The 53,186-nt window shown below is 34.7% G+C and overlaps 4 protein-coding genes and 1 long non-coding RNA gene across 9 annotated transcripts; 2 read left to right on the top strand and 3 right to left on the bottom strand.

Moving 5' to 3' along the window:
• Positions 1–17,528: 17,528 nt before the first annotated feature.
• Positions 17,529–18,091, bottom strand: LOC114383604 (RNA cytidine acetyltransferase 1-like). The gene is made up of 2 exons (XM_028343305.1): positions 18,007–18,091; positions 17,529–17,890 (listed from the first exon to the last, which is right to left on the bottom strand). The coding sequence occupies exons 1-2, from the start codon at positions 18,064–18,066 to the stop codon at positions 17,666–17,668; spliced, it is 285 nt and encodes a 94-aa protein (XP_028199106.1). The 5' UTR covers positions 18,067–18,091; the 3' UTR covers positions 17,529–17,665.
• A 106-nt stretch (positions 18,092–18,197) lies between these two features.
• Positions 18,198–21,442, bottom strand: LOC114383605. The gene is made up of 3 exons (XR_003660549.1): positions 20,947–21,442; positions 18,747–18,875; positions 18,198–18,288 (listed from the first exon to the last, which is right to left on the bottom strand). It is a non-coding gene; the product is annotated as an uncharacterized LOC114383605 (long non-coding RNA).
• Positions 21,443–27,441: 5,999 nt separating this feature from the next.
• LOC114383603 (protein OSB1, mitochondrial-like) lies at positions 27,442–32,049 on the top strand. 4 transcript variants are annotated; one of them, XM_028343302.1, is made up of 7 exons: positions 27,442–27,796; positions 27,938–28,277; positions 28,684–28,822; positions 29,747–29,822; positions 30,252–30,544; positions 31,525–31,646; positions 31,749–32,049. In XM_028343302.1, exons 2-5 carry the CDS (start codon positions 27,943–27,945, stop codon positions 30,515–30,517), a joined length of 816 nt encoding a protein of 271 aa, XP_028199103.1. In that variant the 5' UTR covers positions 27,442–27,796; positions 27,938–27,942; the 3' UTR covers positions 30,518–30,544; positions 31,525–31,646; positions 31,749–32,049. The 4 variants fall into 4 exon arrangements, with proteins under 4 accessions (XP_028199103.1, XP_028199102.1, XP_028199101.1 ...); XM_028343300.1 differs by having other exon boundaries at positions 27,443–27,796; positions 30,252–30,550; XM_028343304.1 differs by having other exon boundaries at positions 27,444–27,796; positions 30,255–30,550.
• A 10,104-nt stretch (positions 32,050–42,153) lies between these two features.
• Positions 42,154–46,873, bottom strand: LOC114385277. The gene is made up of 8 exons (XM_028345293.1): positions 46,549–46,873; positions 44,959–44,997; positions 44,728–44,897; positions 44,529–44,639; positions 44,270–44,368; positions 44,066–44,170; positions 43,157–43,246; positions 42,154–42,637 (listed from the first exon to the last, which is right to left on the bottom strand). Exons 1-8 carry the CDS (start codon positions 46,871–46,873, stop codon positions 42,215–42,217), a joined length of 1,362 nt encoding a protein of 453 aa, XP_028201094.1. The 3' UTR covers positions 42,154–42,214.
• A 1,577-nt stretch (positions 46,874–48,450) lies between these two features.
• LOC114383601 (protein OSB1, mitochondrial-like) lies at positions 48,451–51,629 on the top strand. Of its 2 annotated transcripts, none has more exons than XM_028343298.1 (4): positions 48,451–48,826; positions 49,233–49,371; positions 50,296–50,371; positions 50,808–51,629. In XM_028343298.1, exons 1-4 carry the CDS (start codon positions 48,474–48,476, stop codon positions 51,071–51,073), a joined length of 834 nt encoding a protein of 277 aa, XP_028199099.1. In that variant the 5' UTR covers positions 48,451–48,473; the 3' UTR covers positions 51,074–51,629. The 2 variants fall into 2 exon arrangements, with proteins under 2 accessions (XP_028199099.1, XP_028199100.1); XM_028343299.1 differs by having other exon boundaries at positions 48,452–48,826; positions 50,811–51,629.
• Positions 51,630–53,186: the final 1,557 nt, after the last annotated feature.

The following is a 53,186-nucleotide window of genomic DNA, read 5'->3' as shown; positions in this document are numbered from 1 at the left end:
GATGGTTTACCCTGCTTTTATTCTTTAAATCTTCTTTTTTTTTTTTTGCAAATGTAAAAACATTCATACTAGGCTGGAGTAATACCATATTTTGTAACTCAGTTTAACTTGTGTTGCATATTTATTTTCCTACAATAGAAAATCACCCAAAAATATTCCCTCAAATTTGGGACAAATTTGTCTGGATCCATGAGTACTCTCCTACAACCTGAGAAAGGGTAGTTAGTAAATATCACATTTTGGGCTTGAGTTCGAATGACAAATTTTTTTTACATTAGGCTCAAAAAGGGTACAAGAGATGCATTCATTCACAAGATGACTTTTTGGCTAAGTAGCTGAATAATAACAAACAAGGCCTTGATCATCTCCACATCATACATACATTTCAAGCAATCTAAGAATAATGCAAAATCAAGAAATTAAAACTAGTTGTTCTCTCATAGTTGAAAGTTCACATAACTTACCGGTTTTCATTGAAGTATGAAGGTTTTCATTTCATGTTTTTCTGTCAAAAATACTAACCTTCTCACTTTTGTACTATTAATTCACACTCCATCACTTACATTGACGCCTACTTTGCACGAGAATCAACAATTCACAAAAATATCCATTAGTACGAAGGTAGTCTCAATCATGCAATCGATTCACTCAAAATCTGTTGCAACCAATCAAAAACTTTTTACTTCTTTATCAGAATTAAAATTAAATGACTAAATTTAAACTACTGAAATTAAATTATCCTAAATGCAAGAAATTAAAATGAAAATAAAATAAAATAAAATAAAACAAAACAAAATAAAGACAATTAAAAAAAATCCTTATCAAAATGGGTCTCAATCCTGTGTGGGCCCTGAATCCCAAGCTTCCTGTGTAGCAGTGATGTCCGCAATGTAATCATCATCAACTCCAATCTCTACAGCATCATCATTATCAATACCAAAGGTATCATCCCCCTACAGAAGGAAATTGAACTCCTGGCCAAACAACTTTTACAAGCATTTGATTGCTTCATGCAAGACATTCCTACAGTTTTCTTAACCTCATAGAGCTAAGGCAAGCACACATTATCATTAAAATAAATTCAACACAACTATCCTAAGAAATAACAAAAAAACACACAATGTAATTAATTAAAAAAGAAATATAGTAAGAAATCTTGGGTTGCCTCCCAGTAAGCGTCATTAGCTTGACGGGTCAGATACCTTCAAGGTGGCATAAAAGTCACATAGAACACATCTTCCTTGCACTTTCACCTCTTAGTTAGAGACTCCATGAAACTTATGTATTCCGGAAACGCCTTCCATATCATTGCAAGAGAAGTGCTGGTGATCAATGAGAGAATGACACTTAAAGATTTATCACGTTCTCCATGTCATTCTTCTTTTCCAATCAGTTGATGAGGAGGGGTATTGACTTGGAGAATACTTTCTTATTGAATTTCTACTTGTGAGCACTTCTCCCATTGTTGTTGTGTTCTCTCCATACTTTTTTCTTCATCTTTTTCTCTTGAATCATGCTTTTCTATAAGACTTTCCTCATGAGCTTCAACCTCTACAAAGTTTTCTTCCCTTGTGACCAAAAACGATAATTTAGTCACTTCTTTTGCTAGCTTACCAACTTGAATTTTCAAATTTTGAATTGTGTGTTGATTAGGTTTAGATGTTTTCATGAATTGCATCAAGTTATCAACACATTCTCAAGATTAGAAATTATTTCTTCTTCATATTGATTGTAAGGTTGTAACTTTTGCTCCCACCAATAATTTTTCATGGAGTAACTCTCGCGAACTTGAATCTTCAGATTTTGAATTGAGTTTTGATTGGCTTTGAAGCTAGCTTAGTATGTTTCCATGAATTGCATCAACACGTTCTCCATATGAGAAAGTCTTTTTTCTTCATATTGATTGTAAGGGTGTAACTCTTGTTCCCACCAAGAATTTTTCATGGAGTAAAGATGACAATTATTAGTGAAATGTTCTCCTCCACAAAAATCACAATTTGTCGGTGGTGGGTGAATGACTCTTAATTGTATACTTTCAACATGCTCATACCACCTCTTTAAAATATCTTTCATGGATCAAGTTCTTTTGAAGTCCACCCTGCAAGCATGGACTCACAAGAAAAAGATACTTCTTTTTTTTATCATTTCAATTTGAAAAATTAAGGAAGAATACAATTAAAAATAGAATATCTAAAATACCAAGTACAAAGAATAAAGTTCCCGACAAAGCGTAAAAAATTTGTTGATGGATTGACAAATACATCCAATTTATAGTAAAATTAAAACAGAAGACCAAATATTTAATTACAAATTCATATATAATTTAATCCCAAAAATATATTCATAATTAGCTGTTATCAAGAACCAATGTCATGAGGTCAGACTATATTGCATTGATTATTTGTTGCATACTGTTTACGCTGAAATTTGGTAAACAATCGCTAGTCTAATCGAGTTGCTTGCGAGATCGACTAGTGAATCTCAGGAGCATGCCATTTGTGTGTTTGCTTTAGATGTAAAGCCTTTAATGTTCATCGTTGCAACAAACATTCATTGGTTTGAAATTTGTAAAAGGTAAAGTTCTTTGAAAGGAACGAAATGCTGGAAGTAAATTGACAAGAGAAAAGTAAAATGCAGAATTTAAGGGGTCAGCGAGTTCATTCGATCGAATGAACCATTTAAAAGACAGGAATTATAAAGTGAAACGTAAACTGCATTGCACTTGAAATGTAAAGTTTACAGAAACTTAAAATGGTTCACAATCATACATTTTCCTTGCGTACTCGTTTCTCTCTGCGCTGGGTACTTTGAGTGTATAAGGATTTGTAGAAATGATTTGCGACCCCGAAATCTGACTAAAAACTGCTATATATAGACATTCGAAAATAAACTGCCCTAACGGTCGAACACTATCCTAATGTCAAGTGTCCTGCTACGTACACCTTGCATGCACATAACTGCTCCTTAGAACGGTTACCCACATTGCTCGAAGTCGAACTAATTTTGTGAAGTTTTGTCAGAAATTGCGCCAAATCCAGAAATCTTGTTGCCTTGACTTCGATTCGACCATACGCCAGCTCGATTTGCCCAATGGTTCGAAGCCCTCTTTCTTGTCTTAGCCTTGTATTTTGTAAATACTTCCTTGAACCTGTGAATCCTTTCTAATAGCACTTTCTTTCTTTTCGATTCAACAGACTCTGACAAGATTCTTGCTCTTTAATACGCTTCAAAATTCAAGACGACATCTAATACGTATTTAGAGCATATTTTAGCTCATCAAAAATATGGGCTAACAAATTGCCCCCAAAAAATGTCTGCTTCGATTCGAGATCGAAGGAAGATGAGAAGTTGACATTTTTTCTCTCTTTCTACCAGTTTTCTTGAAATGGCGTCATGATCGCACGTTCACTGTGTAACCGTCGCCTCGATCTCCTACTACCCATCATTAATTCCATTTTTCTAGGCAGAGTGGGACACATGTCACGCTGGGAAGTCGAAAGGGGAATCTGATTTGATTGATTTTTGACAATTGATTATTATTATATTGTTTTTTCTTTTTAAAGTAAAACTCCATAAATAGCGCAGAGAACCCCAGAAAAACCCCTTCAGCTTCCTTGCTTCCGAAACCCTTCTTCTTCTTTGCTTCCGAAACCCTTCTTCTTCTAATTCGTATCTCCGGCGAAACCTTCTTATTTTCAGATATTCATATCAATTTGTTACTCCTTTCATCATCAACCTCACCGTATCTCTGAGCTTTGCCACTGTTCTCCGTGAATCCAAGCTTTTACTCACTAATTCTACAAGTTACCAAACCCTTCGCAAGAATCATCCCATTTCAGATTTCTTACGATGTCGCAAGGGCAATCAGTTCCGTTTGCTGGGAAGTGGCAACATTTTACAGTCAGGAATGATGGAGAAAAGGTGGTTCCAGAACCACATGGTGACGCAGAACAGACAGAAACCTGGGAATCAGAGGTGATGATCCCTTTTGCAGTGGAAAGAACGGTTTACGCTTTTGGTGGACCCCTGCCAGACCAAGCATCACTTTCGAGTAAAATGAGTAAGGTATTTCCCTGCTACCAAACTTGCGAACCTAGGATTTTTTATAGTGAGCCTTACAACTTTAATTGTTTAAGCAAACCCAACAAACTCTTTCGATCCGCCCCGTCAATAGCCCATAGGGATTACCTGCCTTGGCTTGATCGAGTCGAACAAGCGTATGAGGATTTCTGGAAGACATATGGCATCTTTGATTTGATACAATTCTCTCGATCTGGTCCTGAATATCGACCAGAGATGCTGATAGCAGCTATGCACTTCTTCGAATCTTCTACCAACACCTTTCAGTTTAAGTGTGGTATGATGACCCCTACTCTCTTAGATGTGGCCGCCCTTACAGGCCTTAGGCCTAGCGGAGAAACTTACGACCCCACTAATTCTAGTGATAATATCAAGCTAGTATATAAGGAGAACACCTTTTCCAAATATATAGCTGAACACAAAGGACCAGTCGAAGAGGAGGTCTCTGATGAAGAGCACGTAGCCTTCTTAACCCTGTGGCTATCTCACTATGTCTTCTGCACGAAATCCTTGCAAGTAGCCAAAAGATTTATTCCAATGGCATTACAAATTCATGAAGGTCAGAACTTTGGATTTGGACGCCTCTTGTTAGCAGTGCTATACGAATCACTTGGTGAGGCATGCGATGATCTGAAGAAATCGAAGGATGGATCTTCCTTCTTAGTGTCTGGGCCTATGTGGCTTCTCCAGTTGTGGCTTAATGCCACTTTTGAACAGGAAATGGGATTAATAATCCCACAAGATTATGCTGAAGAAGTTGCAAATCGCTCGATTGAAGGCCAGAGAGCACTTCGACTAACACCCAAGACCTTGGATCCAAGCTCACAAAAACTGTTCCTAAAGTATATGAGGATTTTTCTGAGCTTTGACAAGTTTCTTCCCCAACATGCTCCATTCATTAGTCGAGAGGTTGGCCCTGCCTGGTTCACTGACTATTTCCCTACTGTCGATCCGGACAATGAAGAAGAAGTGAACGAAATATGGTCATTTTACTTGAATCCACAGATCTTGTCTTGTCGTACAGGTGTTCAATCGAACTATTTAGGCCTGGTTGGATACCAGCCTAATTTGGTTTCAAGACAATTTGGCCTCTCGCAAATTCGTCCTAAAAGCTTGTTCGAAGATCCTCAAGACGTCATAAGAGGGGCCAATCTTTCGGAAAAGACCTTCAAGAAGTTTTTGAAGATTTCTCTTGATGAAAACTATAACCTGCATCCTTTTGAGTTCAACCATTCCCACTTCTGCACCATGGGGTTTGTTACCTGGTGGGAAAAATATTACTTGACCCGTTCGGTTGGAGACACTACTATCATGATCTCCAGGCTTGAGAGTGGCTTTGTGCAACCAACGGTCGAGAATATTCGCTCAAGCCTTCAAGCTCGAGGTATTAACTTACTTTTGACTTTCTAAATTGATATGTATTTTTGTCTTTTCTAAAATTATTACTTTCAGGCAAAGCACCTATGACGAAGAGGAGTGCTGAAACGTCTCGAGCTGACATGAGACCCAAGAAACCCACTGGGGTGAAAATCCAAGAAGGGAAACAAGAAGAGAAGGTAACTCTTCCGAACTTATCTTTTAATCTTAACGTTTTGCCTCATATTTCTTTATTTTTTAGAGTCAAAAGAAAGATGATAGCACTGAGACTACCACGACTTCAAAACGCTCGAAGCATGCGGGCGTCGAATTAGACGAAGAGAAAGATGCAAGTTTTATTTCTAATGTCAATATTATAGCTTTCCCTCAAGTCTATATTCTGACATTTCTTTACCCTCGTAATGCAGGAAGAAGAGGAGAGACCTCTTATAAGAAAAAGAAAGTTACCTACGACTTCGACCAAGTTTGCTGAACAAACAGAGGCAGGCAATTCCCAGGCTCAAATGCCTAAGAAGAAAAAGAAAGTGAAGCAGGTCGAGCCTGAACCTTCTGTGGCTGTCGAGGGTGGTGAGCCAGCCAAGAAGAAAAAGAAAAAGACCAAGTCTTCAAAAGAACAAGGTGACCATCAACCTGTTGACGTCCAACCACCTTCGACCGATATTGACGGCACTGAGGTAAAAGCTGCTCCTTCTATTGCTGAGATGGGCAACCCTGTCGAGCAACCGAACTCACCACGAGAACAACCTACCGTCGAGGTATCATTCTTAATGTGATTTTAATCATGGCTTATACGAAACTATTTGTTAACCTTTTTCCATGACAATTCGAATCAGGTGCAACAAAATGTTTCTGCAGAAGAAATACCCTCATGTGCGCGAACATCTCCCGCTCCTGAGGCGGATGCAGTGAATGTTGAGGAATGGGGTGAAGGTCAAGGCATTGGATCCAGTAGTCCTCATGGTTGGGCAGAGGTCGATGACCCTCATGAGCCGAACCAGTCAGATAATACCATTCCTCATGAATCGAGTCAGAAAAGTTCATCCGAAGAAAACTTTTTCGATGAAGACGCCATAAAAGAGGCTGAAGCTGGAGGCTCAGACATTTACCCGGTGTCCTCAACATCTAAACTTTCCGCTAGCATAGGGATCGCAGAAGATACATTTATTCAAATGCAAAATGAAGACCCTGCTGCAGCCCTTCGACTCCTACTGAACACAAGTCAAGCCAACACCTCAAGTGAAAAGATTCCTGGTGCTTCGTCCTCATCTGATGCTGAAATAAACTCTTCAGTACGCCAAGATTCTCTGCTCTTGAAGTTATCAACGGAATACGCACGGAAAGATGTGCTTAAATCCATTGAAGAGAACCCCTCTGCTGCCTTTGGGCACCTGAACTTTTTGAAGAAATTGCACAACCCCCTTACCTCTGACGAGACTCTAGGCAAAGTTATCCAAATCGAGGCCATCATTGACCAATTTGCAAGTACTGTGCAGAAAAAACGCGAAAATGGCACAAGACTAGATGCCCAGAAACAGGCACATATCCTTCTGCTCGAGAAAGCCCGAGCTGCTCAACATGAAGTCGAACGTCTCACCAAAGAGGCGAAAGAAGGATCTTCTGAGATCAAAGACTGTGATGATAACATCTCCTCCTGGGAGGCAACTATTACGGATCTGCTGTTTCAGGTCGATGATCTAAGGCAGAAAATTGTGACAGAGCAGGCCAAACGCAAGGAACTCCAGGAGAAGGCCGCTAACTCGATTCAGAAATTGGTTGATGAAAAAGGGAGGGAAGGCCTGAAGGCCTTTAGCGCATCTCAGGCTGTAGCAGATGAGGCAAAGGTTATGGAGAGTGCTGACCAGGTCTTAACTAAAGAGATGGCCACCTTGAAAAAGCTGTATGGGGATTTGGTCATGAATTAGTAGAACTTGTGATTTCTTTATTTCGAATTCTGTATTTCGATTATACTTTTTGATGTAATATTGACAAATGCCCTTTTGTGGCAATTTACTGTTATCGCCATTTTTATGTTTCCAGTATTTCTCTTATTCTATGCTTATTTTAACTTCGAGCAGTGTTGGTTTATATTTTTTCAAATATTTACCATTTATACTCAAAGTACGTTTCTGAGGGGTTAGCTCCTCCACCTCATAAGCACCATTCGAATAAATCTGAATTATTTTAAACGGTCCTTCCCAATTTGGGGACCATTTGCCCAAGGCTCGATCCTTACTATCCATGGGCAGGATAACCTTCCAAACTAAATCTCCAATATTAAAAGTTTTTGACTTCACTTTTTTATTATAAGCTTTAGCAACTCTTTCTTTTTGTTTAGTCAAAACTTCTAATGCTCTTAATCTCTCCTCATCTAAATCAACCAACTCATCTGACATCATTTTCCAATAATGGTCGATTGGAATGTCCATTTGTTTTTGTACCCTGGCTGATTGCAAATGTATTTCGACCGGAAGTACAGCATCATGCCCATAAGTCAGTCGAAATGGGGTAGTATTAGTTGATTCCTTAGGAGAATTTCTACATGCCCATAGAACTTGATCTAACGTTTTATTCCAATTTCTTGGCTTTTGGGCAATGTGTTTTTTAATCAAGTTAATTACAATCTTATTGGCTGCTTCAACTTGACCATTTGCTTACGCGTAATATGGTGTTGAGGTTAATAATCGAAAGCCAATTTTTTGGGCAAATTCTTGCATTTTTCGTCCAGTAAAAACTGAACCTTGATCAGTGGTAATTGTTTCAGGAATACCATACCTATAAATAATATGATTTTGAATGATACTAATTACTGCTTCCTGATCAACATTTGGCAAAGGGACTGCTTCGATCCATTTTGTAAAGTAATCGATACCAACTATAATATAACGCTGGTTCTTAGAAGAAGCAGGCTTGATTTCACCAATTAGGTCCAAAGCCCATCCTCTGAAAGGCCAAGGTTTGATTATGGAGTGTAACTCACTAGCAGGTACATGCTGTATCCCTGCATGCTTTTGGCATTCCTGACAGCCTTTAGCAAATTCTATGCAGTCTTTTAACATCGAAGGCCAATACAAACCTTGTCGAAATAAAAGCCATTTCATTTTATGGCCTGCTTGATGTGATCCACAGGCCCCACTGTGAACATGGGAAACTGCCAAGTATGCTTCTGATTCACTTAGACATTTTAGCAACACTCCTTCTGCAGTCTTTTTAAACAAATCATTTCCCACAATCACGTAATTTAAAGCCCTATATTTGACCTTTCGAGCCACATTACCTATTGGATTTTCCAAATATTCAACAATGGACTTTCTCCAATCATTATCTAACATATTGTCAATGGCCAAAATTTGAATTTTTCCCTGGAGATCATCTATGCTTTCATCTTCATTATTTTGTGGTGTACTTGCCCCCACAAGTTTTGGCATTGGCAATTTAGTGCTTAATGGCTCTGGTAATACCAGTTTATCTTTTATTTCGATCAACTGAGTTAACTTTTCCTTCGACATTTTGTACCCTGAAGCTATTTGGGCTAAATCATTTGCTTCTTGGTTTTCTTGTCGAGGTATATGCTCAATGTTAATGTAATCGAAATGATTCAGAAGAGAACTTGCCATAACAAAATATTTTGCTAAGTGTTCATTAATACATTTGTATTCTTGTGTTAATTGTCTCAACACTAGTTCTGAATCACCCCTTATGTTAACATTTCTTGCCCCCAAGCTAATTAAAATTTCAAGGCCTGTAATTAGAGCCTCATACTCAGCCTCATTATTAGAACAAAGCCCTTTGATTTTATATTTGAATTTAGTTGGAACTTTATTGGGAGATATTATTAAAACTCCAATTCCAGTTCCACGTTTGTGTTTCGAACCATCGAAATACAAAATCCAAGGCTCTGTATCGACATAGTCTTGCGGCATTTCGATCACTGAGTGATCTACAATAAAATCTGCCACAATTTGACCCTTAACAGATTTCAAAGGCTTGTACGTTAAAGAATATTCTGTTAATGCCAAAGCCCATTTTCCAATTCTACTGTGTAAAATAGGTTTTGACAACATGTGCTTAATAATATCATAATGAGAATATACATAAACATCAACAGGCTTTATATATTGCTTAAGTTTTGCACAAGAGAAATACAAACAAAGACAAAGTTTTTCTATGGCATTATATCTAGTTTCTGCATCATTTAGTACACGACTAAGATAATAAATTGCATGCTCTACGCCATCATCATCTTCCTGAGCCAACATGCTACCAATGGTCTTGTCAGACGCAGCAATATACAACTTCATAGTCTTGTTTCGACTAGGAGGCATTAACACAGGAGGCTTGATCAGATATTCTTTAATTTCATCGAAAGCCTTTTGATGCACTTCATCCCATTTGAATGGTTCATTTTTCTTGAGTCGAAGTAATGGCGAAAAAATTTGAGCTTTGCCACTTAGATTCGAGATGAATCGCCTCAAGAAGTTGATTTTTCCTAGCAAAGACTGAAGCTGTTTTTTGGTCGAAGGAGGCTTCGTCTCAAGAATAGCCTTTGTCTTGTTTTGATTTATCTCAATGCCTTTTTTATGCACCACAAAACCAAGGAAATCTCCTGCACGCACACAAAAAGCACACTTTAATGGATTCATTTTTAATCCATGTTTCCTCATTCGTTCGAAAGATTGCCTAAGGTAATCCAAATGGCTATCTTATGAGGAGGATTTGATGATTATATCATCAATATAAACTTGCATAAATGTGTCAATAAAATCATGAAACATGGAATTCATGGCCCTTTGATAAGTGGCCCCAGCATTTTTCAACCCAAAGGGCATAACCACCCATTCATAAGTGCCTAAAGCACCAGGGCATCGAAATGCTGTTTTTGACACATCACTTTCAGCAATAAATATTTGGTTATAACCAGAATAACCATCTAACATGCTTAAAAATTCGAAGCCAGCTGCTGAATCTACCAACATTTCCGCTACTGGCATAGCATATTCATCTTTAGGTGTAGCATTATTTAAATCCCTAAAATCTATGCATACTCTAAGAGTTCCATTCTTTTTAATGACAGGGACTATATTTGCTAACCATTCGACATACCTGGTAGATCTGATGAATTTACACCTCAGCAGCCTTTCGATCTCTTCCTTAATCTTGGACATGATTTCTGGTGCGAATCTTCTTGGTAGTTGTTTTACTGGTCTTTTCCCCTCCTTAATAGGTAATTTCATTTCGACCATTTCTCTGCTTAACCCAGGCATTTCGTGGTAATCCCAAGCAAAACAGTCTTTAAATTCTCTAAGAAGAGGCACCAGCTTTTCTTTTAGACTTGAGGTGATATTGGCACTGATATAGGTTGGCCTTTTTATCGAGCCATCTCCAATGTCGATCTCCTCCAAAGGATCTTGAGCCTGCATCTTTGGCACCTCACTTATGGGATTTTTCTCAAAACCCAGTGGCTCATCATCATAAATGCAGTCCAGTCTTCGATCCTTTGTTTCTTTGTTTTCATGATCTTCGATCTTGGCTTCAACTGCCATATTTTGTTGGGACTCAGCCTCCAAGGTCGTATTTAGTCTATTTTCGGCCATATAAGCCGTAATTCTGGCCCATGCAGTGGCCTCAGGCATATTAATCTTCATATATATTCCACCCAGTTGGTGGAATGACCCCATCTTTAGAGGAAACTGCATCAATTTCCTCCCTCTCCCATATAAACCCATGGGTAGGATGGAGTTTAACAGAGTGGATAACATTGTCACTTGGCTCGAAAACAGTCTCCTTGTCACCACAAGGTGCTATGTTAGCCAAATTTTTGTCAAAGGTTTGTGGAGTAACATTATCAACCTCTGACTTATAGAAGCTTTGATCTGCCTCTATATTTTCAACAATTCCATCCTCCCTCCAGATAATGAGTTTCTGGTGGAGAGTAGATGGCACCGCCCCAACTCCATGGATCCATTCCCTTCCTAATAGCAAGTTAAAATTAGCCTTGGACTGTATCACCAGGAATAAAGTTGGTCGAACTATACTGCCTACAGCAACATCTACTTGAATGGCTCCCAAAGAATAGCCAGTTTTGCCCTCATAATTAGAGAGCACAATGTTGTGGGCAGATAGATCAGTGTCATGTTTCCCGATCTTGTAGAGCATAGATCGAGGCATTAAGTTGACAGCCGCTCCTCCATCTATGAGCACTTTGTTGATTCCAACATTCTCAACTTTTGCCCTGATGAAAAGAGGTTTAAGATGACTTTTCATCTGAAAATCTGGCTTTTCGAAATAAGCTAATTGTTCTTCCACACAGCCATTGTTCATAACATAATAGCACACTGGCTTTGGGTCAGCCATATCAAAATGATCGAACTCACCTTCGATCTCAGTAACCTCAGACTGGACATCATATTCAGATGGCAAGATAGATACCACACAGATGACATCAAAGTCTGGTTCAGAATCCAGTAGATCCTCATCCTCCATCTTATCTTCATCTACTGGAGGCAGGAGTCTCTCTTTTACTGGCCTCCTAGATACTTCTTTATACTGGCCCGTTTGCAGATTCTGTTGGGCCAATTTCTTCTGACGCTGGAACCTGCGCCATTGGGTCCTCATCATAGGATTCTTTCCTCTGTAATTGTTCCTATAAGAGTACCTATTAGCCTCCTGTGGGCCAATTTGCTTTGTTCCACTCGAACCACCTACTTCCATGGCCCCTTTGTTGAACCTTATGAGACCCTGGTGCATCCATTTTTCGACCGGAACTGATCCAGGAGGAACGAAAGTATTCCTTCGATCATACTTCTGATTACTATTCGACTGCACCATAACCCTTTCGCCTTTATCAAAACGTTGGTTCTGTTTTGCCCCCTTGTTAACAACTTGGTATTTTTTGAGGCTCTCAGTAGCCTCCCTATCACATACTGCACTGCAGCGAGGGCAGAGCATCACACTCTTGCTTTCGAGTTTGCATCTGTTCAAGAAATCAATTAGATCCTCCTCAGCCTGAGGATACACAACCTTCATTTGTTCGTTGTAATCCTCTTCAGATATGCCCTGAACTTGCACCTGAGACAACTCCATTGCTTCGACCATCATTATTTCTTGGGGCTCTGCATAAAGAGTTTCAGCAGCTTTGGATGTTTCAGCATTTGCCTGGGCAACCTTTGGTTTTTCACCAAATTTGAGCCTCCCTTCGTTAAGAGCCTTTTGAACCAAATCCCTGAAAAGAACACAACGTGAGGTTTTATGGCCAAGGAAATTATGAAATTTACAATAACCCCTTTTCCTCTGTTGTTCGATTGGGGGTACTTTCAAGCCCTTAGGAACAACAATTTGGCCATCTGTGACTAATAAATCAAATATTTCATCACATTTAGTTATATCAAATGTATAAGTTTTAGACACAAATTTATCATTTTTAGGTTCAACAGGGTTTTTTCCATTGGAAGGTTTAAGGAATTTACAAACATAAGGAGGTCCAGGTTTTAATTCTGCTAAATCAACCTCATTGTCCTCGATATCTTCATAAATAATATCGAACTCCTGGTCACTGTCATTGGTTTCAACATACGCAACCTTTTCCTTCTTGTGGAACTTAGAATTTCTAGCCTTTTCAGCCTTCAATCGTTCGAGTTGTCGAACTCTATCAGCCAATTGAGCCATATCCCTTAAATACTGGGTATCTAATTTCTTTCTAATCGAGTAGTCTAGGCCACCAGCAGCCATTTCGACTAATTCATGTTCAGGGACTTGGGTGAAACACCTTGCCTTTAAGAGTCTGAATCTGTTCAAATAATCATCAATTGATTCAGGTGCCCTACGTCGAACGCTGGCTAATTCTTTAAGGCTTATCTTAGACTGTCCCATATAGAATTGCTCATGGAAAATCCTTTCCAATTGGTTCCAATTATGTATGGAATGAGGAGGAAGGGTAGTAAACCATGTAAAAGCATTTTTAGTTAAGGAATTAGGGAAATATTTCATTCTTAAATTTTCATTATTAGCCAAATCCCCTGCCTCGACCAAATATCTAGCAATGTGTTCGACAGTGGACTCATTTGTTTCTCCTGCAAACTTAGTAAACTTAGGGATTTTCACACCCCTTGGTAATTCTGTCTGTAACACATACTCAGATAATGGAGACACAAAATTGGGCCTGTGTAAGCCCAAGTTCAAACCATTCTGTACTAAAATTGTTTCGACCATTTGGGCCAGGTTATTTTGCCTATTGAAACGGTTTTGTTGAATATTCCCTATTACTTCATCAGCATTTTGGTTTCTATTTACCAATACTATATCAGGGTTTGGTTCAACCTGTTGGGCTGGTGGCTCTATGCGTGCCACTGGTTGTGGTGCTTGAGCCATTTGCATCCCTGGATTGTTAGGCATCTGTATCTCTTGGACAGGCGCCTGTATTTGGATTTGTCGAATTGGTGGTTGCTGTATGGGTGGTGCCCCAAAAAAGTCAGCAATTCGACTTATTTGATTTGTTAACATTTGGTAACTGTCATTTGTATTTTGAATTAAGGGGTTAATGACAGTTCCTATTTGTTGTGTTAACATGTTAACCATGTCATGGTTACTTTCATCCATTTGTTGTCTGAGTGACAAAACGGATGTATTGGTTAAATGTTGAGGAATTACCCTACCTTGATTGCCCGCTACAGACCCTGATGGAGAGAACGTATTAAGATTCTCTACATTTTGTTGAGAGTTTTGCAGCCCTGCCATCAAAGATGTAGGCATGCCATATAGAGGGTTTTGAAGCGGTCGAAAGGGACTTCCACTGGGATTCCCTAAACTGGGGTTATTCCATGGGGCAAAAGCAGACGCTGACGTGGTCGAACTTGCCAACGTCATGTTGGTCATGGGAGAAGTTACCCCTGTCTGATTCATAACCGTCGAAGCAGTCGAACTTATCGTGCCAACAGTTTGGTCAGGAATTGCTCCTATGCCAGAATTTATATTGGCATTACTGACAGATGTCTGCGTTGGTTGCCCCTCCATATTTGGAAGGTCATTGTTTCGATTACTTGGGGGTGGTCTAGCCATCCTTATACGAGTTTTAAATTCTGTTAAGTGTGGAACAGATTTCCCACTTCTTAAATGCATACAAGATCAAAACAATTAAGAATGCAATAAACCAATAGCACTGAATAAAACTTTAACAATAATTTAAAGCAGAAACACACAATTGACCTGTCCCACCGGGCGTGCCAATTTGTTTACGCTGAAATTTGGTAAACAATCGCTAGTCTAATCGAGTTGCTTGCGAGATCGACTAGTGAATCTCAGGAGCATGCCATTTGTGTGTTTGCTGTAGATGTAAAGCCTTTAATGTTCATCGTTGCAACAAACATTCATTGGTTTGAAATTTGTAAAAGGTAAAGTTCTTTGAAAGGAACGAAATGCTGGAAGTAAATTGACAAGAGAAAAGTAAAATGCAGAATTTAAGGGGTCAGCGAGTTCATTCGATCGAATGAACCATTTAAAAGACAGGAATTATAAAGTGAAACGTAAACTGCATTGCACTTGAAATGTAAAGTTTACAGAAACTTAAAATGGTTCACAATCATACATTTTCCTTGCGTACTCGTTTCTCTCTGCGCTGGGTACTTTGAGTGTATAAGGATTTGTAGAAATGATTTGCGACCCCGAAATCTGACTAAAAACTGCTATATATAGACATTCGAAAATAAACTGCCCTAACGGTCGAACACTATCCTAATGCCAAGTGTCCTGCTACGTACACCTTGCATGCACATAACTGCTCCTTAGAACGGTTACCCACATTGCTCGAAGTCGAACTAATTTTGTGAAGTTTTGTCAGAAATTGCGCCAAATCCAGAAATCTTGTTGCCTTGACTTCGATTCGACCATACGCCAGCTCGATTTGCCCAATGGTTCGAAGCCCTCTTTCTTGTCTTAGCCTTGTATTTTGTAAATACTTCCTTGAACCTGTGAATCCTTTCTAATAGCACTTTCTTTCTTTTCGATTCAACAGACTCTGACAAGATTCTTGCTCTTTAATACGCTTCAAAATTCAAGACGACATCTAATACGTATTTAGAGCATATTTTAGCTCATCAAAAATATGGGCTAACACATACCCTAATAGAACCCATACATTTAATCTTCTGAAATAATGACTTACATTTTTTTCACGTATGATTATTATGATTATGTCTTTTATACGTGTTATTCCATTCTTGGCCAATAAATTACCCGTGCATTGTATGTGTTTCCACAATAGTGACAATTTTCGAATTTTTTTAAACCTACTCAATCGGTTCTAAGTTGGTATATATCAACTAAAAAAAATGACTCACCATTAACCACGTGTTTCGTTGTCCATCGGAGAACTCATCAATTTATATATGGTCACATGGTGCCCTCCTTTGTATGGTTGGGCTAAATGTAATTCTGATGGTACTACTGGGGGACACCAGCTGCTTCAGCTCGGGGAGGAACTTTTAGAGATTACTGGGGTATCATTATGGGATGTTTCTCGAGGCATATTGGAAGCACCTTAGCACTTTGTGCAGAACTATTGGCAGCCGTGAAAGCCATTAAAATATCAGAGTCGTGGTTGTCACCATTTATGGTTAGAATGGATTCAAGCTTGGTCGTACGTTGCTGCATTCAAAAGCATGGATATTGCGCCATGGCAATGGAGAAATCGTTGGTTGAATTTTATTTTCATGACCAAGCAAATGAATTTCACGGTATCTCATGTATATCAAGAGAGCAATATTTGCACTGACAAATTAGCAGATTCTGGAATCCAAAGTTCGGGTTTCAGGGGTTTTAGGTTGTGGGATCTTGTTCCTGATTTTCTTAAGAGTGTTTTTTTCCATGATAGATGTGGACTGCCTAGCTATTGGTTTTATTAAGTTGTTTGAGGGGATTTGTACCTCTGTTTATTTGTAACTTCTTTTCAATTTTTAAAGAAATTCAGTAGTTTAGTTGGAATAAAGATTATTATCCCGAGTTTTATATGAATTACACATGCATCTTCTCTCTTTTTTCACCCTACAAATGCATTCCTTAATTTCTCTTATCCTATTACAAATGCACCCCCTCTTCGTCACACGACATATTAATTCTGTTAGACAAGATTTACACATGATTTTAAGTAAAATAAAAATCCCAAAAAGCCCTCATCCTCTCATGTTTGGTTGTTGCTGATGGTCATGGAAGCCTAAAACTCAGAACACAAAACACAATAAAATCAACCTCTAAAAAATAATAAAAATCCACACCCACACACAAAACAAAGAATGAAGCTTAAAAAAGATGTTTTTTTATGCTTCTTTTTGTGGTTCTTTATGCAAAAAACACACAACAATTACTTGTTTTCGATTAATAAAATATTCTGAAAGTTTAGTATCAGCAAAACAATAACAATAGATTTTAGTCTTATTTCTGGTTCAATTCACGTGATGCATCCCTAAATTTGTTACCAAGTTATAAACACTACATAATCCTTTTTTTCAAACAAAAAAATACAACCACAAAATCTGTTAAAATAAATTCCTCAACTACATACAAATTAATCATGACGCTTTATGGCAATGCTAAAGCCAGGAGTAACGGTGATGTTGTGGATGAGAATGAGGAAAGAGCGTGTGGCAGAGGGGTAATTATGATTTTCTCTAAAATATTTAAGGAAAGTTAACACCATTATACAGAGAGAGGGCGCCAAAGAAACGTCTAAAAAAGAAGGGAGAGTATGTGTTACTAGAGTAAAACTGAGGAAAATTACTGTAATTTGCTCAAAGAAATACTTTGTCCCGGAATAAAAGATTTAAAAAAAAAAATTGTTTGTCTTTGTTATAAGACTCATTTTGAGTTGTCACTTTTTTTCCCACCAAAATACCCTTAATTACTTTACAATAAATATTAAAAATTATTAAATTCATTCTCTTATGAGGATTGGAGAAAATAACTAACACATTAATTAATTAATTAGACAAAAAATAATTAAGTAAACAAAGTGAAATGATAAGTGTCAATAACTGTAAGGATAATATGAAAAAAAATAACACAGATTCTTAACAAATTTAATATTATTAACTAAATTTTGTAATGGATGTCAATTACTTAAAAAATATTATAATTAAGGAGTATCATTTATATTTTAACATAACACAACCTAAATAATTCAATGCAATCGAATTTGTTCTTCGTAGTCAACATCTTTTTTTGCTTAATTATGGCTGTGATTGTCTTTGCGCCGCTTTTTACCACTTCCATTTTCCTTTTCAGGCTTGATTCCACTCCTGCTGGATATAACACTAATAAGACCACCCGTGGGTATGTTTCCTCCATTATGTTTTAAAACAGTCTCAAAGTCAGATTCTCCACCATCAATGGCATACCGCTGGAGCAACTCAGGAGTAAAGGGTGCTTCCACTTTCGACTTCATATCATCCTATCCAGTAATAGTAATTTGAGATAAGAGCCACTAAGAACTTAAGGTGGAAACAAGCAAGGATGGGGATTAAGATTGGTTATAGAAAAAATAAAAATAAAAGATAAAATATATACCTCAACTTGTTTAGCTGCATTGTTGAGGTCTTCATCCACAGATACACCAAGAGGTTCCATGACAATCTAAGGACAAAATAGTCCACAGAAAAAGAAAAAAATATGGGATTTAATACCCAAACTTGCTATGAGTTTTAGTGACACAAGTTAAACCATAGTTCAAAGTCTTACGTCTTTCAGTCGTGGCAAGGTTGATTCAATGCCATTAAGATATTTGTAGAACTTCTTCATGATCTTTATAAATTGAGACAATATTTGTTGCCTTTCCAACTTCATTTGTCCCTATTAGATAAAGCGACACATAAGAGAATATTGTTAAATTAGTTGAAGACCAGAGACATGTTGGAATGAAACTGTCTAAGAACACCACGGATGCTCTATTATATAGATGTCATTACAATAAATACTAATAATGAGAGGATACTTCGTTTCCTCAAATCCTACTTTCCTATAAATGTATATTTTTTTATTCCTGATTTTCAACAAGAATGAATATTCAGACAGCTTTTCAATAAGCACTTATCGGGGAAGAAACCAAATGGTTTTTTTTTTACATCACGGCAAAAACAAGATGGTCTACGCATATCTCAAACAAAATCAAGCAATGTATGATAGCAAACTTCAAAATAATGAGAAGATAATTTAGACAGTTTCTGGTTGTTCTTTATTGGTTGCCCGTACAAGGCATTAGATGCTACCAAGTCATATGATTGTAATACTTCGTAAGTTTTTAAGCAGACCTGGATGTACGAAATGTTCTGATTTTGTAGACCAATGCAGAGTAACACAGAAGCTTGAACATATGACAATTTAACTGGAAGCTTTTCTTGAAAGTACATATGTGTAAGGATGGGAACTAAATCTAAAATCTGTCCAAAAAAAAAACAAGGTTAACATCATACTTAAAGCACTCCAAATCGCATAAACAGGTCTTCAGCATTATGTTATATCAAGAGCCTAAGCTAGAAAAGTTACACCATAACTTCAGCAGTATCTATATGGTGCATAATGTTGGATGTTACATTAGACCACCATCCTGAACCATTTTAAATGTGATTTAACTTAACGCAGAACATCATCTCATTTTTTGATTTTGGTCCATCAAAATTCTCACCTATTGATGCTCATGCACATAATGCAACCTAAAGTAAATGATCATTTTTGTCTGGCCACAACAGTTTATCTAATCAAAATCAAAATTATTACAGATTTATTGTGTTGTTAAATGGTTGTCATGGCAGTTTAGTATTGTAGCTAGGGGTGGGTAAACGGGTCCAGATCCATGGACTGGCTCACGGGGCCCGCGGTTCGTGTGGGTAACGAACCAATTTTTTTAAACAGTCTATGGTTATGTCATATTTTTTTGTCTGCTCCGGTTAACCCGCAAACTATGCTGGTTTGGCCCGTGGGTTGCCCGCATTAGGATTTTATTGCTTCAAATATGAAATTATTTGTTATTAAAGATGTTTAAGTTTCATATTTTACTTCGGGACAAGTTACAATCATTGGTCCAGCAATCTCATATTAGGCTTTATCCGTTAGGGATGGTTGATACATTATAACAATAACAATGGTTTTAAATATGTAATCTAATGTTCTAGTCAATGGTTCCTATGCAGACTTCACCAAGTCTGATTCGGAACCCTGTGTCTAGTAACTTTAAGTGTAAACCTTGTACCTCTGGTACTCTTTTAATACAATCATATACTTTTACTGAGCAAAAAAAAAATATATTTTAGATTTATTTTCTTTTGTTAAGACATTATTTATTTTATTGATGTAATTGACTAATTGTTAAGATTTTATTTATATTTGTATTGAACTTAATTTGATTGTGTTGTATTTTTATTGAAATTGAAATTCTTTTAAAACTAGGCCCGCAGACCCGTTTAACCCGTGGGGTCCGTGGGGCGGGGGGACCAATTTATTTGGTCCGTGTAAGAATGCGGGATGGGCCGACCCGTTTACCCACCCCTGATTGCAGCATCTAAATGGCAACCCAATTTTTCTTTTCTATATTTCCCTATTTTCTATGTCTTTTTATTCCTTTAAGTTCCTCCTATTTTGTTCTTGTTGAGATCCCTATTATTCCGCTCACATTTGTCCAAACTAGTGATGTCCAATCCTCGGCATGAAGGAGGGGAGGAGGAGATCCCTAATATTCCACATGCATTGGTTCACGCTTCACATGTTTGGGCCTGAGTGAGTGGTGTGTTAAGAGTCCCACATCAAGAGATATTGCCTAAGTAGTGATTATAAAATATGGGTAATTCTCAACTTACAAGTCAGTTTTGTGGGGTTGACTTAAGCCCTAAGTTCATATTCTAAAATGGTATCAAAGTTTGTAGTAGATGTTTTATTGTGCCAAGATCTCTATTATTATTCCCCCCACATTTGTCCACACTCCTAATATCCAATCCTCAGTGTGAGGCAGTGCTAAGATCCCTCTTATTCTACCTATGTTGGTCCATGTTTCATATGTCAAACCTTGAGTGTGAGGGTGTGTTAAGAGTCACACATCAAATAGAGATATGACCTAAGTAATGCTTTTAAGATTTGGACAGCTCTCACCTTACAAGTTTTGTGGGGTTGAGTCAAGTCTTAAGCCCAGACTCTAATTTTTTATATATCTGTCAATCCTATTTTTTTTATTAATTTTCTAAGTCTTTGTTTTTGTGAACAGGATACTATTTGTCTTATTTCTCTCTCTTATGAATCCCTCACCTTTATTAAGTAGTACTTCTCTATTTCATTCTCCCTGTTTTGTTTGATTTTATTATACAGTTCTTTTAAGCATGGTTTCATTGTGTGTTATAGCCACCACGCTTTCAAACATAAGATTAAACATCGTGTGTTATACTGTTAGGACATAGCAAGTCAAGTCATGATCAAGAAATCGTTAAGATAAAGTTATCAGTATTCCAGCATTTGAGATCTCACCAAATGAAAGTCAGCAAGATTGCCAACATAAGCCTCCAGTCACTTCATATCATGTGGTGATAAATATTCTCTGACTGGCCGAATTTTTTCTTCAGAAGTGGTCTTCTTAGACTCTTTCTTTGTGAAATTGATTTTTGGATCTACGATCCTAGATAAATTATCACAACAATGAGCATTTTAAAAATTGACAAATAATTGACGGGTGCAGATTCTACATGGTTCAACAAAATATTCACTTTGAGATCTGAATTCTAAGCAACAAATAAGATTATGCAATATCTTAGAATTTTACGAAAGGATAAAAACATGAATTCAACCTCCTTTTAATTTCTCATACCAAAAGCAACTTCCTTTTCTAAAATGAAGTTAGAAAGGGGCGGGGGGAGGCATACCGAAAGGTGTTGTGGTACTTCTTTCCCTTCCATAAATACTTCAGTATTAAAAAAGATAAAATAAAGACGTGGAAATCTTATCCATCAATTTGATCTATTTGTCAATATTTATTATCCAGAACTAACACACACTAATTAGGTTCTTTTAATACTGGGAACTGACAAAAGATTATGAAGACAGAGAGGTACATTACGACACAAAGGGGAGGTAAGACATGAGGAATCAGAGGAATTAATTGGCAAACATTGGTCATTACCAATTTCAATTTGATCTCATCTGAACCTTCAAAGGGAAGTAACTGTTGTTCAGTAAGTTGTTGGTAAGACGATAAGATATGCCAGAATTTGTATACCAATGCTGTGACAAAACATGCCAGTAAGGCAATGGTGGCAGTGAAGAGCCCAAGGAGAAACATAGAGTTCCCATGTTGTGAGATTATGTCTTGATATTATTCCTGATATTGTATTTATTATTAGAATATTTTATTTTCTATTATTAATCAATTATTAATTGATCTTGTAATCAATACTCATTCCTTTTTTATATTATAAATAGTATGTGTGGTCTACTTTGACCGACAACATTACAATAAATAACATTGTTATATGGTATCAAAGTTTGGTTTATTCTTGATAGAGGAATAACGAAAATCGTGCTCATTGGTGAACCTCTCTGTTAACTGTGCCTCTTTCGGGTGATTTTTTCCTTTTCACCGTAGCTTTCGTTTTGCGGGAACAGTAATGTGCATGTTGCAAGCGCCCTTACACTGCAATTGCGCAGCCATATCGCCGATGTGACCCTTCGATCAGAAATGCCTCTCTCCAGCAAACCCAATGCCTCTGACGGCGACCTCTTCTGACACGGACTCTCACACAAGATCCCCTTTTCTGACACGTGACGGTGCTTCCATGCAACCCACTTTCTGGCGACCTCCCCATCGTGCTTTTTCTCTTGTGTCAACTGTTTGGCCTTGTTTGGCTGTTTTTTTGGCTCTGTTTTGCCAATGTTTGGCTGACCCACAATCCAATGATCACACCATCGTGCTTTATCTATTTCCAGCAACCTTTCCGAAGACCGCCACGACGCGTGACCAGCGTCATACTAGTCTTCTCTCCTTCAACCTCAAGGCATCCCTAGTGGACCTTTCTAGTTTTTTTTTCAAGAGTAAACAATGCTCATCTTCATCACCAAAGATTGCCATGTGGTCCACATGCACAACAAACTCAAAACACCGCTGCACACGACCCCACCCAAGGCCCTAACACGTGAAGTTCACACACACAAAGCATCACGCATCTTTAGCCGATGTCACATCAGGCTCCATCATCACTGCGGGCCATCGTTGACACAACCACATTACTTGAACCGCCTTTAGTTGCTATTAGGTTTATCACGTTTGTAACAAGCCAAGTTCATATCACACATGCTTTAGCTTCAGGGGGAGTGTGATATTATGTCTTGACATTATTTTTGATATTTTATTTATTATTCGAATATTCTATTTCCTATTAATCAGTAATTAATTGATTTTGTAATCAATATTGATTCTTTTTTCATATTAAAAATAACATGTGGTGTGGTATACTTTGACACACAACATTACAATAAATAAAATTGTTATACCCAAATCTAGCATTTAAGATGATATCAGAGTCTATCCTAGATTTCCATGAAACTAATCACCCACCATGTCATCCACACACCAAGTCCAATAATGTTGGGCATAAGGGAATGTGCTGAGAAAAACTTAAGTTCCACATCAACTACTAGAGATAAGGTCACAATAAAATATATAAGTGTGAGAAAACACTCAATTTCTGGGATTGAAAGGCCCAAACCCACCATTTGTTGTGATTTAACTGATGGGATGCTGGAGACATAACATAGTTATGTCCACTAGACTAATCTATTTCCCCTATTTGAAATTTTCTTCCTTACCATGAAACAACCACTATTTTTATTCCTCATATTGTGTTGCATGTGTTTCTTCTTTAACACTTGATGTTTTAGGTAAAGATGTCCCACAAGAGACTTAAGATGTGGAAGTTTGGTTTAAAGGACACTCCAAAGGGGGTCCTGTATCACAATAAAAGTCGGATGTTGTAACGAGGACTGGACTAAATCATGATGGTGTTGTATGTTTGTCGAACATATGTTGTTTGAATCCCCTAAGTTGTTCAATATTGTCGTCTTTTAACTTAATGGAGAAGGAAAATGCATGGAATTAGTTAAGTTAAGTTTGGAGATGAGCAGGTGCTTGTGTATGACATTGAGCTTTCTGTGTCTTTTTGCTTTCCCATGTAGTTTCATATCTAGTGACTAAACCAAAAAAGATCATCAGGGGGACAAACACATGTAGAATTAACAATAATTAATTCTTTTTCTTAACTTCCAGCATGATCTAAAATCTTTATAGCAACAAAATAAATACTTTACATCTTTATCGCACGATAATCCTATACTTAATTTATGATGGAAAATAAGTCAATATTTTATCACTATTATCCAATAGTTATGATATTCAAGTAAGAAAAACTTCTTTTGCAGGACCACATATGTTCTTTTTTGGTTCTCCACCTTGTTAAAGTACAAGATTCAGATATAAGTTTTTTGTTCGGAGGTAGGGCCATCAAACAGTAGCCTTGGAAGTAGCCCTAAGGATAATAATTCTAATGACAACAAACTTGGTAATAATAAAATGTGACAAATAAAAATGGTTTTTAAAACTATATGGAATGGAATTCCACTTGCTATCTGTTCTTATCTTGCTAAATACTCCTTGGTATCTAGAGGCAATTTTGTAAGTTGTATAAATCTTGTTTTCTTGTCTCATCTTTCTCAATTCTCTGTTTCCACATAAGAAGGTATGTACGGTTATCGTCTTCTCATAAATTATTTTCTTGTTATTCAGTTCCATGTCTTTGGTTTTCAAGATGATGGTCTTCCTTGGATTGTGAATGTAAGAGTGATAAGGCATAATACGGGCAAGACACGTTCCATGATGATGTTGGTGACATCGTATTCTTTTTTTTATGAGGTGAGTGTTATGGTTGTCTCAAGAGTGACCAAAGAAATAGAGATCTAAATCAATGCAGCAATTCTGTGGTGTGATATTTCTTACAAGCTTGTCTTCTACATAAAACAATATTCCTTTTGGGCAATATTAGTGCGGTAAAAGTCAATTTCTTTCTTCACAAGTAACTTCAGGGTTGTTGGGGTTGAGAGACAATTGGTGGAAAGGTAGAAAGGTAGTGGTGTGCTCTTTTTTGCTTGTGAGTCTTTCAAATTAAAAGAAATGATGGTTATTTTGATACAAAATAAATTTGAACACTATTCATATAAAATTTGAACACATGAAATTTAAATATAAATACATGTGAGTCTTTTGACATAACAAACAAATAACTATAAAAAAATAATTAATCACTTAAATGGATTTGTCCTAGTATGTTTGTCCGTGTGACGAATACATATAAATATTGATTAAGACAGCATAAATAAAATATATAATTGTATGGAAAAAAATATAATAGTTATTCTTCCAAATTAAAAAAAAATTGAAGATTGTTTTAATATAAAAAGAAATTTAAACACCATTCATATAAAATTTGAATACATTAAATTTAAATATAAATATTTAAGATTCTTTTAACATAAAAAATCAATAATTATAAAAAAGTAATCCTCCAAATAAATTTATCTTATTATGGTTACTCATGCAATGGATGACTATAAATATGAATTAACACAACATAGATGGAATACAAAGATGTCAGTTAATTTATTCCACTAATTGTGCTTCAAATGAGAATTATAATTTTAAATATGTACTATTAAATTTACATTTTTTTTCATTCATTCACCTAGTTTGTTTTTAATATTTTTTTATAAGATGTTAAATTAATTATCTTCATAAAAATGACTATAATAGAATAATGCATGAGTTATTTATGGATAAAGATAACTTTATCACTCATATGGGTGGGTCTGATAGTGATAGGTAGTTTCATTTGTTTATACAATCTTCTTTGACTTCATGGAACAATATCATCAAAATTAATTTTATAGTTATGTTAAAAATTAATCATATTCAATTATCTTTTTTATAGATCTATTATATTTATTAATAAATAAGTTCTATACTATGGACATTTAAGTTGATTTTAGTTTTTTTCAATAATATAAATTTAATAAAATTGTTAATATAATTTTGTATATAAAAGAAATTATCCTCCAAATTTCACACGGGCACTATATACGAATAAGGTGGTGGTGGGAGGGGAGGAGGTGAGAGTAAAAGAGTAATTTCAATCATTTTTATAAGGGGATTCCAACCGCAGTAAAGGTGATGCCAACAACACACGCCTAGCCTTAGCCCATCCTAACAAGTTTTTAAGACAGCAGATCCGAAAAGCAGCCCAACCAACAAAAAAAAAAGAGTAAAAAATTAATGAGAGTTAATAATTTATATATTATATTTCTTCAAAAAAAATTTCCTAAACCTCAGAGTTCTTGAACACAGCCTTATACTAAACATACCTTTTCCTCATTCTTGCTTCTCTACCCCCAACTTTTCTTTTCCGATCATCAACTCAATGAAGACCAATTTGTTTTCCTTTGTATTCCTCTTAAATGATCCTATCACATGAGTTAAGGCACAAAGTGTGTGAAATTAGTAGTGAAATTCATGTGAGCTTGACTTTTTGTTAGTGTTAAAGTGTGTGAAGTTGGTGGTGTACCTCGTATGAGCTTGACATTCTATAATTGTTAGTTACTATTTTTCATTTTATTTAATAACATTATATTATATATTTTTTATTTTGTGACAAACAAAAATGTTCATTATTTTGTTAATGTAATTTGATGTTACATTACCTATAAATATAAGCTTTAAAAGCATCGACAATATTACTTATTTGACAAAACTTTTACAATTATATATCAAATAAAAATTGAATGTTTCGTTAATGAATATCTTAAGGATAAATGTTAAGAAACAAAATATGCTTTATTGTTCTTTTCGATAAAATAAATTCAATATGCATTTTATGAAAAAAATATTTTTAATACTTTATTTTAAATTATTAACTTATATAATAAAAAAATGTTAAGAAAGAAAATTAATGTGGATCCAATTAAATTTTGATTTACTAATTAACTTCAGTGATTTAAAATTTCCACAAATTACATTTTAAAACCACATTACAAATCTAAATTTTTTATATTCAAAACCGCCATCTAACATAAAAAACCCAATAATATTATATATATATATATATATATATATATATATATATATAATCATTCAAATGCATTTGTCCTAACATGATTACATGGGTGATAGATGCATAAAACTATAGATAAGAGCAACTAAAAAAATATATATAATTGTATAAAAATATAATTTTTTTATAGTTTCAAATTAAAAAAACTTATAATTATTTTGATAAAAAATAAATTTAAAAATTCTTCATATAAAATTTGAATACATTAAATTAAAATATAAATATGCATGAGTATGTTGACATAAAAAACAAATGACTATAAAAAATAATTAATCACTTCAATGAATTTGTCCTAATATGTTTATATGTGTGACAAATACATAAAACTATTGATTAAGGCACCATAAATAAAATATATAATGGTATAAAAATATAATTTTTTATTATTCCAAATTAAAAATTTGAAGATTGTTTTGATATAAAAAAAATTTAAACATCATTCATATAAAATTTGAATACATTAAATTTAAATATAAATATCTAAAATTCTTATGACATAAAAAAATAATAATTATAAAAATAATTTATCACCCAAATAATTTATCTTATTAATCACCCAAACATACGAAATTGTATTTTTTTAGTATATGGAGAAGGTGGTGGGAGGGGGAAGAGGTGAGAGTAAAAGACTGATTTCAATTTTTCTTATAAAAGCAAGGGGATGCCAACAGTGGTGCCAATAGCACATGACTAGTCTCAGCCCATCCTAACAAGTTTTTAAGACAGAAAATTCGCAAAGCAGCCCAACCCCCCAAAAAAGAAGGAAATATTTAAGACAGTAAAGTACCCTAAATCGCAAAGCATAGTAAAAAAGAGATCTCCTTTATCAATTTTTTACTTTACTCTCTCTACAGAGAAACAGAATAGACACCTCCTTAGATGTCTATGTATCCTTTATCCCCTTTTTTTAGGGTTATATCTTATTTGCTCTCTCTCAAATGGAGAGAAAAAGAGCAGATGGATCCTCCTAATCCCTAAAATAGGCCTTCTTCTGTAACAGCAAAAACAAAGGGCCGGCTATTCTTTTTGTTCAATGAAAAAGCATTCGTTCATAGTAGCTAAGAGGAATCCGAACTTATTATTATTCAATTTATAGCAAGCAATCTCTGATTGGAAATAGCCTTGATCTCGAACATCACCTAAGCTATTTGAGCTCCTGTCTAAACTCCCCGGTAAGCCTTCCTTCTTATCTTGCCTTCGGATGAGTGAAGTGACCCATGGGCATGGGGCACGTTAAGATTCACTGTCTTTCTTTTTTTTTTTTCGAAATTTATGACCGGCGGGAAAACCTGATTGCCATGCTTCGTCGTCAGAGTCTATGAAACCCAAACCCTTCATCTTCGCCAAGCGCTTCCCAATTCCGTTGCTTTTTTCTTATCCATTTTCTCCGCAACAACAACGTTTTCCCTTCTCCACTCACAATCGCCACTCCTTCGACGAAGCCGTTCCAGGTTGCAGCGCCGTTTACCAACACGTGCTCAAGTTCCAGCGTCCACCGACCATTCGGTGGAGCCCGCACCTCGAGAACACCGCTAGTTTCATCGGCACCGTCGCCCGCGAACCGACGCGCGTTAACTCAACAACCGGTAAATGCGGAGTTTACACCGTGCTTAAGGTTCCAAAATCCAACCAATCAAATAGCTCCTTTTTCCGGTGCGTTTTTTTCAATTATTATTATTAGGTTAAATTAATTTTCTTTCCTATAATTTGGTTTTTAGATTCGATTTGGTTCGGATTCAATTTGGTCTCAAATTTTTCAAACTTGTTGAATTTGGTCCGGTCGTTTAAATTAAACTGAGGGCGTTAGGAAATGTATATTTTGTCAGTGGCGGTTTTATGCTACAAAGAATTTCTTAACATTGGTCCAATTTAAACAATAGGACCAAATTACCATATTGAATCCAAAAAAAACTAAATAACAAATTGAATCTAAAGAATAAATTAGAGGAAAAAAACTAATTTATCCTTATTATTGTTTCGATGAAAATTTGCAAGTATTATTGTTTTGGCTGGGAAATTTTGACCGAAAGGACATTATGCTTTGCGTTTTGTAAACCAGGTTGCTTCTGATGATGCGGAACAATGTGGCAAAACTTGCTTCGGAACACTTGAAATTGAATGATTTTATTCAGGTTTTAGGTTCTTTGGGGTCTTTCACGAAACCTGATGCCAATGGAATCCTTAGATTGAATTACAAGGTTCATTATACACTTTTCCAATCATAGATTGAAAATTTGAGATTGCACATGATCCTTGCAATTTTTACATTTATAGCTAGAGTGATTTTTTAATTGATAGTGAAATATCTTTACACGACTCTATAATTACAAGAAAACTATTTTTTAAATGTTCAATTTCCTAGTTTGATTATTTTGGTATATCCAGTGTACTGAAATTCTAGGTTCTTGCTTGAATGGTGCTCTGGTTTGCATGCGTTTATTTCTTGTGTACTAGGATCACAATTGGCAATTGAAAATTTGAAATGTTGCTTGCTCATTTTCTGGTTGGTGGAACTAATGGTGCTGGCAGTTTTATCCTTTGGTGTCCTGTTTGGGGAACTATTTCTTCATAATTTATGCAGTTCAAAGCATTACTACTACATTTTCTCACGAATCATGCTTTGAACTTTCTAATATGAAGCTTTCTTTTCTTTGTGTGCCTGTCTGAAAACAAGCTTGATTCACAGTACACCGGATTATGATTGAGTTTATCATGATTGTACTTGTGGTTTAGCTACTATGATCCTTTAGTAAGTTTTCGTGATAAATATTTCATTTAGTGTGGTTGGATTAGTTTATTCTATGTTCAAAGTAGCTCGTAAAGAACAGGAAAAGCAATCTTCTCCTGTAATTTAAGCAAATCCAAAGATGCTATTGGTTGGCTAATATCCTCTCGCACAACAGATTTTCTATCCCCTTTCAGTAATTTCAAAGTATTCATCTTTTGCCTATTGCTTAGATTGTGGGTCTTAGATTTTATGCTCATGTTTGTAAAATCATATCCTCGAAAATGTATTAATGACATTCATATCCTCACAATTCCTCATTTATCATTGCACTTTCATTTTATCCGCATCATGTGACATTTCTGTGTGTGCAAATTTTGCATCTATTTCTCTACAGTTAGAGGTGAAGGAGTTCGAGTTTGTTGCTCAAAGGTCTGGTTATCTAGGCGACAAGAAATTGGAATCTGTTGAAGGTATGTTTTGTTGGTTGCTTTTTTTTATTTTATTTTTTTATCGGCAAATGTTAGTTTGTTTCTTTTGTTGGTTGCTTATGTTCGTACAAATGCTGAGAACTTTTTTACTTTGATTATTCTTGTTTGGTTGTGCTGAAAAACATTTCCCTAGTAGTTCAGAAGTTGGTGATGTTAAGACTTGAGACAGATTCTTCTTTACAAAGTTTCTAGCACCAGCAAGTGGAGATGAATATTTATTGATAGAACAAATTTTATTTGTTAGAAAAGAGAAAAAGGACAGATTAAATATCGATTAAGTACAGAGAGAAAGGAATTGCTGGAAAATTTTATGCATGTATATATTAAGGAATCACTGGATCTTAAACTGATTTATTTTATATTTTTCATGCATTTCCCTGTTCCTGTTCTCCTCATCTTAAACAAATATAGCAGATGCTGGCATGCAAAAAAATCAAAATCGGCTTCACCTTTGGCAAGTGTTTTTTTCCAATCCAAATGAGTGGTGGGATCAAAGAAAGAGCAAGCGAAATCCAAAACAGCCTGATTTTAAGCACAAGGATACCGGCGAAGCTCTGTGGCTAAGTGAGTATGATCCTCCATGGGTTAAAAGACAACTCCAATTGTTTGACTCAAAAATTGCTGGAGGATCTGCAGGTCGTCGTTCACGTGTCACCAACTGGGTTTATGATGAGTAGCTGATTGATATCAATAAAAGAAGACAAGTATGGGTAATTGAACCTTATACACGACAATTTTGTACTTACTGTTACCATTTGCAACACAGCTTAGTGAACTTGGGTATAATTTATGTAAGAGAATGGAAATCACTGTAATTAATTGGCGCTATTCTCTAGGCAAAACATATCAGCTGTGAGAAAGCTTAGCTCACTTGATAATTACTCAGTAGCTGAAAAGAATGAAAGGGTTAAAGTTGATGACTTGAATTCTTGGTCTAACCTGAAAAGCTTGTGGTGTGACCAATTTAGTGAAGAAATAATTTTAAACTATTTTTGGAGTATGTGGTGGTAGTGGAGATGTTGGGCTGATAGGCCCGAGACAAGAGCCCACAACTGATCCGGGTGGGGGATTTGTGGGCTCCGTCCTGTGGTATGGAACTTTATGTTTTTGAGTTAGGATTTTATGTACACTATAATAATAGTTCTATAATAATAGGAAAGAAGGGTACTTGCTAGGATTCTCTGTAGTAGATACACCACAGCTGTAATCCTGGCCTTGGGTTCAGCTGGTATCTAATACTAACCTCTAGGATAGTATTGGTACCAGCTGTGTATATCTCTATGGTTTGTATTTTCAGTACCCCTGGTACTTTGCATATATTATAATTACCTATTTTTGCTGAGCAAAAAAATAAAATAATAGTTCTATAATAACTGCTCTTTTTTTTTGTTTTCCTTGTACCAATTTTGATAGTGAATTATTTTTTCTTTGACCGTAGTTTTTTTCCTTCTGTCAATGGTTTTCTAGTTTTAATGTGTGTTCATTTTTAATAATAATAATATTTTAATAATTATTTTGTGTGTTGCACACTGTCCATTTCAAACCAAGTACAGGTTAATTTATCCTGTGATTTTCTCGTTGTCATGTACCTCAGTGTGTGTTGTCCGTAACTTACATGTGTCTGCACAAATGTGGTATGAGTTTACCATACCTATAATAAATTACAGAGATTTCTTTTTGACAGAAATAATATGCATCAGCAGACAAGGTGCAGACATTAATGGACTAAACTATTTACAATCTCTTGGTTGTTATTTCTGATTCTGGGATGCTGTCAATGGTCAAATTTTGCAATGGAATAAACAGGTTCACTTTCACTTTGTCCTTTCTCTTTCTCCTTATCCAGGGTGCATTTTTTAGTTTAGTCCATTAATGTATCATTATAATGACTTTCTTAGTTTTCTTTAGGTTTTTTCCTATAAAGCATTTTCCGCTATCTAATCCTGGAAACAAAATAGATCAGCTCAGAAGAATGCTGCTAGCAGCTGATTCGAGGTGATGCCCTCCATGTATATACTTTATCTTCACTTTATCTCTACCCATTGTATAAGTTAACATTACAGCATCAACTTGTAAAGTGAGAATTGTTTTTTATTTGTGTATTTTATCTTGGCCTTGAGTGCTTAATCAGCGTTGACAGTGACAGCTACCCAACTCAATATCAAAGTCCAATTTTAATAAAAGTTTTAGCTGTTAGATGAAGACTCAACGGGTTTTACATAGATTCATAGAATGCCAAATTTGATTGTTAACTCTTCTGGTTTTCTTTCTGCAGTGGTTGTTATATTGCTGCCAATGCATATGAAGATCAGTTGGCTGTTTTCTGTGTCAATGACTGGAAGATCAGTTGGCTGTTTTCTGTGTCAATGACTGGAAATGATATCATTGACAAGGTCCAAACTATTATACTGTCCTGCATTTTTCAAAAACAGTGTGTCAGCATAGTGCGAATGAGTATGATATGACTGTTTATGGATGTATATGCCATCTGGTTGACAACTAACCATGTATATAGGACAAAATTTTTGTTTGGTTCAGCTAATATTTCACAAAAAGATTGGAAGGATCTAATGTCTTGATTTTCTTTATTGATCTTCATTTTCTTTTTTCTTTTTATGATTTGCTATACCTGTAGCAGTATTGACTATAACTATTCTCATTTTTGTATTCTTTTTACTTTTGATTAATTTATTATTTATTCTGAAGAAATATACTTATGTCATTTTTTCTGCTCAACTCCAGATGATAATAGGTCATTCAAAAAGTGAAGGGACTGAATGCATTTTTGACTTGCAGAAAACCCGTATATATGGTACTATTTGGAGTATGTGCTTTATTTCACTAGATTCTGGACAACCTAGCAAGGAGCTTAATCCTTTATTCGCTATTATTCTACAAAGGTATGATGATTCATTTATTTGGCCATTATGAATAGTTTATTCTAAAGTCTTGAAGACAGTCCTAAATTTGAAATAGCTTTTGTTTCTTTCGTCTTTTGTTTCTTTTGTATTAGCTATTATTCTACAAAGGTATGATTTCCTTTATCAAATACTCTTAATTCAACCATTCTCTCATGTAACTCCGGTTTGCACTAAAGATTGTCCAAAAGGAATATTGTTTTATGCAGAAATAGAGATCTAAAGCAATGCAGCAATTACGTGGTGTGATTTTTCTTATCCGGTGTAATTTGTCTTCTGCATAAAACAATATTCCTTTTGGACAATCTTTAGTGCAAACAGGAGTTACATGAGAGGATGGTTGAAGTAAGAGTATTTGATAAAGAAAATCATACCTTTGTAGAATAATAGCTAATACAAAAGAAACAAAAGCTATTTCAAATTTAGGACTGTCTTCAAGACTTTAGAATAAACTATTCATAATGGCCAAATAAATGAATCATCATACCTTTGTAGAATAATAGCTAATACAGGATTAAGCTCCTTGCTAGGTTGTCCAGAATCTAGTGAAATAAAGCACATACTCCAAATAGTACCATATATACTGGTTTTCTGCAAGTCAAAAATGCATTCAGTCCCTTCACTTTTTGAATGACATATTATCATCTGGAGTTGAGCAGAAAAAATGACATAAGTATATTTATTCAGAGTAAATAATAAATTAATCAAAAGTAAAAAGAATACAAAAATGAGAATAGTTATAGTCAATACTGCTACAGGTATAGCAAATCATAAAAAGAAAATGAAGGTCAATAAAGGAAATCAAGACATTAGATCCTTCCAATCTTTTTGTGAAATATTAGCTGCACCAAACAAAAATTTTGTCCTATATACATGGTTAGTTGTCAACCAGATGGCATATACATCCATAAACTGTCATATCGTACTCATTCGCACTATGCTGACACACTGCTTTTGAACTATAATATCATAATTGCTGCATTGCTTTAGATCTCTATTTCTTTGATCACTCTTTCTTTTATAATTGAGTGCATTGGAAGATGATTTTATATTTTTGCAGATTCATGTGAAGAGAAATCCTAAGATATATTATGTGTTGTGATTACTGTTAATTGTTTAACTGGTGGGATGCTCGAGACATAACATAGTTTTGCCGACCAGACTGATTTATTTCCCCTCTTTGAAATTTTCTTCCTCACCATGAAACAAACATTGTTTTCATTCCTTGATATTGTGTTGTATGTGTTTCTTTTTATATGTGTTGCAACACATATACAAGCAACATCCAGACTTAACATGTGAAAGTTTGGTTTAAATGGCACTCTAAAGGAGGTCCTGTATCACAATGAAAGTCGGATGTTGCTTGTAATGAGGACGGAACTAAATCACGATGGTGTTGTATGTTTGTCTGACATATGTTTTGTGAATCCTCTAAGTTGTTCAATACTGTCGTCTTTTGAACTTAATGGAGAAGGAAGAAACATGAAATTAGTTAAGTTTGAAGGTGCTTGTGGTTGGATTTAGTCAGTGTTCTGGTCCAGCCATAATGCTTAGTGGTGAAGCTGAGGTATGACATTGAGCTTTCTGTGTCTTTTTGCTGCTTTTCTTGTAGTTTTATATCTAGGGACTAAATCAAAAAAGATTATTAGGGGGGCAAAAAAAATTTTACATGTAGAATTAACAATAATTAATTCCTGTTCTTAATTTTCAGAATGATTTAAAATCTTTATAGCAACAAAACAAATATTTTACATCTTTATCGCACGATAATCTTATACTTAATTTATGATGGAAAAATAAGTTAATATGTTCTTACTATTGTCCAATAATCATAATATTCCAATAGGATATTTCTTTTGCAGTACCACAAGTGATCTTTTGATTCTTCGTCTTGTTAAAGTGAATTCAGATAGAGGTTGTGGGGCATTCTGTTCGGAACAGGGGTCATCAGTTAGTAGCTTTGCCAGCAGCCCTGATGAGACAGAGACAGAGACAACAACAAACTTTGGTAACAATGAAATGTGGCAGTTAAAGATGGTTTTTTTAAATTATATGGGACGAAATTTCACTTGCTATCTGTTCTTATCTTGATCAATACATCTTGGTATCTAGAGGCAATTTTGTAAGTTGTATAGATGTTTCATTTTTTCTATTTATTTTACTTCGTCACTGTCCCTTCCTTTCTCAATTCTCTCTTTTCACCTAAGAAAAGTACATATAGTTATAGTCTTCTCATTAATTATTTTCTTATTAGTTAGTTCCATGTCTGTGATTGTGAAAATGAGGATGGTCTTCCTTGGACTGGAAAGGTAGGAGTGACAAGGTATAATACGGACAAGACACGTTCTTATCAGTCCAAGGAAGACAATCCTCATCTTCAAAATCACAGACATGGAACTAAATAATAAGAAAATAATTAATGAGAAGACTATACCTATATGTACTTTTCTTATGTAAAAAGAGAGAATTGAGAAAAAATGGGACAATGAGGAAGTAAAATGAACAGTGAAAATGCAAGATTTATGTAACTTACAAAATTTTGTCTTTAGATATCAATAAGTATTGATCAAGATAAAAACAAATAGTAAGTGGACTTCTGTCCCATACTTCTTAAGTGTCACATTTCATTGTTACTAAGTTTGTTGTCATCAGAATTATTATATTCTCGGGCTGCTGCCAAGGTTATTGCTTATGGCTCTGCCTCTGAACAGGATGTCACATGACCTTTGTCTGAATTTTGCACTTTAACAAGACGGAGAATGAATCAAAAGATCACCTGGTATTGCAAAAGAAGTATCTTATTGGAATATCATAACCATTGGACAATATAAGAACATATTTTTTCAAAATAAATTAAGTATAGGATTATCGTGCGATAAAGATGTAAAACATTTGTTTTGTTTCTATAAAGATTTTAGATCATTGTTACTAATTATTGTTAATTCTATATGTGAAATTTTTTTTGCCTCCTAATCATCTTTTTCGGTTTAATCTCTAGATATAAAACTACACGGAAAACAAAGAGATACGGAAAGCTCAATGTCATACCTCACCACTAGGCAGTATGGCTGGAACAGAATACTGACTAAATCTAATCACAAACACCTCCAAACTTAACTAATTCCATGCATCTTCTGTTTCCATTAAGTTCAAAAGACGACAGTATTGAACATAGAGGATTCACACAACAACATATGTCTGACAAACATACAACACCATCATGATTTAGTCCAGTCCTCAATACAAGCAACATCCGACTTTCATTGTGACACAGGACCTCCTTTAGAGTTCCCTTTGAACCAAACTTTCACATGTTAAGTCTCTTGTGGGCCATCTCTACCTAAAACATAGTGATACACTGTGAGTCAAGATAGCAACACAATATCACAGGAATGAAAACAATTTATTGAAGAAAATTTCAAAGAGGGAGTCTGGTCGACAGAACTATCGAGCATCCCACCAGGTAAACAATTGATAGTAATCACAACACATAATATATCTTAGGACTTCTTTTCACATAAATCTGTAAAAATATAAAATCATCTTCCAATGCACTCAATTATAAAAGAAAGAGTGATCAAAGATCTAAAGCAATGCAACAATTTTGTGGTGTGATTTGTCTTCTGCATAAAATAATATTCCTTTTGGACAATCTTTAGTGCAAACAGGAGTTACATGAGAGGATGGTTGAATTAAGAATACTTGGTTTTCACAGTAAATTTAAAAAAAAAACTTATGACTTGATGAATTAGGAGCTCCTTTTTTATATGCTCAAAATTTTTTGGTTTTAAAGAGAAAGTGGATTCGATGGATTAGGGGTTGTTTAGTGAGTAGCAAAATGTCAGTGTTACTTAATGGGAGTCCTACAAGTAAGATTGGGGTGTCTAAGGGTCTAAGATAAGAAGACCCTCTTGCTCCTTTTTTGTTCAATACAGTAGTGGAAGGTTTGTGTAGCTTGATGAGAAAAGCAATTAACAAGAAGTTGTTCACAAGTTTCAAAGTGGGGAAGAGTGAAACAAAAGTTAACTTGCTACAATATGCGGACAATACCATTTTTATGGGAGACAACTTTGTCTAATGTGGTGGTAATCAAATGCATGCTTACGTGTTTCAAGTTGGTATCCGATCTAAAAGTCAATATCTTCAAAATAACTTCAGGATTATTGGGTTGAGAGACTGTTGGTGAAAAGGTATGCTAATATTTTTTAACTGTAAATTGTTGGCTGTTCCTAGTGTATTTAAGGATACCTATTAGTGCAAACCCTGTTCCTAGTGTATTTAAGGATACCTATTAGTGCAAACCCTAGGCTAGAAGCTATTTGAAACTGGATATTGTTTAGTTTTCTAAATAGCTTGCTCTTTGGAAACACGAGGTCTTATCTTTTGCGGGTAGAACTTGTCTCATAAATTCAATGTTATCATCTTTACCCTTGTTTTCCTTTTCGTTTTTTAAAGTGCCTTTAAATGTGGGAATGAGGTTCATAAGCATCTAAAGGAATTTTGTGGGAGAGTGGCGAGAGTCATAAATGATCCCTTGGGTTAATTGGGACAAAGTGTGAGTCAAAAGAGTGTGCGAGTTTGGGGGTAAACAAATATTTTCTTGCAAATTGGTGGTGAAATTTATTTCATAAAAAATGATGCTTTATGGGAGGAGGTGTTGTGATTATTGTCAATTGTTTAATTGGTGGGATGCTCGAAACATTATGTGCTGTGATTATTGTCAATTGTTTAACTGGTGGGATGCTCGAAACATAACATAGTGGCTGATTCATTTTCCCTCTTTGAAATTTTCTTCCTCACCATGAAACAAATACTATTCTCATTCCTGATATTGTGTTGTATGTGTTTCTTCTTGCATGTGTTGTTATCTTGACTCACAGTCTATTGTATTTAACACTTGATGTTTTAGGTAGAAATGACCCACAATATTTTGGTCCAGCTACAATGCCTAATGGTGAAACTGTGAGGTATGACATTGAGCTTTCCGTGTCTTTTTTACTGCTTTCCGTGTAGTTTTATATCTAGGGATTAAACCGAAAAAGATTATTAGGGGGGCAAAAAAAATTTTACATGTAGAATTAACAATAATTAATTTTTGTTCTTAATTCCCAGAATGATCTAAAATCTTTATAGCAACAAAACAAATATTTTACATCTTTATCGCATGATAATTCTATACTTAATTTATGATGGAAAAACAAGTCAATATGTTCTTACATTGCCCAATAGTTATGATATTCCAATAGGATGCTTATTGTGCTGTACCGATGATCTGTTCAGAGGCAGGGCCATCCAGCAATAGCCTTGGCAACAGTCATGAGGATAATAGTTCCGATGACAACAAACTTGATAACAATGAAATGTTAAAAATGTGGTTTTTAAAACTGTATGAGACAAAATTCCACTTGCTATTTGTTCTTATCTTGATCAATATTTCTTGGTATTTAGAGGCAATTTTGTAAGTTGCATAAATCTTGTATTTTTCCCATTTATTTTACTTTCTCACTGTCTCATCCTTTCTTAATTCTCTCTTTCCACATAAAAAAAGTACATATGTTTATAGTCTTTTCATAAATTATTATTTTCTTGTTATTCAGTTTCATGTACGTGGTTCTGAAAATAGGATTGTCTACTTGGATAAGGAAGGTAAGAGTAATAAGGCATAATACGGGTAGGACACGTTCCATGATAAGATCTTTGACTGGTTCTAGAATTGCTGTTGATAATGATAGTGATGACATTGTATTTTTTCATTGGATGAGGTGAGTGCTGGAGAGAAATTCTGTATTGGTGATATGCGTATCATGTGTAGTCACCTCATCTAAAAAAGAATTACGATGTCATCACTCTTATTACCAACCGAAATTTTAGAACCATGTGCAGTCAAAGATCTTATCATGGAACGTGTCCTGCCTGTATTGTGCCTTATCACTATTATCTTTCCAGTCCAAGGTAGATGATCCTCATTTTCAAAACCACAAACATGGAACTAAATAATAAGAAAATAATTTATGAGAAGACTATAACTATATATACTTTGGATGGGACAGTGAGGAAGTATAATGGATGGTGAAAATGCAAGATTTATGCAACTTACAAAATTGTCTCTAAATACCAAGAAGTATTGATCAAGATAAGAACAGATAGCAAGTGGAATTTCATCCCATCCATTTTTAAGTGTCACATTTCATTGTTACCAATTTTGTTGTCATCAAAACTATTATATCTTCAGGGCTGCTGTCAAGGCTACTGCTTATGGCACTGCCCCCATACAGAATGTCATAGAACCTCTATCTTAATTTTGCACTTTAACCATGCGGAGATCCAAAAGATGATCTGTGGCACCGTAAAAGAAGCATCCTATTGGAATATCATCACGATTTGATAATAGCGAGAACATATTGACTTGTTTTTCCATCCTAAATTAAGTGTAGGATTATCGTGCGATAAAGATATAAAACATTTGTTGTATTTCGACGAAGATTTTAGATCATTCTAAAAGGTAAGAACAGAAATTAATTATTATTAATTCTATACGTGACATTTTCTTTGCCCTCTAATAATCTTTCTCGGTTTAGTTCCTAGATATAAAACTATATAAAACTACAGGGAAAGCAAAAAGACACAAGACATGAAAAGTTCAATGTTATACTTAAGTTCAAAAGACGACAGTATTGAACAGCATAGGAGATTCACACAACATATGTCCGACAATACAACATCATCATGATTTAGTCCCGTCCTCATTACAAACAACATCCGACTTTCATTGTGATATAGGACCTCATTACAAACAACATCCGACTTTCATTGTGATATAGGACCTCCTTTGGTGTCCTTTGAACCAAATTTTCACATTAAGTCTCTTGTGGGCCATCTCTACCTAAAGCATCGAGTGTTAAATACACTGTGAGTCAAGATAGCAACACATACAACACAATATCAGAAATGAAAACAGTGATTATCTCATGATGAGGAAGAAAATTTCAAAGAGGAAAAATAAATCAGTCTGGTTGACAGAACTATGTTATGTCTTGAGCATCCCATCAGGTAAACAATTGACAATAATCACAACACATAATATATCTTAGGACTTCTCTTCACATAAATCTGCAAAAATATAAAATCATCTTCCAATGCACTCAATTATAAAAGAAAGAGTGACCAAAGAAATAGAGATTTAAAGCAATGTAGCAATTCTGTGGTGTGATTTTTCTTATCTGGTGTAATTTGTCTTCTGTATAAAATAATATTCCTTTTGGACAATCTTTAGTGCAAACAGGATTTACATGAGAGGATGATTGAATTAAGAGTACTTGGTTTTCACAGTAGATTTTAAAAAAAACTTATGACTTGATGAATTAGGAGCTCCTTTATTATATGCTCAAAATTTTTGGGTTTTAAAGAGAAAGTGGATTAAGGGTTGTTTAGTGAGTAGTAAAATGTTAGTGTTAATTAATGGAAGTCTTACAAGTAAGTTTGAGGGGTCTAAGACAAGAAGACCCTCTTGCTCCTTTTTTGTTCAATATAGTGGTGGAAGGTTTGTGTAGCTTGATGAGAAAAGCAATTGACAAGAAGTTGTTCACAAGTTTCAAAGTGGGGAAGAGTGAAACAAAAGTTAACTTGCTACAATATGCGGGCAATATCATTTTTATTGGAGAGACAACTTTGTCTTATGTGGTGGTAATCAAATGCATGCTTAGGTGTTTCAAGTTGGTATTCGATCTAAAAGTCAATTTTTGAATTGTAAATGGTTGGTTGTTCCTAGTGTATTTAAGGATACCTATTAGTGCAAACCCTAGGCTAGAAGCTATTTGAAACTGGATATTGTTAAGTTTTCTAAATTGCTTGCTCTTTGGAAACACAAGGTCTTATCTTTTGCGGGTAGAACTTGTCTCATAAATTCAATGTTATCATCTTTACCCTTGTTTTCCTTTTCGTTTTTTAAAGTGCCTTTAAATGTGGGAAAGAGGTTCATAAGCATCTAAAGGAATTTTGTGGGGGAGTGGCGAGAGTCATAAATGATCCCTTGGGTTAATTGGGACAAAGTGTGTGAGTCAAAAGAGTGTGCGGGTTTGGGGTAAACAAATATTTTCTTGCAAAATGGTGGTGAAATTTATTTTATAAAAATGATGCTTTATGGGAGGAGGTGTAGGAGGCAAAATATGGAGGTTGGAGAGGTCTCGAGGGATGGTAATATGAATGATGTGTCAATTTGGTGGAGGCATTTGTGCATACTATGTGGAAGTCAAAATGAAAGGAGGTGGTTTGATAGTTGTATTTAGTGGAGACTGGACGAGCTAGGGAGAAAAAAATTAGATTTTGGGAAGATACTTGGTTAGGAGATCAATCTTTGGTATCCATCTTCCCTAGATTGTATCTCAATTCAAACCAAAAGGGGGAGATTATAAAGAATATGGGAGGTTGAGTTGAGGGTGTTTGGGAGTGGAAACTTCTTTAGAGAAGAGAATGGTTCACTTGCCAGAGAGAGTTAGTCGATAATTTGTATCTAGCTTTGAGAAATGCTAATTTACATATGGACAGGGAATGGACAATTGGTTTTGGTGGAAGAGTCAATTCGGTAACTTTACGGTAAAATCGACTTACTATGTGTTATTCGACTATAAATTTGGTGGTCATAGGGTTGAGGATTTAGCTCTTTGGAAGAATGAGAACTGCTTTTTGTGGAGATTGATGATCAATAGATTGCCTTCAACGGATAATTTTTTGAGAAGAAATATTGAGGTGGGGTAGTTAGACGCGCTGTGTATTTTCCGCAGGAAAGTGGAAGAAGACATCAACCATGTCATGTTCTCATGTAAATTTGTACCTGGAAGACATTTGGAATTTTTTTATTCGGGGATGTCAATGCTGTCGGTGTTACCTAATTCAGCTGAGCCACACTTTTGGCAACACGTAATGCTTAATGAGAATGGCAAAGTAAATGTTTTATGGAGATATGTATGGTGTGCTGCTGTTTGGATCTTCTGGAACTGCAGAAATCAGTCAATTTTCCAAGAAAAGAGGTGGCATAGATATGAAGTTATTCATCAGATATTGTTTCAGTCGTGGTCATGGAGCAAAGAATTCATAAGTGATGTTGAGATTGTCTTTTGTGCAATTCTCTGCATCCATAAGGGGTACGTAACATCTAGGGTAACTATCACTTGAATTGGAGTGCAATTCCATGCATTAAAAAGAAAGCTAAAATTAATAAAGAGCTCTACAACAAATTTTAAAATTCAAACAAAGTTTTCAAATTCTCATAAATGAGTACAGTTACAAAAGATATTAAAAACACCTAAAACACATAATTTTGAAATGAAATCCCAATAGCAACACCTATCACAAATGAACTAATTTGTATGTCTAAAAAGCATATGTAATACGCGACAACAACGACTGTATAGTGTGTCTAAAGAAAACCAGCGTATTCAATAACCCATATGGTTTTAATTAATAATAATAATATTCATAGGATCCAAAGTTTCTGCGCCGATTGTACCACAGGAGATGTGTGTTGTTTGGATTTGTGTGCGGGGTTACACCGATAAAAAGTGATTCTGTGTCAGGACTAAAAGATACTCCAGAGACCAGTCCGAAAAAATCCACCACCTGCTTCTTCTCAAATCTACTCGCATCATAGATATGCACAAAGTCAACTGTCTCACCCATAGCCATATATTGTCCATCAGCTGTGAAGCATAGCGAGCGTATAGCTTCTGCGTTGCCCTTAAGAACGTCCATAGACTCTGATGTCTTCCTAATATCCCAAATCCGACATGTTTTGTCTACGCTCCCAGTGGCAAATTTGTATCCATCAGGATGCCATGCAGATGCATACAACATATCCGAGTGTCCACTTAGAGTCGCGATAGCCTACAAATCAAGACATTCAATATTTATATTTTTATATTGGTAGTTGTTCAAAATTACACTAGCAAGTTAATTATTGCGTACTTTTAGACTAATAATAGCTCAATTACTCACTTAAATTTTTAGTGTCTCAATCTCATTCTTTTGAAAGGATATGCATCTGGGTAGTAAATTCTATCATTAAGATCGGATGCTAAAATGTCAATCGAGTAAACATTATTACTACTATAAGTAATACTACAATCATTTTATAATGATTCATATTTAAGGTTTTTTTACCACTAAGAAAAATAATTATTTTAAGATAATAGCATCTATTATGGGTCAATTTTACTAAATATCTTTACTTTCTCCTTTAATTTTGCATATTTAAATATTGCCCCTACAATGTTTCATTAAAAACTGAAAAACACATCAATAGAAAAAGAAAAAAAATGCTCAAACAACAATTGATATGAAATAGAGAAAGTACTTTACAAGGATGCATCACAAAAAGAATGTAGATAATCATAAAATACCAACCTCTCCATCAATACAATTCACTAACCGTCCTTTTGCATTATCTCCAACAACTAGAAGGGTTTGTTGATCTCTGGGGTTCAGTGAAGAATGCTATGACCATAAATTTAAAATTACCAATTATACTATTTGTCAATAGATATTGATGTCATAGTTTTAGCATTGTGCAATTAAAAAATATTATAGATAGACATTATTTTAACATACTATATCGATCCAATTAGCTACCATTATGTATTTGTAAGAAGTTTATTGTATATACAACGATGAGAAGAAAATTCCCGACTTTACAATGTATTTCCGTGTGAATAAGAGAGAGAATACGAAAATGAGCCAATGTTATTAAGTTAAAACCTCTCTCTGATTTCAGTACTTTAACTTAAGTAACATAATGCCTTTAGAAAAGATCAAAATTGAACCATATCATTAAAATAATTAAAAAAAGATGCAAACATAAAACATCAAAAAAGCTTCCAAAATTAAATTTCTATGGGTTCTTGAGAGAATTTAACGATGGTATTTCAATCTTGCTAATAAGAAGATTAAAGGGTAAATTAAATTATCTTCCATACATTAAGGGTACAATTTGTGAAAAGTATTTAATTATACTTTTTAGCTAACTGCAGAATGCAGGCAAAAATCTGGTTACTAGACAATTCAAGATAAATTGATGATCACAGTATTGCAGTTAGAATGCTGGACCAGTTTCAAAACAACAAAAATACAAAAATTAAATAAAAAGTATAAACATAACATAAATCAAATCGTATTCTAGTCAAGCACTCAATTTTAAAACAATTGTATTAGTACACTTGTTTCATTCTATCGTTTCTTAAAGTAGTGCAAACTAGCATTAGCAAAGTCATGCTAATTCTAAATTAATTAGTCATAAAACTATGTTGAAGTACTTACAAATACTGGCCAATTGAATTGCAAAGTATGTAAAAGATCAAATGTCTCTGCATTGAAGTGGTTGATATAATGCTCCTCACCTAAACCATGAACTGAATAGATCCGCTGCCAAATTATTTATTGTTGTATAAGCAGTTATGTTTGAAAGTTGCAACCTTAGACTTTGTCAACAACAAAAAAAAAAAGGAAAACATGAAGAAAAACCTGGGAATTCTTAAAAATCTCAATAGCACATATACCTGTGTCGTGATCACCTTCGGCAGACATCTTATAACAAAAACTAACATCAGGTCGATCTATGCGCTGCAAGATATCAATGTGTTTCATTAATGCCATTAAAATTTTGATATTTATTTCAAAAATCAAGGACACATTAACCAAATTAAGGATGTCTTCACATAATTTTCATTTTTTTAATGTTTAATTTTTAAAAAGATCTAAAAAGTATTGAGCAAAATATTACCTTACAAATAAGTTGTCCAAAGTTGCCGCCAACAATCAACAAGTTAAACCTTACTGACACTGTATTAATTTGTGATTGATGAAATCCTATCTCATAGTTTCCAGGATAATCCTATTAGCAAAACACGTTTAAAATAAAATGTTATGTTCAAGTTATACATTCAACACTAGAACAGTGCAAAATATCAAATTATTATTACCTCAGAAGAAGTTACATGCTCAGCTGTATCTAAGACATCGGTCATCTTGGAAGATAATCCAGACCAGTGTATGATCTTGAAATTTCCAGCCATATAGACATCGTGCTTTGATGTCGACCAAACCAATGTAGGCATTAATGTCTGCAAATGACAAATATGTGTATCAATGGGTTACAAAATAATGTTATTGAAAAAAAAAGAAGTAAATTACCTGATATTGGAAGCATTTGAATTTAGTGTATTGCCAGAAATCATAATACAACGCCTCATCTGTTGATCAGTATTCCTGAAGGATAGTTTTTTTTTATAAAAAAAGGACAAAGGTTAAATTGAAGGTTTCTGTAGGATCATATGTTTCATGGCTAACAAATTCCTCATAAAATTTGGAAGGTGAAATTTTGTTGTACGAGATTAGAAATCACAATTATTAATTTTTGTTAGAATGTGGAGAGATTCAAACTCACATACTTGTTAATCCTGACAATAGTCGGTGACACCCTAGTTTTTTTTATCCTAAATAAATTGAGAGATGACCTACATTATAACTAGAAGGTAAGTGAAATGATATGTAACATCTTGAGTGCTAACAAAAGAAAGGAGTGATCACCTGTAAAAAAAAATGAGACATGAAAAAGGAATGACTAGAGACAGTTGTATATGTATGAACGTGTACATTTTAGGATGACTTGAAAGAATTAATGAGTATTGTATCAATAAGACACATTTATTTTTTGATAATTCATTCTTTAACATTTTTATTGACTTGGGAATAATTTTAGGATGTGTGATATTTTGAAAAGTTTCTTAGAAATATGTTAGTGAGACCAAAATGCGCAGAGTCCTGTGGAGTATTAGTTTGTAGTGATCAAACCTTTCTTTTTCTTTTCTATTGTAATTTTTTGGATTATTATATAATGATTTTTCAACTTTTCATTACAAAGTGTAGAATCATTAAAGAGGAAAAGATTAAAAAAAAATAAGTAAAACCTAACCCATTGAATTGTACTTATACTTACTATTTTGATATTCAAATTGGATTGAGATGAAATTTCAAACAATAATCTTTTTATTTGAGTTATCTTGCATTACATGATAAGTTGATCATCAATATATTTTCAGTCTTATTTACTAGAATTTCAAGACCAAATGTTATTTTCATTTGTTAGAAATATCAATGTCCCATGAAAAAAAGTTTACAGAACCCATGCAACTATTCTACCTATGCTCAAGCTCAGTTTTATCTATATGGCATAAACAAAAGAACTTACTATGTGCTTTGCTCCCATCCTTCGTAGCCTAGCTCTCCTGAAATCTGTACGATCTTTCTTTTCTGCTGCCCACTTTATACCTTGAACATCATTTAGGTCTCTGGCTTCTTGAGCAGTAATGATCTTGGTATCAATCCCACTCCTCAATGTATCTTTTTTTTTTTTCAACAATAGATAGTCCAACAAGAAGAAAAAGATCTATGTAAAAGGTCACAATGCAGAAATGCAACAGGACAAACAAAAGATCAAAATGATGACAAAGTTTTTGCTTAGTACTTTATCCAAATGTAATTAAATAAAACAAACATAATCAAACATATTCTCAATAATATGTTCATCATTGTTGGAAAAGAACTTAACTCACAGAATGAAGAGAGATGAATGCACTCATTTTATTGAATAATAATAGAGATTTTTGTAATTGAACCAAATTATAAAAACAATAACTGACTCCCTAAATAATAACTACTAACATAACAACTAAAAGCAATAAATGGAAATAAAATAAACAGTCCTAAATACTCATGATAGACAACTGATACACATGTTCAACAATCATCTTCGCTCTCGCTTTCTCCTCCTGTCTCTCCGTCTAGCATGCTCATATTAGCAGAAACATGATCATCTTCACTCTCTTCTTCTTCGCTGTCTACTTCACTTTCTTCTTTGCTGTCGTCTTCTGTGCGTCCCTCCTCACTCTCTCCTTCGCTTTCCTCTTTGTTTTCTTCCATGAGCCCCTCCTCACTCTCTCCTTCGCTCCCCTCTACTTCTTCGCTCCCTTCGCTCCCCATAGTTAAATCTTCTTCATCGCTGCTATAAGAGGAACAATTCCCTTCCATGTTGTTACTAGTACTAGATGAAGAATTGCTGCCTGCCATGCTTCTGGTAAAGAAAAAATAGGAACGAAAGAATTAAAGAAAAAGGCTTTTTTATCATCTTTGTTTTTGTGCTATATCTTTACGCAATAAATAAGCAAACATAATTAAGAACCATGTATATATATCAATGCGAATCTTGAACCATATATTTTATAGTATAATGTTTGGTACTAAGTAATTTATTAATGATGCAAATGCTTAAAACGAGTACAACACATTTCCACTATGGAGTACATTTGATATTACATCAAATTTTGAGACAAAAACCATACTCCTATGTCGAGGGAGAAGGATAAAAAAGCCAGAATAAAGAAAACCAGAATAAGTGACGTGACATTGACATATAGCCCTACATCCATCGACAACTTACCATTTTGGCCAGAAACATGAAGCATGTTCAATCAAGCAAGAACCATATATAAGCATATCAAAGCAAGAAATCATATATAAACATGTTTGATCACGTAAGAACCCACATAAGCAATGCATGATCAAAGCAAGAATCACATATGAACATGTCTGATCAAGCAAGAACATATATATTATATTTAAGTAATGTTCGATCAAAGCTAGAACCATGCATGTATAAGCATGTTAGATGAAGCAAGAACCATACAAGCATGAGTATGGAAGTGGTACTAAACCAAGTGTTAACTTGTTGGCAAGTGTAGTAATAAAGTACTCGGACGAGTGTTGAATGCACAGGATTTGTTTGTACTTGGATTAATATAAACCCAATTTAAAAGTAATAGATAAAGAATTTAAAATAAAGATAAGAAAATATAGTAGATAAGATAAATATTTAAATAACAAAATAGAAGAAGAAAAATAAAAGATTTAAATTAAAAGATTTAAAGATAAAAATAGAAGATAAGAGAAAATAAAAGATCAAGATAAAGATAAGAAAAGATAAGATAAGAAAAATTAAAAAATAAAAATAGAAGAGAAAAGAAATAAAATCAGAACGTAATAATTTTGAAACCTGACTTGCCTTATTTTGTCTAGATGTATGAGTTTATGATTTTTTTTTCCTATAACCCACATCAATCTTTTCAATTAATTGCCCTCATGCCTAACGATGACAAATCTATTTTATTTATATATCTTCTAAATTCCTTTGCAAAGACTCAACAAATAAAATAAAGGATGAATGAATTCCATATGTTTGCAAATGTATAGGCATAAAATAATCCTTCTATATATATAGCAATATTAGAAGTTACCCTCTTTCGAGCGTCTAACCTCTCATATAAAATTTGAATACATTAAATTTAAATATAAATGTCTAAAATTCTTATGACATAAAAAAACAATAATTATAAAAATAATTTATCACTCAAATAATTTATCTTATTAATCACCCAAACATACGAAATTGTATTTTTTTACTATATGGAGAGGGTGGTGGGAGGGGAAGAGGTGTGAGTAGACGAGTAATTTCAATTTTTTTTATAAATGCAAGGGGATGCCAACAGCAGTAAAGGTGGTGCTAATAACACATTCCTAGTCTCAGCCCATCCTAACAAATTTTTAAGACAGAAAATTCGCAAAGCAGCCCAACCCAAAAAAAGAAGGAAATATGTAAGCATTGACAAGCTGCATGCTTCGTCGTCGGAGTATGAAACCCAAACCCTTCATCTTCGCCAAGCGCTTCCCAATTCCGTTGCTTTTTTCTTTTCCATTTTCTCCGCAACAACAACGTTTTCTCTTCTCCACTCACAATCGCCACTCCTTCGACGAAGCCGTTCCAGGTTGCAGCGCCGTTTACCAACACGTGCTCAAGTTCCAGCGTCCACCGACCATTCGGTGGAGCCCGCACCTCGAGAACACCGCTAGTTTCATCGGCACCGTCGCCCGCGAACCGACGCGCGTTAACTCAACAACCGGTAAATTCGGAGTTTACACCGTGCTTAAGGTTCCAAAATCCAACCAATCAAATAGCTCCTTTTTCCGGTGCGTTTTTTTCAATTATTATTATTAGGTTAAATTAATTTTCTTTCCTATAATTTGGTTTTTAGATTCGATTTGGTTCGGATTCAATTTGGTCTCAAATTTTTCAAACTTGTTGAATTTGGTCCGGTCGTTTAAATTAAACTGAGGGCGTTAGGAAATGTATATTTTGTCAGTGGCGGTTTTATGCTACAAACAATTTCTTAACATTGGTCCAATTTAAACAATAGGACCAAATTACCATATTGAATCCAAAAAAAACTAAAGAACAAATTGAATCTAAAGAATAAATTAGAGGAAAAAAACTAATTTATCCTTATTATTGTTTCGATGGAAATTTGCAAGTATTATTGTTTTGGCTGGGAAATTTTGACCGAAAGGACATTATGCTTTGCGTTTTGTAAACCAGGTTGCTTCTGATGATGCGGAACAATGTGGCAAAACTTGCTTCGGAACACTTGAAATCGAATGATTTTATTCATGTTTTAGGTTCTTTGGGGTCTTTCACGAAACCTGATGCCAATGGAATCCTTCGATTGAATTACAAGGTTCATTACACACTTTTCCAATCATAGATTGAAAATTTGAGATTGCACATGATCCTTGCAATTTTTACATTTATAGCTAGAGTGATTTTTTAATTGATAGTGAAATATCTTTACACGACTCTATAATTACAAGAAAACTATTTTTTAAATGTTCAATTTCCTAGTTTGATTATTTTGGTATATCCCGTGTACTGAAATTCTAGGTTCTTGCTTGAATGGTGCTCTGGTTTGCATGCGTTTATTTCTTGTGTACTAGGGTCACAATTGGCAATTGAAAATTTGAAATGTTGCTTGCTCATTTTCTGGTTGGTGGAACTAATGGTGCTGGCAGTTTTATCCTTTGGTGTCCTGTTTGGGGAACTATTTCTTCATAATTTATGCAGTTCAAAGCATTACTACTACATTTTCTCACGAATCATGCTTTGAACTTTCTAATATGAAGCTTTCTTTTCTTTGTGTGCCTGTCTGAAAACAAGCTTGATTCACAGTACACCGGATTATGATTGAGTTTATCATGATTGTACTTGTGGTTTAGCTACTATGATCCTTTAGTAAGTCTTCGTGATAAATATTTCATTTATTGTGGTTGCATTAGTTTATTCTATGTTCAAAGTAGCTCGTAAAGAACAGGAAAAGCAATCTTCTCCTGTAATTTAAGCAAATCCAAAGATGCTATTGGATGGCTAATATCCTCTTGCATAACAGATTTTCTATCCCCTTTCAGTAATGTCAAAGTATTCCTCTTTTGCCTATTGCTTAGATTGTGGGTCTTAGATTTTATGCTCATGTTTGTAAAATCATATCCTCGAAAATGTATTAATGACATTCATATCCTCACAATTCCTCATTTATCATTGCACTTTCATTTTATCCGCATCATGTGACATTTCTGTGTGTGCAAATTTTGCATCTAGTTCTCTACAGTTAGAGGTGAAGGAGTTCGAGTTTGTTGCTCAAAGTTCTGGTTATCTAGGTGACAAGAAATTGGAATCTGTTGAAGGTATGTTTTGTTGGTTGCTTTATTTTATTTTATTTTTTTATCGGCAAATGTTAGTTTGTTAGTTTTGTTGGTTGCTTATGTTCATACAAATGCTGAGAACTTTTTTACTTTGATTATTCTTGTTTGGTTGTGCTGAAAAACATTTCCCTAGTAGTTCAGAAGTTGGTGATGTTAAGACTTGAGACAGATTCTTCTTTACAAAGTTTCTAGCACCAGCAAGTGGAGACGAATATTTGTTTTCTATTGATAGAACAAATTTTATTTTAGTTAGAAAAGAGAAAAAGGACAGATTAAATATCGATTAAGTACAGAGAGAAAGGAATTGCTGGAATATTTTATGCATATATATTAAGGAATCACTGGATCTTAAACTGATTTATTTTATATTTTTCATGCATTTCCCTGTTCCTGTTCTCCTCATCTTAAACAAATATAGCAGATGCTGGCATGCATAAAAATCAAAATCGGCTTCACCTTTGGCAAGTGTTTTTTTCCAATCCAAATGAGTGGTGGGATCAAAGAAAGAGCAAGCGAAATCCAAAACAGCCTGATTTTAAGCACAAGGATACCGGCGAAGCTCTGTGGCTAAGTGAGTATGATCCTCCATGGGTTAAAAGACAACTCCAATTGTTTGACTCAAAAATTGCTGGAGGATCTGCAGGTCGTCGTTCACGTGTCACCAACTGGGTTTATGATGAGTAGCTGATATCAATAAAAGAAGACGAGTATGGGTAATTGAACCTTATACACGATAATTTTGTACTTACTGTTACCATTTGCAACGAAATGTACAGCTTAGTGAACTTGGGTATAATTTATGTAAGAGAATGGAAATCACTGTGATTAACGATGATTATAGTGGCGCTATTCTCTAGGCAAAACATATAAGCTGTGAGAAAGCTTAGCTCACTTGATAATTACTCAGAAGCTGAAAAGAATGAAAGGGTTAAAGTTGATGACTTGAATTCTTGGTCTAACCTGAAAAGCTTGCGGTGTGGCCAATTTAGTGAAGAAATAATTTTAAACTATTTTTGGAGTATGTGGTGGTAGTGGAGATGTTGGGCTGATAGGCCCGAGACAAGAGCCCACAACTGATCCGGGTGGGGATTTGTGGGCTCCGTCCTGTGATATGGAACTTTATGTTTTTGAGTTAGGATTTTATGTACACTATAATAATAGTTCTATAGTAACTGCTCTTTTTTTTTTTTTGTTTTCCTTGTACCAATTTTGATAGTGAATTATTTTTTCTTTGACCGTAGTTTTTTTTCCTTCTGTCAGTGGTTTTTCTAGTTTTAATGTGTGTTCATTTTTAATAATAATAATATTTAAATAATTATTTTGTGTGTTGCACACTGTCCATTTCAAACCAAGTACAGGTTAATTTATCCTGTGATTTTCTCGTTGTCATGTACTGTCCATAACTTACGTTGTCAACTTGTCATGTACCTCAATGTGTGTCCGTAACTTACGTTGTCATGTACGTCAATGTGTGTTGTCCGTAACTTACATGTGTCCGCACAAATGTGGTATGAGTTTACCATACCTATAATAAATGACAAAGATTTCTTTTTGACAGAAATAATATGCATCAGCAGCATCACAACCGAGTAACATTTATAAAGAAACTTAGATAAAAATTACTAATTTCAGAGTTAAAGTATTATTTGTTCTTTAAAAAGCAGTTTAAGTCTTAGAAGTATTCATGTTAAGTTCATCCTCGAAATATTAAAAAGAAAACTTTTAAATTGATTCTTGAACTTAATTAATATACATTAACTTAAGGATTAAAATGATAGATATTTTGTAGTATTTGAGAATCATTACTTTAAGGATCACTTAGGAGTTAGAAGTTAGGAAAGAGAGTAATAATTGGGGACCAAAATTAGTGATTTGTTCGAACTTTTAATTTTTAAATGCATAGAAACATAAACTTAAAACTTAAAAAAGGATGTTGGTTTCCATCTTGGTTAGAGTGGAAATAGTCTGGATCAAGTTAGGCTTTGTTAAGTTTGAGTCTAATCTAGATTAAAAGTACATAACTCAGGTTTGTTTATCAGTCAATGGCTTTTAAGGATTTGGACATGACCTATAAGCACTATCATATAAAAAATTTGTTTGTAAATCTTTATAAGAATCAAATTTAATTTATTTATATGATATAAGCATATTTTAAAGGTTTCATATATCATTTATGATCTTATTTAAAAATATACTTTACAATAAGATAAATTTATTTTTCAATAAACTTAATTATAAATCTTAACTTAGACTCTTTATGTAAATCAACATGATTAACATTTAAAAAGATAAATAAATGTAAAATTTTAATAAAAATAACAAATTTAATATAATAATAATATTCACAACCAAATTTTTAAACAAGTTAGTAGTTTTTTAGGCCTAGAATACATTTTGAATGACTTAGGAGCTAGCATCCTTATGTAAATAGATTTTACTAAAAACTTTAATCTAATCTATTTTCTAAAAAGTCTAGCTTAGGCTTGATGTAGGTTAGACCTTAGGTCTTTATGGACTGGTCTAATCTATTCTCACTCCTATTATTTGCCTTTGTTACATCACCTCATTGTGCAATATACCTTACGAATTGGTTCCTTATGGACCACTTTTCCCTATGAGGTAATGGTCGTTGTTCTTTTTGTTCATTCTATTTTGTTCAATTGATACCTAATGAAAATTGCATGTCATGGTCACATATAGTCAGTACATCTTTCTCCGGTGGTGGTTCTACTTTCTATCCTCGTTGCTTTTGTCATGGAAAGTTTAGAAAAGGGTAGGGTTCAGTGAAGTGATTCAT

This window comes from Glycine soja, chromosome 14 (genome assembly GCF_004193775.1).
Source record: "Glycine soja cultivar W05 chromosome 14, ASM419377v2, whole genome shotgun sequence".
In the NCBI taxonomy this organism is placed as follows: domain Eukaryota; kingdom Viridiplantae; phylum Streptophyta; class Magnoliopsida; order Fabales; family Fabaceae; genus Glycine; species Glycine soja.
The sequence above is the reverse complement of the archived record's forward strand: the minus strand, read 5'-3'. Positions and strand labels throughout refer to the sequence as shown.

Bases quoted from the DNA above. Each gene is read 5' to 3' on its own strand.
- LOC114383604 (XM_028343305.1), bottom strand. From the start codon at position 18,066: ATGGAACCTCTTGGTGTATCTGTGGATGAAGACCTCAACAATGCAGCT. The intron at 17,891-18,006 runs GTATATATTTTA...ATTACTGGATAG, and splicing joins ATGCAGCTAAACAAGTTGAG to GATGATATGAAGTCGAAAGT.
- LOC114383603 (XM_028343302.1), top strand. From the start codon at position 27,943: ATGAAACCCAAACCCTTCATCTTCGCCAAGCGCTTCCCAATTCCGTTG. The intron at 28,278-28,683 runs GTGCGTTTTTTT...TTTGTAAACCAG, and splicing joins TCAAATAGCTCCTTTTTCCG to GTTGCTTCTGATGATGCGGA. The intron at 29,823-30,251 runs GTATGTTTTGTT...AAACAAATATAG, and splicing joins GAAATTGGAATCTGTTGAAG to CAGATGCTGGCATGCAAAAA.
- LOC114385277 (XM_028345293.1), bottom strand. From the start codon at position 46,873: ATGGCAGGCAGCAATTCTTCATCTAGTACTAGTAACAACATGGAAGGG. The intron at 44,369-44,528 runs GTAATATTTTGC...GATATCTTGCAG, and splicing joins TTGGACAACTTATTTGTAAG to CGCATAGATCGACCTGATGT. The intron at 44,171-44,269 runs GTTTTTCTTCAT...ATAATTTGGCAG, and splicing joins AGATTTTTAAGAATTCCCAG to CGGATCTATTCAGTTCATGG.
- LOC114383601 (XM_028343298.1), top strand. From the start codon at position 48,474: ATGCTTCGTCGTCGGAGTATGAAACCCAAACCCTTCATCTTCGCCAAG. The intron at 48,827-49,232 runs GTGCGTTTTTTT...TTTGTAAACCAG, and splicing joins TCAAATAGCTCCTTTTTCCG to GTTGCTTCTGATGATGCGGA. The intron at 49,372-50,295 runs GTTCATTACACA...AGTTCTCTACAG, and splicing joins TCCTTCGATTGAATTACAAG to TTAGAGGTGAAGGAGTTCGA.